The following is a 72089-nucleotide window of genomic DNA, read 5'->3' as shown; positions in this document are numbered from 1 at the left end:
ATTATATTTTTAGTAAATTCTATGTAAATTCTTTCTTTCCAACAGATCTGCCATTTCCATGTATTCAGAAGCCATTTAATGGCTTTAATGAGAATAAAATTTCTACTGCTAACAGTTAAGCTTCCACATATGATACAGATAAGAGAGCTCAGATGAAATGAATTCCTTCTTTTAAATAATCAACATAATTTTTTATTAAACTGAAGAGCTGGAACAGATCATCAGAGGTAAGAAGCAACCCTGTTTGACCTTCAGATCCCAGTAGGGACAGCACTAAAAGCCATCTGTCTACTTTTAAACTAAAGACAAGTTTACCTCCTGGTGCTGTTCTTCAAGGTAGAATCTGTACCTCTGTGAGTCAAGAGCAGAGAAGCAATGGTAAAGTAAACAAACCCAGTGGAAAAATAAATGAGCTGTTCTGCAACTATGCATCTTTACACTTCTTGGTCCAGTGGCCAGAACTCAGCTGAGCAAACTGCAAAAGCGAAGAATGGGATCCTGCAGAGCATGCAAGAAAATAAAATGATGAAGAATGTGTGGGTTTAAAGTATATATAGAAAACACTGAAGTACCTTTTAAGAGCAAAAACTTTTCAGAAAAAGAAAGGGGGAAGGGGGTTTAAATGGTTTGTAACTATGACAATTAAGTAATAATTAAATGAATACAGAGTAAAATGTGTGATGAATTATTTTTACCAAATTTGACAGAATTGTCAAGAATTTCAATCTGGAATACAGCACAACACAGGCAGTGTAAAAAATTTTAAGAGTCAGAATTTTACAAATTGTTCCTGTTCTACTGGAATGATTATATTCTGACTTTTGTCATGGGACCAAAACATGGTACTTTATCTAAGAACAAATCCAGGTATTTATCTTGATATCTGGAGATCTTTGAAGAGTTGATGGTAGACATGGGAAATTTTACAGTGGCTGAGAGAGTACATGCACATCACAAGCATGTTGAAAACAAAAATCTAATAATAGTTAAGAGGGAAAAAAAATTACCAAAGTAGTAATTTAAACCAGAGGAAAAAAAAAATTATAACACTTCTGTGGAAATAATACGCAGTGACTTATGAAGAAGAGGTTAACTGGGCTGTACGCTTTAATGTTCAAAAGAATTAAATCCTGAGCTTTGAATAACATTCGCAGTAAATTAAATGGGCAGTTATGCAATGTCTGGAGTACACAGTAACCACCCCATGATTACCGTAGCCAGCCAAACCCTGTCCCCGAGCAGGCAAAACTCCTAACTGGGATCAAGGGTTTTACCCAGTGTTTAGTCTCCTTTGACCTGATTCATTTCACCACCCTCACTTCAGAAAGGCACACAGTATTGTTGCTGTGAAAGCCTGAGCAGAGATTTCTGCCAAAATTAAGACCGATGTAACTCCAGTGCTGTCACACCAGGGATGGATTTGGCCCAGAGTGTTTGAGGAGGTCAGTGCTCTTCCCTAGAGGAGAAATCAGCCTTAATTCACCTCAGTTCTTCAGCTTTGCTGCAGCTGCAGCTGCAGGTCAGGCTCAGGGGACCAAGAGGCTGCAGGTGACCTGGGTGCTGCGAAGAGGGGAGTGCGAGCTTCCCGCCGCTGGGCCAGTAGTCTTTTTTATACTTTTACAATTGTGACAAATCGTGCATTTCTTTATGAAGATAAATTTATTCTCATATACAACAAAACTTCTCCTACCAGCCAGTCTCCCATAGATCCCTTCTGCTGCAGGAGCTGTCAGCGCAGCCCTTTTGTTGACAGCATTTCAAGCTAGCTGGAGCTGTGTCAGTTCGCAAACACCACCTCAACTTTTCCTTCGTAATGGTTGCTGCCCTATCTTCTGCATGAATCATCTTGGTAGAAACAGGGCTATCATATGCTATTTTAAGGGCTGGATTCTGCTCTCTCATCGCAATTCACAAGGTGAAGATGGTGCAGCACCACAGGAACTTAGAGTGGAATTAAGAGCTCATGTTAAAAATGCTGTCTGGCCAGGGTGATTGCCTACTGCCTTTCAAATGTTTGTTTGAGCTCACATCCCAGCTGAACAGCTCCAAGCACATATGAATGAGCAATAATGACTTCTCATTTAATGTCTTTTTTTTTTTTTTGTCTTTTTTTTTTTTTTTCCCCCCCAAGACAGCTATTAATGGTGAAAAGAACTGTAGATTTACTGCGGGTTTGACGCGTAAATTGCAGGAGAGCTACAGAGAGAGCCTGGATGTCCTGATGGCAAATGCTGCCACACCTTGCAAGAAAGCTCAGGCAGCTGCATTATGTGACTCATTCGTAAGGCAGCCAGGGGATGCTGCTGAGTGCAGGAAATGCTTGTCTCTGTGTTCCTTGGAAATTAATAAAAAGGGCATTGACAAATCTGCAGGAGGAAACCTTTGGTCCTCCTCTGGCACAGATCCTCCCTCCCCCAAAGCAGGACTCAGCAGGGCAGAACAGGAAAACAAGGACGGCTTTATGTTGCCTTTCTGCTGCCATTGCCCTTGGCTGGCTGATGAGCCGCTTCATCCTAAGGCAAAGGAAAGCATGGCCTGCCCTACATGGCTGCTGCCTTGGGGCTGCATTCAGGGTGTTGTGGGCACGCTGCAGCACTTTGCTACCTACCTCCAAGAACTTTTAAGGAGGCTAGAAGAGAGATAATGACATGACCTGCACACCAGCCAAGGATGTCCTTCTTCATGATCACCCTATGATAGCAAGGTTTATCATCTATGCAGCCATGAATCTGAACGAATGCGTCTCGTGTTGCCATTAGCCAGGGAAGGGGATGGAAGAAAGCCCTGCTTTTAAACTGCAGTTGGAGAGGGACACCAGTTTAGCTCACAGATCGCATCAGTGCTGACAAAGCCAAATCACCAGAACCCTATCTGGTATTTAAATCATACTTTAATAGTGTGGTTAATAGCTTCAGCTTTAAGGCAGCTGTAAAGTATCCAAGCTTTTTGTTTGACACGGGAGAATTCCGCAACTCTTTTTCACAATCACTGTCAGATAAACAATCGATACAACTACCTTTGCTTTCCCAATACCACAGCCCTGTAATCTATTCAACCTCTGCCCAATCTCACCATGTAAAATGCAGTGACCTAAGCAAGTTTGTTACCTCCAAGAGAGCCTAACAACCCACAGCTCTTCTTTACCACACTCAATCTACATTTTCTCTACATTCCTGACCTTCAAGTGAAATTCTTGGGCTACAATGACATTCACTCCATCTGCATTCACTTTGCGTGGCTTTCTTGATCTGTGATATCTCCCACTCCATCATACCCCTCCAAATCCTTCTTGGAAGGAGGAGGGTGAGCTTGCTTCAGCCAACAATAAAACGTTTAAAGCCACGAAAGCATATTGATGTTTTCTTGTTCAAATGAGTTTGTTTTGTCTTTAGATGATACGGACCATAGGAAATGTTCTTCTTCCTTCCTCTGTGGAAATTTCTCAGAAAATGTTACACAAATCCTTAGCATTAGCCAGAAGAATAAAGAGAAAGTTAAGATCTACCAGAAAGTGAGTAAAGAATACAACAGAAAACACTTTTATGCCACTACATTAAACCATGGTGCACTCATAGTCTGACTGAATGTACTTTTGGTCTTTCTATATCATAAATATTATAGCAGAACTAGAAAAGTAGAAGAAAATGATCAAGAAAATAGAAGGTTTCCCTCAGGCCCTTCATCCATGCTCTAGGTGACCCTGCTTGGCAGGGTGTTTGGACTAGTTGTTCTCCAGAGGTGCCTTCCAACTTCAACCATTCCGTGATTCTGTGAAAATACAACCTAGGGTAATTATCAGGTATCTAAAGAATCTGTGGCAAGCAGAACAACTATTCACTGCTTCTCAGAAAATGGACCAAGAAGCCCCCAGTGGAAATCATGGAGCCTCAAGATTAAAAAATCACAAAAGGAAGTGTTTTTCCATGGACTGCAGATAGAAGCAGTGGAACTCATTGACACAGGACATGGCAGAGGTCAAAAGGAAAAATGGATTAAAAGGGACTAGACACATTCATAGAAGAAATGTCTCCTGAGCCCTGTTAAATGTGACAGTCTGGATGCAAACCACAAATCTAAAAATCCCTCCCCACCTATTGCTAGAAGATGGAAAGGTACACCATGGGAAGAGCATACTTGCCTTTTTTACTGTGTTTCCCTAAACATTCATTATTGGCCACTGTATTAGGCAGGAATCTGGCTTTGCAGTCTCATCCAGTAGAGCCATCTCTGTGTTCTGTGTGTCTCCCAGTAAGACTGGAAGATGTAGAAGAAGTTTTGTCCTCTCTGAGTCTCACAGAGGAAGGAATGCAAACAGGACACTTCCTACCAGACCCCTTGTTCTGAGGTGCCAGCAAACCCACTCTGAATCACTACATGCATACGATGCATCCCAGAATATATAGGTCACTGTCTCAGCTTTGCCCTTGGCCTGCTGCTTGCCTTGCTCAGTGATTATCCTGAAGCTGAGTACATTCAATGCAACAGAGGTTTATAAAGGGGAAAAAAAAAAAAAAAAAACTTTACCAAGAAAATATAGCTTTTCCTATCATGATTGTCAGTACCTTGGGAGAGACAGGCAGAGGAGACTAATCCAGAGATTAGGTCAATAGCCTAGCCATGGACATTTTTTTGTGACTTTGGATTCACCTTTTCCACGCCTCAGTTCTCTGCCTAGAAGATAAAAAAATCATTTTTATTTTTATTTTATTTTGTTAAACCTGCAAGGATTTTATGTATCTAAATATATCAGATTTTTTGATAATATATGTCCCAGTAAAATAACTTGAAGCTGCATTACATGACTGCAAACACAGTTGAAGTTAAACTCCAGGTCTGATATTTCCAAATCACTTTTTCTCTCCCCAATTTAAAACATGAAGTCTTTCTAAAAATAGAAGGGAAAACTAGCATGGTTCACTAAGAGTGATTCTTTAGAAGCTACAGGGTGGATTTGCCCCACTTCATATCAAACCGCTCATACCAGATGGTTGCAATGTCAATGTAAGGACGAACCCAATGCAGATTTTAGAAAATAGCAATGTTGTGGAAAAAGTGCTCCCTCTGGTTATTTTGCTAGAGAATTCATTGCCAACGGCACACAAGAAGTAGGGCAGAGGGCAGTTGGGTTTACCTGCATTGTTTTCATCGCTGCAGTCAGGACGAGGGTTGTTTGTCAAACATGTTTTTGCTTTCCCCCCCAACTAGGTTGCACGTTCCTAACCCTCGGCAATTGTTTTCAGAGGAGGTGATGGCTCCTACTACGGGGCAGTGCATTTCCTGAGAGCAGTGGGTGTGAAGGAATATGAAGGCTTTGTACACACCATGGCGGTCATCTGTTTTACCTGCTTCGTCAGCCATGTTGTTAGGAGCAGAGACCCAAAATGACAGACATGACCGAGGCAGCTGCAGGAGCTAACGCAGCTTCCTTCCTTTGAAACCCCCTGATCCGACACAACAACACTGCAGCATGCTGGTAGTCCTGGAGGATTACAGCATCGCTGCTGACTTTCGGTTAACCCTTTTGAGATCACAGCAACACCCAAAAAACTGCCAAACGATGTAACGAGCTGCTAGGTGACAAATAATGATAGCACCCAGCGCTAAGCATCTCCCCTGAGGTAACACCTTAAACAGTGCACCGTTCAGTAGCTGTTCTTGGTTTGGCACAGTCAATTCTACCAGCATTCAAGCAGTAGCAGAAAAGAAAATTATCTCCCAAAATTTTTCCAGTGGAAAGAAGAAACTTAAACAGGTCATGCCAAGACACTGGGTGAGGGAACACAGCCGGAATGTCAAAGGTTATTTGGTTGTTTGGGCTATGTCAGCAGGTACAGGGAGTGCAAGTGCAGTGCGCCTGACTGCTGAGAAGAGATCGTCAAAGACTACTGCTTGTCATCCAAAGGAAGGAAGGAAGGAAGGAAGGAAGGATGGAGGGAAGGAAGGAGGGAAGGAGGGAAGGAGGGAAGGAGGGAAGGAGGGAAGGAGGGAAGGAGGGAAGGAGGGAAGGAAGGAAGGAAGGAAGGAAGGAAGGAAGGAAGGAAGGAAGGAAGGAAGGAAGGAAGGAAGGAAGGAAGGAAGGAAGGAAGGAAGGAAGGAAGGAAGGAAGGAAGGAAGGAAGGAAGGAAGGAAGGAAGGAAGGAAGGAAGGAAGGAAGGAAGAAGGAAAAGATAGGGAGAAAGGAAGAAAGGGGGAGAAAGGAAGAGAGAAAGAGGAAGGAAGAAGGAGAGAAAACATTTCTGCCTGAGAGAAGTGCTGAACTGGAAACCCCGGAGATTAAGTACCACCATATAATCTCAAAATACATCTTCGTGACAGTCAGCTGGCTTGACTGCTCTGCAGGGGTCTACCAATGCTAATTTAATCTGTTTTACATATTGAAAGCAGAGAACTTTTGTTACCTAACCCATGCTGTCCAGGACCACAACTGCTCAGTTCTGGGGGTCCAAACTGTGTCATTCATCTTCCAGGCTGCCCTCCAAGCTAGGTAGACATTACTGGATCTTGTTATGATACCTCCTACTGAATGATAATCACACCCCTGGATGTAACACATTTTTGCTCCGGAACAAATGCAGATTGACAGCACCTTGTTAACATTTTGCAGGCAGTTACCATTCCTCTCTGTAGCGATCGCTTCTTACAGCAGTACTGCACTGATAGCTGGAAGGACCAGGAAACGGCCTTTTGCCCATATCAACTCTGAGTGGGCATTTGACTTTGATGGTATGGGTCATTTTTCTTTTAATATCTGTTAATAATCATCGCGTCCCTTATTTAGGTAGTGCAACAGATAAAACATGGACTTTCATTACAGGCTCTATCTAAAATGAATGATCAGGAAGAAAATAGTCATGTTCTGTGACAATTTGTAAAGGATTTGCCATCAACAAACACTAAGTCAATGCTATTCCACTGTCATTCCTAAATCCAACTTGGTTTCAGAGTGCAGCATTTTCCAGAACACATGATTTAACTAATACCCTTACTATTGTTTGTTTTGCTTTTCATCCTCCTTCCTCCTTCAAGACTTTATGCACCTTATATATAAGTATCAGCAGGTCCTTTTAAGTCTCGGTCACTCAACATTTTAACCCTAATTTCCCTTCTTTGAGAAACAGCCTCTTCTTCCCTTCTTAAAAGGACACAAACACAGCACATTTCCCATGCCAACCCTTTCTTTTGCCTCTTTTCTGAAGCTATCAGTAAGGATGACATAAGTGATGGAGAGACTTCTAATGGTTGGACAACGTTATGCTAGGAATTACTCATCGACTAGCTGACATCCAACCTTCTTTTATTCTTCTCTTTTGTCTTACATTTTTCTTTGAAAAAGGAGACCTTTTCCCCAAACTCCCAAATGCACTAGTGCATGAAGCATTCCAACAATAAGGAAATGAATATTTAATTACTTTAATTCTACTGTGTTATTGAAAGCACAATTTCAAGCAAGTTCATTTTACACGTGGAGATATTAAGGCAGGCAGTTTCAGTCCCCAGGTCTCACCACAACTGCTGAAGCCATGAGGACATCTGGGTATATGTTGCATTGTTTCAGCACATTGAAATTCTGGCAGTGTGTCTAGTTAGCATTGTTCATTACAAGTGAAAACCAAAGCCCCTCCTGACCGTCACAATTTAAAAAAAAAAAAAAAAAAAAAAAAAAAAAGGCTCTGCACTTCCTGGTTGCAAATAAACTATATTGGAGCACACACAGAGCACAGCCACAGATTCTGTATTCTACCCAACCCCAAAAGTTCGGTTAGGAAGTGCTCCAAAGTTGCAGAGAAGTTGGCATTTCCAATTATTCTGGCTGAGCGGTTCCTGCGGGCCAGTTGTCAAACACAATTTGCAAAGGCTCCTGGCACTCTGACCAAGGGGGAATTCCCCAATTTATGTTATAACACAGAGAGAAGCAGTAACATTTTAATCAGTCTGTGGAGCCTGCTGGGAAGCTCCATTATAAAGCATTGTTATGCCCAACAGGCCTGCAGTTTGGTACGGCCTGGGAGGCTACAATGGGCTTTATTTCCTTACTGCAGCCACCACGGATATCAATGCAAAATTAAACAAAGGATGTTTCCCCTCTCCCTTGACACTTAACACACTACAGTAAGTGACTGTAGTAAATTACTCCTTCTGCATAATAGTATGAGCTGTTTCAAGAGCTATCTGTGAATGAATGAAGTTAGATCAGGGAATACGTGTGTGTTAACAAGGGAAGTCCCAATTAGGAAGTAGAGACAGAGGTCTTAATCTGGAGGACTCTCAAAACATGGGTGAAAGATCTATCCTGACAGCTCACTTTGGGCACTTAAATGCATGTTGAAGCGTGAGTTCTCTATCTATACTAAAGTTCAAAGTTATGTTTTTTTACATAAAAAGTTCTGTGTTTTTTTTTGTTTTGTTTTGTTTTGTTTTATTTTACATAACTTTTTACATTTTTACTCTATCTTTTAAAGACTCTGAGGGATGGAAGGGCAACAATATCAGCCTTCATCCCATCAGCTAGCCGAGGCAGCCTCATTATAAAACCAAAAATACTTCAAGGAAAAGGGAAGAGAAAAAGAAAAAAGAGACAAACAAACAAAAAGGTGTAGACTCAGTAGGAAAAAAAAAAAGTATTAAAAAATGTTTAAATTGATTAGAAGATGTATAAACTTGAAATATATACCCTTTAAGTGCAATAGTTCCTAAGTTCATGTTTTAAATGCATGAATTAGAATCTTTCTTGAAGCAATTACAGTATTCCTAATTAAATTGTGGCTTTTGTACTGTAATATCAATTAGCTCTTTAAAAACTACATTATTAATTTATCAAGGAGACAACTTGATAACAGTGAAGGCAATAAAATAGATCAGCCTGTAACACCCATTGCTAGAGGGAACAGACTTCATTCAGAATTACATGGGCAGTGAATCTCCACTAACTTCTGTATAGCTGCATCGATTCACCCATCTCAAGGCTCTGCCTGACTAACATTAAAACTTTCTTTTTTAAGTGGTCTATTGCCTGTTACACACAGCCATGAACGAAATCACATTGTCACAGGATAGGATCTGTAGCGGGGTTGTGTTATAATGAGTTCTTCACTGTAAAAAATGTGTTTTAGTGTTATGGGAGAGAAGATAAGGACAAAAAATCAGTTGGGGGGAGAATGAGAACTGAAGTTAATAAAAAGAACAACTTCTGCATTGAAACAGATTTTAGCTAATAATAATGAAGTGTCCAGATGACAAACCAGAAACAAAAGGAGGACTGGGAAGTACCTCTGGAAGTTATTTCTGAAGAGCAAACAGATGGTTGGGATGGCTTACATGTGCTTGACAGCAGCTACTTGTGGAGTAACAAAAACTAGTTGATCCGCTGATGGGTTTGAATCACACAGAACTCTCTGCACTCAAAGAGACACTATAGGAAGGAAAATGCAAAAAATCCTCTGAAGAAGAGGAATGCAAACAAAATGTGGACACGGAAGTAGGACAAGCTTTCCCCACTGCCATAAAAGTATATATGCCTCAATCTCTCTCACATGAGTGTTATAGGAAAAGATCTCTGTAGCTCCTGGTTTACCAGCCTATTTCTATATATATATATATATATATAATATTTGTGCATATTTCTCCCATTTTAGCTACAGCTCACCTATTTCTTTATTCCTTTCTGATTCTTCTTTCGACCATATTTCTAACATTGTTTCTTTTAAGCATTCTTATAGAGACAATTTCTTCACAAGGGCCCCACAGACACTTTTCTGTTTTGCAAAGGTATAATTTGTATTTACATGAATATCTTCTGGGTCCAAAAACAAGCTCCAAATCACTTTGGCATTGCCTGCTATAACTTGTTGATGTCGACAGAGACCTGCTTTGAGCCATGGAGATAAAGCGTAACATACAGCTCCACCTGCTGCTGGAGGAGCCTCCTGCATGGATCATAACCACACAGTTTTCTGCAAACATATGTAGGGAGGTTACAGAGTTTGTACCACTGGAATGTATTTGGGAATTTCATGTAGCCTGCCGTTCATACAGGCTTCCAAATGAGCCTGTCTGCTTTGCTCCTGTGTACAGTTAAGGGGCTGGTCCTCAGTACTGAACAGTGAGATATTTACCTCAGACGGGAAAATGTCATTTATTCACAGCTTGACACAATAACAAGGATCTACTTCACAAAATGTCTGGAAGAAAACAGCCATTATCCCCAGGCACCCTATTCAGGCTGCCCTCTGGCTCATTACTGCAGCTGAGTCTTTGGCATGGCAGCATCCCAGCCAGGTTGCTCCCCACTCAGTCCCCATGCAAAGACTGTCAGGATCGTTCCATGCCAAGCTCCAGGGGGACAGGGCTGGCCCTTCACAGTCCATAAGCTCTGAATGTCTGACAGTCTTGGGTACATCAGAAATACAGTTAACAAAGTCAGCTTCTGCCAAACTAAGTGCTTGGAGTCACAGCACCAGCATTTTCAGGGTGGGGTGGGGATCGGAATTATTATTATTATTATTTTATTTATTTATTTTAATATAATCGGGGGGTAGGGACAATGAACTTAAATCCTCTGGAATGGGATACAAAAATGCTTCCAAAGTTCTTTGAAAGAAGGAGGTATGAAGGCAAAAGCTGAGTTGGTAACAAGATCACAACTAGAAATCCAGGAAATATTCCAGTAGGAATGTGAAGAACGCTTCAAAATTAACTCAGCCAGAAATTTAAAGTGTGCTTTCATTTTCTTAAAAAGTTCTTCCTAGAAAAAGTGTTTTTCTTTAGGAGGAATCAGCTACCTGGCAAGAGTATTCCCATTGTGTTACAGATGTGTGAAAAACAAACAAGCGAATGAACAAACAAACAAACAAAAAACAAAACAGAACAAAACAAAAACAAAACAAAAACAAACAAACAAACAGTAAAGAATACTGAGAGAAATAGATAGAATTTTTCAAGGAGGAGTGTTTTTGTTTGCTTGCTTTTTGCAAGAGCCCTAAGAACTGTGCCTTCTAAATGACAATAACGATAAAGACATAAGCCATACCTAGGTATAAATCTTCCTACTGTAAATGTGGAGATGATCATGATGTTATACAAAGATTTTAATATGGTTCATGACAGCATTCCAGATGATCAGGTAAATATCAAATATTTTCAGGTTGGATGAAAACCCATGTCTTTGGCAGGTTTAACCTGACATAGAAGGTATAAAACTTTGTGTGGTGAGTTTCCGTATTGGAAAATATACATCTAACTTATGTCATTTTGTAGTTAAGTTCCAAAACATCACTTCTCACATCAGCATCAGGAGGCAATACAGTTGTGAAAGACCTCATGTCTAGTACACAGTCACTATCCCAACGCAGGACTGCAATGGAAACTTCTGGCAAAGAGGAGAAAAAAAGAGGAGACAGAGCTGCTAAGCTGAAATGAATGGGATAAGTACTTAAACCATATACTCATCACAAAACATGTTTGACCAAAACCCAGGGAAGATGGAAACAATTCCACAGATGGCAAAGCTCCAGAACTGATGTCTTACACAAGGTGCAGGGAATGTTTTCTTTGAAGATAAAAGGTATCCAAGCGTGAAATCTGTGATCAATATGGGAAGATGAATGAAAAAGTAAGGCAGTGAACCAACCCCTCCCCCCTCCAAACAACAACAACAAAAGAACTTAAAAATACTGGTTGCATTTTAATTCCACACTCATTAGACAGCACTTGGGAAGAAGACCAACAGCTGCTGCATATACATTAAACTGACTGCATATAAAATATACCATGTTCATCCTTGATGTATATATGTTTCCCTTACCAGTTAGGGGCTCCTTCGTTTTCTTTTTATTCTCTGAAGCCTTGAAAGAATGAGATGTTATAAAATGAAATAAGTTACTCTTATTTGCTGAGGAGTATTGCTGATCTTTTTATTCAGGAGCTTCATGCAGCTATAAATATGTGCTCCTGAAGCATTTTGCAACTTCAGGAAGTACCATCAGCAATTAGAAGAAGAATTTATTAAATCTGCAATTAGACGGGATAAAAATTTACACTATTCCCACTGAAATTTCTTGGGGTGAAATATTGTCTGTATGATTTGCAGAAGGCCTGATGCCCACTGATACAAATAATCCAGTTAGGAAAAACCTAGTGGATTGTCTGAAACAGCTTTAAATTAATTTTCTCACTGCTATATCTTTCAGAAATGAAGTATTACCAATCCATCTCTTGACTAGTAACAGACATAAAGAACAAAGACTGCAAGCAAAGATAAATTTTCCTCAAAATTTGGCAAAAGTTCTGGTTTGGTTTTCTGTTTTGCTAGCTGACTCCTGAAAATGAGAAACAAAATTAGATATATGAATTTTAGTTAATATCTGTTTTGCTGCTACTTAGAAATGGAAGAAGAGTGCTCCATTACTAAGGTCTCAGCTGAACACATATTTACACTCTGCCCACTTTTAAGCATGTGAGCAGTCTCATTGATTTTAATAGGACTACAGGATTCTTCATATTGACCTCATTTAATGTCAAAATACTACCTCCTATGTCTTCCAACAAGAAAGAGAACAGGAGAATGGTTGATCTCCTGGGGCAAACTCAAAACAGAGGCAACAGGCATTTCTGATGTGCCATTAAGTCAAGCAGGCATGGCATGAGACAGTTTTGGCAAACATTGCCAATTTAATGAAGAAGGATCTGGGAAGACACAGGCCAGCCAGTGTCCTGGGAAGATCATGAAGCAAATCTTCCTGAACGTCATTTCTGGACACATGAAGGAGGTGAAGGTGACGAGATGACTAGTTCAGTGAACAAGGGGATGAAAGTGGATGTCATTTACCTTGACTTTAGTAAATCTTTTGTTGCCATTTCCCAAAGCATCTTTTCAGCTACCTGGAAAGGTATGGCTTGTGTGGGTGGAACAGTAGGTGGACTGCCAGCATTAAAGAGCTCAAAATGCAAAGGACAACCAGTTGCTAACGATGTTGTGTTCTAAAGTGTTGATCTTGTTACTGATACTGCTCAACACCTGCACTAACAAACAGGACACAACCAACTATTGCCCGTTACCAACTCTTCTAGCAAGAGTAAATGGTATTGGCCATAGAGCATCCAGGCTGGAAATGGACATACAGTGTGATGCTATTGACTGATGCCATTAGAAAGCATGTAAAATAGCTGCATAAACAGAGCAACACACATCCATTGTACAAAATTAACTTACCTTATATTGACCTCACTTTATTTTCTACTCATCTGCCTAGACCCTTCAGAGCAGGGAGAAAATCTAGTTATTCAATTTTTTGAGAACCAGCATTAAGACTCAGAACTGACCAGGATTTTGAGGAATTACCAGGTAGAGTATGTTAAAGTCACAGATTAGGAATCTTTTCTGCTTTTCAGCAGATGGCTTCCTTGGATATAAGCTTAGAATTCTAGGATTGGATTCTTTACTTTGAAGCAGTTGTAACAGGTAGGTGGGATCATCAAAAATATCTAAGACCTCTCAAGTTTTTAATATGCAGTTCAGGTGTCTAATTCACATTGATTTCATACACTGTTCTGAAGTGTTTCTGTTGCAGAAGTAATTCGTGCATAAGCTAGGTTAAAATTGTCACTCTCCCTTTGTTTTTCTTACTTCATTAACAATGTATATTGTATATATAAATATGAATTATTTATTGTCATCCCTCTGCCCCCTTTCTTATTAATGTGTAAATAGTACTCTGAATAGTATTCTGAGAGATCCTATCAAATGTTAATGTAACATCTCTTTGATGAAGTTTTTTCTTGAAAAACTAGAAAAAAAAATATTTGGAAATTATTTCCAATAATCTTTCCAGGGGAAATATAAAGCATTTCAAAAAACAAACAAACAAACAAACAAAACAAACAAACAAAAAAAAACACTTCATACCTGCTGTTAGTCTCTCTCATGACTGAATAGAAGGCAGAGAATAGTATGAGTGATTGCTGCAGAACGATGGTGTTGAGCATATCTCTTGGCACATCCCTCTTCACCTTCTGTCCACTGTAAGAGACCTGAACATTAGAGGACTTGTAGTCTATTAATTTGTGTTGGGCTGTTTGATGGTGCTGGAGCACTGCAAGTTTTGCTTGCTCACTTTTTTTCTGCCATATAACACACTGTGTGCATCAGATTAGCACCTTCTCTATGCTATATACATGTACATCCAGAAAGCCTTGAGGTATACATAACTCAACCCGAAGACCTCCTTCAAGCCAAATACAGTTGCCTACAAAACATTTACACCAAATACCTTTTGATGATGTGAAGCTGATGAAAGATGACTGTGGAGGACACTATGGATAAGAATTGTTGCGTTCATATGCATTTTTAGGTCTGCTTTCTAGCTTTGTATCTCAGGTATGCACTAATGTTTCTTATTGATGAAAAACCTTGGACAGAAAATGCTGCCTGTCTGAAAGCAGCTCTTTGCACATACATTTGCTACTGCATTTGAGTTTCCTTTAGCTATAAAAAACTCAAAAACACCAAATTCTCATCTCATGTTTGTAATTTTAACTCACTAAATCAGGAAGACACTGCTTCTGATAATAGTAAATGTAATTTGTAAATGCAATTTACCACTTACAGCAAAACCAAAGCAACAGCAAACCACCCAGAAAAAGTAAAGATACTAATCTTGGGGTGCACTGAGTAATACACATATACTGTAAACCGCAGAATACTAAGCCCGTGCAATGAATTTAAGATCTACTTGAAGGACCGTCAGAAACAATTGCTTATCCTGCTAACATCCGTTGATTTCAAGAAAAGCCTAATTGGGACAAAATGAAGCACATCTAAAAAGAGTCTACCTTGTCTGTCAGGAGAACAACGAGGTCAAGACTGGAAACAATACACTGAATTTTTGTTCTGACCCAAAGAAATTAATCTACTACTCTTCTGTAACTACTCTTCTGTAATTAATTTCATTTAAAGTAATTTATTACTCTTCTGCTCTTTCATAAGTAAACATTAAGTAAAAATACAAATGGTCAAACAACACACATACTAAACACCACAGTTTTGAAGAATTCCATTTAAAATGTAACTATCCATGCAAAAAGTATATTGTCATTGACCTTATTAATTTAAGTGGGATTTAATCAAAAATAACACCTAAACTTTACCTACCAGAGTAAAATTTCCAGCAAAACTTAGGAACAACAGAGTTTGATCTTGTACAATTCTATGGATTAATCTTCAAAAATACTCAAGGGACTTGCTGAAGGTACTTCCTTATTAGTGAACATCAGGTTTCATAATTATAGGTAGAAGATTTCTTCCAATTTGTGAAGAATGTTTCCAGAACAATGTCCTCTCAAATTAGTCCTGTAGTTTACAAACATTTTACTTCTAGTAATTGAAGTTCATGATCTTTTTGTTGAAGGCATTCACTTCACTAATGGCAGGGGAGAGAAAATAACATGTTTTGTAAAAGTAATCAAGCTTACTATACTTCAAATATATCTGAAACTGACTGAAGGCAAGGTAGCTTAGCAATTGCAATATTCTGTTTCTTGCTTACTCAAGAAGGAAGAAGGAGCCCAAACTGGTCTATTATTTCTTCACAGAACTATTAATATAAAATACATTTATTACAGATTTCAATAGCTGAACTAAGTACAAGCCAAGTTCTATTTAGCTGCATTCATGTAATTCTTCTGGAGTTAAGTGCAAGTCAAAGAACTGGGCCTTAAATTTATCTAAAATATTAATACTCGTGGAAAGCTAAACAACAAAGTCATCAGATTGAAGCTATTGGATCATTTATAATAAAGTCTGCTGTTTCACAAGATCTTGGCCTTGACTATGCTTGTACTAGCACCAGTGATGCGTAATTCAACTGGAGACAGGGTAAAATGAATAGGCGAGACTGCAATCATGCCTTCTGAGTCCAGTATCAACATCTTCACAACTTTTATTTAACACAAAAGTTGTCCCCTTGATCCATATTACAGTTTTCTTCCTAGAAATCCTGGCAGAATAACAGTCTCTCTTTTTCTTTTGCTCTCTTCTACTCTTTTTCCTCTGAGGTAGACAGAAATTATGCAGCACACGGAGCAGCTGCCAAGGACAGTTCAGCTAGGAGCGCTGTAACAGGAGTCACATTTCACGTGTCTCCCAGCCAGCCTTGATGTAATGCAGGGAAAATCAGATGATCTTTGGCATGTGTGAGAGGAGGAGAGAGCAATCTACCAGGTCAGAGCTATCACAGGAGGAAGCTGGTGTGAATGCAAGGAGTTTACTTCCCTGGAAACATTCCAGCCTTGAAACTCATGGGAATTCCCTCTGCAGGAGCTTCCGAGCTCAGAAAACCAGGCAGGAAACTGACTGCTTGCCTCTTTTGCATCTCTTGAATCTCTCTGTGGGCATTTACTGCCAGTTTTTAAACACATCGAACGGACTCCTGATTTCTGCCTTCCACCCTCTCATGTACATGCTGTGGGGTACAAGGGACTCTAGGAACCAGTGGGCCTGTGAAGGGGACAAGTCTATAAAAGGCCAGGCCACTGGGGATCAGGGCAGTGGCAGCAGAGAACGATGGCCAGTCACAAAAAGGAAACATGGAAATGTCTGTGAGCTCTGTTATAATTCAGAGCCCCTTCAGTCTTGATAATGCTGCCTTGCTACCAGCTGGTAGGCCAGCACCTGGAGGAATCACCCCCACAGACTCCAGCAGAGTGCCCTGAAGGAGCAGCTCCTTGGGAACAAGATCTCTTACCAGCGTAAAATCCAAGCAGCTCTGCAGCAGGCTCTGTGAAGATTTATGCAGCCTCACGCTGCCTTTGAAGGAAATCTGTCTTTGGGAGTAGGTATGTTAGGTTGGATTTCATTTCAGATTATGGCACCTCAATTAGGAGAAAGAACTCCTCTGAAAAGCGGTCTTAAGAACTCATCTTTTAGCACTCTTCAGATGAAAAATACTCAGAAACTATCATAAAATGAACAGCTCAAAGTTTCATCTTCAGAAGCATACATATAGCATCAAATTGCACCCTGACAAAAAAAAAAAAAAAAAAAAAAAAAAAAAAAAAAAAAAACTACAAAAAAAGATGAGTCCAGTTTTATGCCTCCTCACTACAACAAGGATCAGTCTGGATCCCTTACCACTTCCTTTGTGTTTGTCAGACACAGCTCTGTCATCCAGCCGTACCTGCAGTAAGAGTGGCCAAATCCCACTTTTTATGAACAACATCAGCTTGTGTTGTTGTGTTTAAGAGACTTCCTCATTTCTGGGAGTGGCAGTTACTAGTGCCATGGGAACAACTTCAGCAACTTGGCAGAAAATTTACAGCGGGTGCTAAAAAATTGTGGTGAGTAGATAAAGTAAGAAAGGACATTTTTCAGCTTTAGTGCCTGAGAATATGTGGCAAAGGCCACCAAAAAGCCTTGGTGCAAAACCTCTGCCAGAGCAGCAACACTTGTTTGCAGGTCTCAGTGTCTGAGCTGTACACTGAGCTGCAGCCCACAGACAGAGCGGCTCAGTACTAGTCTGGAGATGGCTGCATTGCTGCTTGTGATATGGGCAAGGTATGGACATTGCTCTGGGATATATAGGATTCTGAAACAGAATTTTTATCATCACACCAGCTGACAACAGTAGTTGTTTCAAGGAAAACTTATGAGAATTCAGGGGAGAACAGGACTGTCTCTGCACTGGCCTACTTGCAGCACTAGTCCCAAACCCTTCGTAGCATCTTCTGCTGGTACAGATCTTAATTATTCACATATCCAGCCTCATTTGAGATTTGTATAGATTTTGTATTTGTACTTTAGCCTCATTTCAGATTTGTATAAAGACATTTTGCATTCCTCTCAATTCTCATAACTTTAGTAACATTTTTTCAGCAAAAATAAGTTCTTATTCCACTTGCAAGGGTCTTTCTACATAGAATAAGACTTTAAGTTACTGAAAGCCCTGCACATTCTATTCAAACAAAAAGCTGAGCCACTCACAATAAGTTCAGAGGTAGCTGGTTTCTGTCACTACTCCTCTGCACAATGGTTGAGATAGATTGAAACAGGAAGGACAAGGTCTTACTGCTTCAGCTAAAGCAGCAGTGTAGGTCTGGGGCATGCAGAAGGGAGGGAGGAAAGGAGATGAGGAGAGGGGAGCACTGTTTTTCATGGTAGGAAGAAGACAGTAATCTCTCCTCTCTAGCAGAGAAAAATCTAGATGGAACATTGTCAGTTAATGTCTTAAAGTGCCCTGCTAAGGCATTCCTGCTAACCTCAAGCTTATTCTGTTGATTGCCAGTTTATATGTACTTGGTCTTGGAACAAGACTAGGAGGAGGTACGTGCCTTCCCCTCCTTTAAAACTCAGTGCTTGCTCATTGATAATAAAGGCAGATAAAGCAATATGCTTCCTTCATTATTTTTGAAACAACATTTTATCTAATTAAATTCCATTTTTATCCTTCCTTTCCTCCTCCCAGAAATCTAAAGACAAACCAAAAATAGTCAAGGTCTTCTTTTCAATTTTGCTCTATTAAAAAAGGTTGTTCAAAAAAAAATAAAAAATCTTGACTTTTCTTCAAATGTCAGTAAAAGTTAAAAATAGGAAGGTACCAGAAAAGCCTTTTATTGTGCAGTCATAACAGTACCACATCACGGCTGAGCACTTCAATTAAAATGATACAGCATGACAGTGATGTGATACATCTCTGCACTTGGTCTTTCAGGATGCAGCAAAAAATTAGTACAATTTTGATTCTGTCTGCCAACCTTCTTTTTTTTTTCAAATAGGTTACTCATATGAGATAGTAAAGTATTCTTTCCATTGTATGCTGTGATACAGGTATTTTTAAACACATTTTTCAGGTGTTAAAAGCAACATTATTGTGTGGCCTCCAAGCCTGCTAAGACAAGAGAAGGAAGACTAAGAAAGATTTTGGAAAACAATATTTTTAGCTGGACAAAAGAGTCATCCATTGTTTGGAAAACCACAGCCAGGATAGTTATGTTGTCTTGCAAATTAGATAAGAGTTGCAGGTGTGAAATTACTTTTGATATTTAGATAATTAAATTAATTTAGGAGACAAATTCATGCTGACACTTGTGAATTTATGGATGCTGATACAGATCAGATTGAAAATGAAATGTGAAAGCCCTTTAAAGCTGAAGCCATTTAAAGAGGCATTTGTAAATTCTATGAACTTTGTGTTTTCTTTACAGTGAAGGGCCATCACAAGCAAACTGTTTTCTTCAAAAAACAATCCTGTTCTATAATGTATAAATTATTGTAAGTGTCTCTGGTACAGTAAAAATATAGAAGTCAACCTTAATGTATAACCAACAGGATATTCATGAATATTTTGTTTCTTAACACTGTGTAAATTAACATCAAGGAAAACTGCAAAAGGAAGTGAGTTTTCAGATGCATTTATTAAGTAGAAAAAGGCAAAAAAAAAATCATGATTGTGCAAAATCTTGTATATGCTATGATTCTCACCAGTGAAAACAATTTTAAGTTAAAGCATTCATATAGGCATTTGCTGTGCTGTGTTAAAAATCAGTAAGAACACAGTGGCCAGTCCATTTAAAACCCAGGTTCATGAAGTTCCCCTCCAAGGTGACTTGGCCATGAAATCATCTGCTTGTGATATGACTTACTTGGTCCAAGATATTTTGTTGATACATTTTTGCAGAGAGTACTTCCAGAAACTGCAGATGTTCTTTTCATCTCAGAGAAGAAAGGGAAAACTAATCATTATTTGGTTCCTGCTCTGCGAAAGTATTTTAAGAGAGCATTGCATTTTGTCATAGTGTTATTTTCAATAGCAAGAGATAGAAATCCAATACTATTCTTCCAGTCTGCAACTTCTTCCATTTATTTAACCACTCTCAGGTTCTTTTAATTGATGTTTCTGCCCATACAGATGATGCAAAACATCAAAACCAAGGTGTCTAACTCAGTAGCATCGCATCAATGGAAAAACACGTGTAGGAGTAATCTCAGAAGGTAAGTCTAATTGCTGTTTAAGGAACACAACTATTCTTTTAAACTCTAACGCCTGGTAATATTAGATTATTTATTTATCCAGAATTGATAAATAAACACTGCAATTGGTAACTCAACAACAGAAGTGATTCTGAAACCAGCAGGCATTTCACAGAAGACAGCATTATATATATGATAAAAATGTTGCATGAATCAACACTGCAGAACCAGAGAATATAATAAGGACACATAACTCAGAAAAAAAGGCAACAGGGAAATACAAACAACAAACAAACAGACAAAAACACTTGGAGAGAAAGCATCTACCCTAAGTGGGGCAGGGAGTGAGGAGGGATAGATTAAAGTTGTTAGACAGGATAGAGCAAGTTAATTCGTATCATTACACCTGAAAAGAGACATTTACAGAAAAAAAAAATAAAAAAAATCCGCATGATAACTGTAGTGATAGGAACAGCTGGAATATGGGGCAGCCTAAAGACCATTTGTAGAAGCTGCACTACTAAAAATACCCAAAATCAACGGAAGGAATGAATTTAAAGTATTAGAAATGACAGTTTTTCTCCCAGCTAGACTGTAACACCACAACCTGGGCAGAAATATGCAATGTGAGACCGTGTCACCCTGCTGAAGTCAAAGTAGACAACATCCATTCTTCCTTCCTCATCCCCTCATCCATAGATATAGTCATTTCATTATAAAATGAATCTGGTTGATCCAGCATATTATTCTTGGCAAATCTGTCTGTTCTCGGTGACCTTCTGCTTCATAGGCTGAAAACTGGCTTCCAAGAGGACTTGTGCCATGAATTTCCTAGAGGTATAGCTGAAGCTGACCTATCTGGTTCCATGAACGTGTATGGGTTAAGATTTCTCAAGAGAACCCTAACTTGGTCCTCTTCCACTACCAGTAGTTGTCTCCTGTTTGAACCCTCTAGGCACAAAGGCTTGAGAAATGTTGATAAAGACAGAGGCAAAGAAAGTGCTGAGTATCTCCGTCTTATTTATATCTGCTGTCACTAATTTACCCAGTCCATTTAGCTGTGGGCCTACATTTTCCTCATTTGTTCTTTTACTGCCAAGTCAGGGGGAACAGATACTTTGATATTTACTGCCAGTTTCAACTCCAGCTGAACTTTTGCTGTCCTTGTGTCACCCCTGGCCTGGGCAACTTCAATAATCCTTGTCTGTACTCTGTTCCTGCTTCTGCCACTTACACCTCTTCTTTTTCCATCGGAGCTCAGCACAAGTTCCCTGTTTGGTTAAGCCAGTCTTGTGGCATGTGTACTTATTTTCCTGATCCCTGGAATGTACAACTCTTTACTCATATTACTTGACAATACATTCTAAATGAGTCATTTTTCTTGAGCTCCTCTGCCTTTCAGAGCTGCCTCCCACAGGATCCCAGACACCACTTCCCTCAATAAGTCATTCGTCTCTTCTGAGTCCCGGGGTCTGTTCCCTATTCATTGCCTACCTCACTCCTCTTGGGACCTTGAGCATCAGTGTTTTATGGTCAATACAGACAAGGCTGCCGTCTCTCTAATCAACAAACCACGTCATCTCAGACCATAATGTTCTGGGGGAGGATGTACTCAGTCCTACAACACACACAGTAGGGATCACCGCTGTGAGGTTACAGTCCCAGGACGTGAAATGCTTACAGAGGAAGGCTCATGGTGCAGCAGAAAATATGTTTGTTTTATTTTCCTTCTCAAAAATGTAAGAAATGGCAGAGGCTATACTCTGTGCATCTATGTATTTCACTATTAAGGAGAATTTGTCAGCCTTTACAGGATACACTTATCAATCCTGATATGTCACATAAATACACTTATTCTTTATATGATAGGGAACTGGGGGATTTTGAAGCTGTACTCTTATCTACTTTCTTTTAAAAACCCAGCCATGACAACAGTACCAGTCTCCTATGAATTCAGAGGCAGCTGTTTATTTCTTTATGCTTCACTGTCTTTCTCCACCCTGTTGTCTCTTAAATTGCAAGCTTTGTGGCAGGAAAGTCTTTTGTTCATTGTTTTTTGTTTGTTTATTTGTTTTGGGTGGTGGTGGTTTTTTCTTGGACATCACCCAGCACAATAGGGAATGAAGTCCCCAAGCTTTAACATAGTACTAAGAAACAAATGCTCATTTTTTTTTCTTTTTCTAATTTTCTATATTTTAGGTGACAATTCAGACCATTTTCACCCAACTCAACCAAACTCCAGGAACTGTTCCATAGATATATTCCCAAAGATAATGGTTTCAGCTACAGTGAGCACATTATTGTTATAAATGCTCTTCGGATTTGCCTAGGACAAATAATACCCAATATGTAATCTACAGATAAAAAAACATCTTTTTAAAGACAGACAGAAGCACAAAGGGATGACCAAATTATGGGCACTACTACCAGAGGAAGCAAAACTATCTTTGTTATAGCCAGTGTTTTTTCTTTTTCCAAAAAACAATAGAAAGACAAATTAGAAAGAACATGACATTGTTCTTTACAAGAGAGGATGTGAATTCTTATTACTGAAGAATTAGCATAGTTGTACATAATCTTTTATATGGGCACTTGGGCCCAGAGAAAGGTTACATTTTATTTTTGAAAGCTTTGGAATACCAGAACACCAATGTTTTGTCATGCCTTCAGTGACAGAGAGTAAAAAACAGAGACAAAACACCCAGCAAGCATAGGTATGTGCTTCAAGGACAGTGAAGAAATTAAGAACAGCCTGTCTCTCTAAAGGTTTTGCTTCCTCTTTCTGTCTTCCTTTTCATAGGTACACACATCGTTCTTCTATAACTAGTTGATAAACTGAATTCCTTCCAAAGGTGCTAACTAAAATGACACTACTTTTAGGGGCGAGGCAACAAAATGTATACCTCTTGCCTCTTGAGATGACGCTCCTCAGGTCAACACAGAAGTGATCCAACTACCAGACACTTGATCCGTATTTTTCAGACAATTGAGTATTGACAGTAACTCTCCTCCCTAACTCTCCTCCCCACAGCCGTGGTGTTTAAGAACACAGGCTAGAGCTATGTTGTTTCTTCACAAGCATAATCAAGGTATCAGAGGATTTCAGAAGTACTGACAAACAATTTCATATTCTTATTTTGTGTCTAGATGCCAGGATTATTTTATTGTGGAGCTAATTGTAGTTTGCAGAGTTTGTGTTAAGTGCCGTGCCTGGACTTCGGCAAAGCAAAATGGTGCAAAAAGCTAGAACTGATGTGGTAATCCATATGTACTGGGGCATAGCAGTAAAATGCTGACTGGTACAACAGAGGCTTGCAAAAGTGTTTTTTTAAGAACACAGCTGCAGATCACAATATGATAGATGAATACTTTTTTGCATAGCTTCTTCAATAAACTGCATTTTATCAAAATGCTTGACCAAAAGACAGATATTACAGCATAAGTTCATCAATGATCTGGACGACGGCATTGAGTGCACCCTCAGTAAGTTCACAGATGACACCAAGTTAGGTGCGTGTGTCAATCTGCTCGAGGGTAGGAAGGCTCTGCAGGAGGATCTGGATAGGCTGCACCGATGGGCTGAGGTCAACTGCATGAAGTTCAACAAGGCCAAGTGCCGGGTCCTGCACTTGGGGCGCAATAACCCCAAGCAGAGCTATAGGCTGGGAGACGAGTGGTTGGAGAGCTGCCAGGCAGAGAAGGACCTGGGAGTGATGGTGGACAGTCGGCTGAATATGAGCCAGCAGTGTGCTCAGGTGGCCAAGAAGGCCAACGGCATCCTGGCTTGTATCAGAAACAGTGTGACCAGCAGGGCTAGGGAAGTGATCGTCCCCCTGTACTCAGCTCTGGTGAGGCCGCACCTCGAGTACTGTGTTCAGTTTTGGGCCCCTCGCTACAAGAAGGACATCGAGGTGCTAGAGCGGGTCCAAAGAAGGGCGACGAAGCTGGTGAAGGGGCTGGAGAACATGTCCTATGAGGAGCGGCTGAAGGAGCTGGGCTTGTTCAGCCTGGAGAAGAGGAGGCTCAGGGGCGACCTTATCGCACTCTACAGATACCTTAAAGGAGGCTGTAGAGAGGTGGGGGTTGGCCTGTTCTCCCACGTGCCTGGTGACAGGACGAGGGGGAATGGGCTAAAGTTGCGCCAGGGGAGTTTTAGGTTAGATGTTAGGAAGAATTTCTTTACTGAAAGGGTTGTTAGGCACTGGAATGGGCTGCCCAGGGAGGTGGTGGAGTCACCATCCCTGGAAGTCTTCAAAAGACGTTTAGATGTAGAGCTTAGGGATATGGTTTAGTGGGGACTGTTAGTGTTAGGTTAGAGGTTGGACTCGATCTAGAGGTCTCTTCCAACCTAGAAATTCTGTGATTCTGTGATTCTGTGAAAGGTATCTATAATAGTACCAATTCCTCTGTTTCAAGCTAGTCAATGATCACTGTGAGGAAACCTAGACCCTCAAATTACCTGTGGAGTAAATGTGCCCTCCTGTTATTTTACTCTCAATAGGTACAGATAGATGCGTTGTTCCTGAAGATGCAAGTATCCCTTTACTCCACTGGAGGAATAAAGAAATGAAGTCCTGCAAAATATACCAGAAAAGGAGGGGGTGGAGAGGAAACCAATCCAGAGTGTTAATAAGATAGCATGTGTCCTTGGAATGGATATGTGCGAAACATTGAGCGGCTTTTGCATGATTCTTGTTTACAACTTGCATCAGCATTGCAAATGAAAAATGAAAATACCACAATCTTTGCAAGCAGATGAAGTTATCTGCAGGCCTCTTCAGGACTTGAGCAAGTCTGGATTTTTCCCAGCTCTGTTTCAAAATTTGCAGAAATCCACGTCATCTGTATGACCCTGAAAGTGCAGCAACTGATATTAGTGAAAGCCATTAGCAATTCTTCTGCTCCAAAAAGCTGCTATTTCATTCCAGACAGCTCCTGCTGTGCAAAACCTACCTACAGCAGCTTGGGCTCTATGCAAAAATAAAGCATGATTTTTTAGATTCTGCAGTACTGGCCTACTGTATCAACTGCAAACACCTAACTGACTGCCTTGCACTGTAAGACCTAGAACATAGAGCTGTATCAACTATAAACATATATTGTTCAAAATACCAGATAAGATAGGGCACTGAAGATCATTTTGATGTGGATAGGTGGGAGAAGGATTAGTAGGTTGCCTCCACTTTACATTTCCCTACAAGGAACTTATATTGCATCTAGCAGCCTTTTTTCCGGAAAAAAAAAAAAAAAAAAAAAAAAAAAAAAAAAGATAATGTGATTATTTATAAAACACTACCTATGTGTTATATTTGCTAGATTGTGTTAAGAATCTCTTTTTAATTTCTAAGAAAGTACAGTTTAAGCGTAACAATTCATGTTTGCCAGGAAGGGGGAACATAATGTTAAAAATATACATCAATGCTGCTATATCCCAGGTTACCCAAGACACATAAGCCTTGAGTACAGAGAAATATTTTCATAAAACATTATTAGAATTTATGTTTTAAATGTAACCAATTGCTAATGGTTCTGATCTTTCTTCATTTACTCACTGGGGTTGCATTTTCTCTAAGACCATGTTTCTATTCTTTGCAGCTTGCAATCTGAAAGCTATTCTACAGGAAAGAAAGCATATACAACACTTACTCCTCCCTAGTTGGTTACTTTGGAGATTTTTCATATTATGAATAATTTGTTTTTTTTTATTATTATTATTATTATTATTATTATTATTTATTTATTAATATTGTGCTTGATTATCTGTACTGCTCCAGTACAAAGGATACCTTCTCAAAATCTTGTCTTTGCAAGGCTTCCCCACCAGGAGGAGCTGTAAGGTGCCTTGTTAGGAGGTAGAAAACTCCTGGCTAACTCATCTTTGAACACATTTAGCAAACATTTGCTCCAGATTCAGCCACTACTGGAAACATTATTTGATGTTAGCCAACTGTTTACAGAAACATTTGCAATCAGAATACTTCACGCAGCTGAAAGCAAAGGCTACATTACAGTCTTGTCTCCTAAAACTGTCCAATGACATTTCTATAATTTTAACAAACATTTTTGAAGTTACCAATGTGAAGACACAACTATTATCCCTAGCTTCTTATTCTCCCAGAAGCAGGGTGTGTGAAATCAACTGTTAGCAGTGGGATTCATGCAGTCTTGTGTGTATATGCATGCAAAGGTCTCTTTTGTACAAGAGGGTTTTTCAACACGGGCAAGTCTACCACAAGCTGAAGCCTGTAGTAAACTGGCTGAGTATCTCCAGAGAAGTAGAGAAAATGGATTAGCATATATTACACCCTAATGTCTTCTAAAAATTTAGTGTACACATTATTTTTAAATCCTAGAGGAGAAATTAGTCAAGAATTTTGTCTGAAGCCTGTGGAATTTTATGTTATTTCCTGGTCTCTTTTACAGCAGTTTTACTGTTTCGTTATAGAGATGTAAAGCTCCAATAGCATACTGCGAACTCGCTGCTTTAACAAATACTTTACAAGCCAACCATACTTTGAAATGTTTTAACTTTTATCCTAATTCACATTAATGATACTTTTCTTTATGAAGCAAAAAAGTACAAGAAAATTAGCACAAATGTTTCACCAAGTAACAGGAAATAAGCATATACGTGAAATAACACCACTATATCCTTCTAATTTTCATCCTGTTTTCTGTGTTTCGGCATCTAGCCTTCTCTAACTGGAATCAGATTTTTTGGTCAGTTGTTGATGTTTCTTTAGTCCCAAGCTTTCCCCAAATGTAAGAGCAGTAGAAATCAATTCATTCTTCATGGCTGTTCATCCTTTTGTGTCTCTACTGCACCTATCTACAGGCATGATAGCCAGTGACTGTCATCATTTGGATATCTATTTGCTAGGAACTGGAAGCAAGCTTTATCTATTTCCATTTTGTGCCTCTTTAGGACTGCATTTTACTTTGAAAAAAGAAATCCCTACTTTCCAAATATAACGTGTTGTTCAAATGCATCATCCCAGGGCATTCAGTCAATAATGAATTTTGATTTTTAATTGCAGGAACTTTACAAATTTGCTTTCAGTGATGTAATAAACATGATAATTTGGAGCACTGAGATGTTTTACTAATTGCTTTCATCACTTACACTGAGGGTCTCTAGGCTCTCATATGCACCGGAGCTATACATAAAAAAAAAGCTGCTGCCAGGAATGTAACTGCATACACTATGTACTCTTTCAATAAACTAACACCTCGTTGTCTTTGTGTATTGCCAGAACAAATCCAAACTCCACAACAGATTTAGGGCCTCCAAAGACAAATTATCTCATATCTGCCAAGAGGCAGATCATGCCTCTACACCTTCCAAATAAATAATAGTTCAATGCTAAGACAAATAGCTGGAAAATGCTCTCCACACATGACTAAAAGCATGTTTCAGAGCTGGGCAATGAAAGGGTGTCCAGTGTATACTGGGGAAGAATGCCATTATCTTTTCCTCAACCAAGGTTTTCCGCCAAGACAAAGGAAGTAAAATTCTTCTGCCTTACTGAAACAACAACAGGAGATTTTTTATCAGGCTTGGTTCCCCTTTGAGAATGAGGCAACACTTAGGGTTCCCAGTGTTCATAGTACTGGTGGGACGCATTGACTGAGTGCAGATGTACATAAGGGAGTCATCATGTTTTTCAGCAGGCTTTATCCAGTTGTTTGAGAAAGTCATACTGACTGGAAAAAAATAAAATGTTGATGGTGATGCTAAGACCTGAAAGGATCTCAAGAGAGAATTTAATATAATATTTTGCCTCTTCTAAAGGTGCTCTTACAGTCTTTTGCTGGCCTTCTTTACCCAGCAAGCCTATGAACAACAGACTGACAGATACTAACCTCCTCTCTTGGCAATGCCAAATCCACTTCATGCACCTTGGGCTTCCCTTTTGAGCAGAACTAGTCTTGCCTACAGTTTACCTACAACTCAAGGCCATTTCCTAGACACACCCAGGTTCTCTCAACGAGAAGTACAGTGCCTCAGGATTTTCCCAGTCCGTTCTGCAACCAAGCTGGAGCCCAAGCTCTTGCTTCATTCGTAGCTGTGATATCCCTCCGATTTTATTAGTGGTAATTCCTTGCACTGGAAACTGAGGTAGCTCTGGAAGGTCAGATCATTGCCAAATGGATAAATGCTGGTAAATGGTTTGCACTACAACTGCTTCATAATTTAAAGGCTTTCTCCATGGTCTTAGCAGGCTGGGATTTGCATCAGAAATAAAACATTCCATAACATAAATGGGAAAAGGCCTTTTCATAAACACTCCCCTCTTAAGAAATGCATCTCCACAACGTGGACTACCCTGTCTTAGATTATTATTGACTGAACTGATTTAAAGCAATTAGTGACACAGGGACAGGTCTGAGCTTGGGAGGTAGGAGAACATGAAGACAGAGGGAATAATCTGAGGGAAGGAAACAAGATAAAAGAAGAAAAACCTACAGAAGAAAAGAGAAAATACTTAAGAGAAGGGTAAGGGGTACTAGATTTTAAGTATTCAGATTTGAAAATTTGGACTAATATCCTAAGGTGTTTTTTTCTTTTTTCTTTTTCTTTTTTTTTTTTTTTTTTTTTAATTGAATCTCAAGGTAAAGGACTCTTTATCAAGTGGACAGTACTTTCCCCTAAGAAAGTACTGCTATTATTCTAATGGTTGATTCCTTTATACAAGCTGCTTATCAAACCAATTAATCAATTTTTAAAAAGTTTTAAAACAAATGAAAGAAATCAGACTAGTTAAACAAAATACCTCATCAGTTCAGAGTAATGCACACCTATTCTCAAAAGCATTTAGGTAGGAAGTGTACTTCAGCGTAACCTCCCAAGACGTCTGTGATGTAGAGGCACTTCCATCCACTTCATGCAGATGTAGAACAAAGATGCAGAGAGTCAGCTCTCTGCTTTAATTGCCATTCAGCGCGGAACCGATGTTACCATGGAACTATCTATTATAACTCTAACTATCTATTATGATTCAAATTTCAACCCTGAGTAGAAATCTACACTTTAGCATCTCTATTCAAATATTCAAAATAACTATTTTCTTCCTTACATGTATGTTGCTTAACATTTATCTGGACTGCATTCATCTGACTTTTTATTATCTATTCACTCAATATCAGGAGGTCTTTCTGCACATCTTTGCTGTTGGCCCTCATCCTTTCTACTGTGAGTAACCCTGCAATGTCAAAAAAATAAATAAATAAATAAAAAATCTGTTTGCACATTAATCCCCTCATTTCAGTCACTTAGGGATACGTTATGGAGCATAGACTTCAACTAAAATTACAGGATAATTCAGGTTATTAGAGACATTGGGAGGACATCTTGTCCAAACTCCTGATCCTTGTCTAATTCCTGTAATAACCTTCTACCTAGAAAACCATTCATTAATTCCTACCTATGTTAATTCCTACCTGTGTTGACCTATGTTGACCATTCCTACCTATGTTTTTTGGTGTTGTTTCCTCTAATATCCTGATACATGAACTGATGAAGTAGAGGCTAGAGAAGTAGATGGTGAGGTGGACTGAAAATCGGCTGAACTGCCAGGCTCAAATGGTTGCAATCAGCTGCAGGCATGAGTGCTACACCAGTAAGATTGATACCACTTAACCTGGGTCACGAGACTGAGAATACTCCCAGCAGGTCTGTAGATGATACAAAACGTGGGGGAATGGCTGGTACAGCACGTGATAGAGCTGCCAGTCAGACCTGGACAGGCTGGGGCAATGGGAAGAGAGGAATCTCACCAAGTTTGACAAAGAGAAGCCCAAGATCCTGCACCTGGGACCACACACCAGTACTTGCTGGGGGCTAACTGGCTGGGAGGCAGCATTGCGGAGAGGCACACAGGGGTTCTTTTGGACTAAAAATTGCCCATGAGCCAGTGATGTGCTCTTGTGGCAAGGAAAATCAACAGCATCCTTGGCTGCATTAGGAAAAGTGTTGCCAGCAGACTGAAGGAGGTTCTTCACCTCTGCTCAGCAAAAAAAAAGAGAAACATTAAGTGTTTTGTGTCCAGTTCTGGACTCTCCAGGAGAACAGAGACATGGACACGCTGGAGAGGGTCCGCCTCCTAAGACGATTATGGGATCAGGGCATCGGACATCCAAGGAGAGGCTGGGAGATTCTGGAGAAGAGAAGGCTCAGAGGGATCTGATAAAGGTCCATGGACACCTGATGGAGAGTGTTAAGACTTAAAACTTATCACAGTGAGAGGACAAGTGGTATCAGACACACATCAAAATACAGGAAATTCCATTTAAACAGAAGAAAAGCTTTTTTATTGTGAGGGTAGTCAAACAGTGGAACATGTTGCCCAGAAAGGCTGTGGAGTCTCCATCCCTGGAGATACTCAGCACCCAACGGTACGTGGTCCTGAGCAATCTACTCTAAATTCACCCTGCTTTCAGCAGGGCACTTGGACTAAACAATCTCCAGATATCCCTTCCAAACTTAACACTTCTATGACTCTTTAGGAAAGTATGATATATTCTTTATATATATTATATATATATATATTTATATATATATTTATATTTTATATATATATATTTTACATGTGAAGGTCTGCTTAAATTTCGTCTTTTCCTAGATAGCTGTTACCTGTCTTCTAGCTATGAAGATACTGATATGTGACTGCAGCCACAGGAAGACCCATTATAAAGTGATTCATGTACTTTTTGATAAACATGTCTTTTATGTTAAGATGACTATTTTCTGTGAAAGAACATGACTGCAAAACAGCACGTAAATAAGCCTATACCAAAGTTGCTATGCAGCCAGCACACACCTATTTTATTTTGTTCAGCTGAACAGTCCCACTGAGATCAGCAACAATAGAAAGCACGTTACAGTTCTGCACCTTACAACATTGATGACAGGGAAATTAATCAATTGGAAATTAAGAGTTACACAACAAGATGATAACCAAAAGGTAAGACAGGTGTCTTCAAGTGAAAAAGGCTTAACTAAGATCTCCTGGCACTTTTTATTTCCTCAAGAACATAAAAACCCTTACCTGGAAGGACAACAAGGAGCAATTGCCTTCTTTCAGGTTTGCATCACAAACCAGATCTCTTAATGCCTCACACCTTGTTGCCGTGGCCTCCAGCCAGCCCAGCTGTGGCTAGGACATCATATCGAGGTCCTTCTCTCTTGTACGTGGACATGATAAAATAAAAGTTGGGCAACTGTAGGAGGCAATTCAACCTTTTTTAGGTCTAGATCTCTTAAATAAAATGCAGCCAAGTTATATGCCATTTTGGGATGCTGATTATATCAGCAGGTACAAATCCCTTTGCCATTGTGACTGTGGTTATGGATGCTTCTCCACCAGGAGTGCTTTAGCAGATCAGGGCCTGGATTTTTATTTTTTTTTTTAACTTGGTTAAAAATTTGTGAGAGTTCATGTGCATATCCACCACTACTTCTTCAAAACCATAATTTTACTAGCATTTCCTAGTGCCATGACCAGCATGCCTCAGAATTGTTCCAGTTCTCAGTGTAAAATACCTTGAGGCTAAAAAAAATGAAAAAAAGGGACAATTTAGGCATGACCCTGAATAAATCAAGGACTAAGTAAAAATTACCCAGATCCTAAGGAATGAAGAAAGTATGGGTATAATCATCTAGAAATGCCAGTCCTCATTAAAATAATAATAATAATAATAATAATAATAATAATAATAATAATAATAATAATAATAATAATAATAATAAGTGCTGAACCAGAACTTCACTACCATTCAAGGCTATCGCTAAGCAGTAAGTACCAAATTGGCTGGATTCCAGTAAGCTGCACTGTGGAAGATTAATCTAGAAGATATTCCTTCTGAGAAAAAATCCAGAATAACTCACACAAATAAGTATTTTTCACAGACATTGTTTGTGGTTACTTTGGCTCCTTGGTTTAACCAAAAACATTTCTACATGAAAGCAGGAGAGATGCTATCAAGGAAGGGGAACGGTAGGTGGTATCTACACAAAAGCAGAGACGCGCTAAGGCTTGTGGAGATGCATTGTAGGTATCAGGGAGTAATCATCAGAGCCCTGTATGAAACCTATTTACTGAAGTGACACTATTGTATGGTTTATTTAAATTTTTGCTTTCCCTCTGTAGATTATCTCTCTAAATGTATTATCTTATGGCACAAAATGTGAGAAATTGCAGAACACACAGTAAAAGATCTACATGAGCTACTGCCTACCCGATTTGTGGGGAGAAAAGAGCAGAGTAGAACAGACTACGGGCCAAAGCAAGACAAACACATTTTGCTGGATTGCAAACTTACAGCTTGAAAGAACACCAACTGTTAAACTTTAATAGGAGAAAATGAAGTTAGCCACGACTCATTAAAAGCTAATACAGAGAGAGATCGAAAGGGATCTGCCCTCCCTCAAATTCAGAGAACGACGTTACTATCTTAAAGAGACCCAAATGGGAAGTTTTGGTGTGAATTTTGACTTTACTGGAACAAAATTACCCTACACGAAGAAAATTGGATCAGATATTCTCCCTTAGCAAAAGGATGTGTTAAGTACATGCTGAAGTATTTGGGGAACATATAGACAAAAACTATGTTGAATTCCTTAGCAATATAAATTCTCCAAAAAAACTCTGCCCTTAGAAAGTAAACTAGTCTTGCACAACAGGCAGCCTGCAAAGCAAATTACCGTACACACTGAGCTGCCAAAAGGCAACAAGTACACCCTGCAGTCAAGATGCTTGCTGGGCCACACAAACCAAGCCTGATGAAGTGCAGGAGTTGTAGGAGGTGCACTTCAACTCTGGTAATTCCAGGTCTTAAAAGGTTTAACTCCTCTAAGTTTATGCTGCCCTGAATTGAGCAACTTGTTTGGAGTCCTTAGATAACTGGTAACTTTTCCACAGATGATCATGTTAATAAAGCCAGGCAGAGATTTACCCCAGGTAGGCTTTGATCACAAATATATGCAAAGCGAGATATAGCCTAGTGAAGCAGCTTTGTCTGGCTAGACATAGGGGTGTAGTCTAAAGATAAATGTTTCAGCAATAATGCCATCTTAAACAGTCACTATGCTCTAAGCTGTGCCAGTTCCACTGTTTTTGTGAACAGTGTAAATCAAACCAGCAAACTGGTCCAGCTGATGGGTCTCCAAGAGTGGGTTACTTTTTAACTGGATCAGTTGTCTCACCTGCTTCCCTGAATGCCCACACAAATGTGGATGTCAGCACAACACAAAGGGTTATGGCAAGGGTCAGCACAAGCAGAAGCAGAGATTGCTGACACTTGAGAAACATCAAGGCCAAGAAAATCCCACACATGAGAAAAATGTTTAGTAGGACAGTTGTTAGATGGAGGGTGAAGCTCGTGGTGTGGTCTTTTGCTTAGCGGAACCATTAACAGTTTCATTTTCCTCTGTAAGACCGAAAATATATATATAAAATTTTAAGGACCTACTGTCTTCCTCTGTCAGCTCTGGTTTTAACAGACTAACAGATGCACATTACTATAGCTTTATAACTCACTTCTTAGAGGAGCAAGTTAACAGCCCCATTTATACCTACTTACACAGATGCTTTCTGTGATATGAGAGTAAAACATTTTAGCAATATAATTAGACCAAGATAGAAAGTGAAACAAATCCCTCAGAGGCTATACTTTAATGTTTTAATGTCGTAAGCTGAGGCAAGAAAGCACTGCTGCTGAACGAAGCAATCCTACTGCTTGTCAGACTCCCTTACGTCTCTATCCCTTGCACCGATAGGAGTGTGCATTGAGTTGTGTTATGCAAAGGATCAGAGATTTGATCTGGGTCACAGTTAACCTTTATTCTTTATGTACTTGCTTTTGCCTGGTTAATTGTAACTTAGATCAATTCCCTGAGCTGATTCAGTGCTTGACTGTGAAAACATCTGTGCCAGCAGAAAAGAAAGCATGGGAGTGAGCAGGGAAAGCCTGGGGAAAATAGACAGACTGCTCCTTTCAGCAGCAGCATTTGCACACACTGGTTTAAAGTTTAAACTGTGAAATGATGCCCCCAACTACTTTTTTTTTTTTTTTTCCCAAAAAGTGAAACAACAAAGAGCAGGACTGACAGTTGCTTGGCAAAAATGCTTGAAAAGTCCACAGCCAGCACCTGCATCATTAAATGGTTCAGGAATCTATAAAGAACTCCAATTTAGGAAGATTTCAGTTCCTTTAATTAACAACAATTCTGTTGTTAGTTGATTCATATGTAAAGTAAGACTCCTGTAACCACATCTCCTGATTGAACTTGTTCCAGCAATGTTTCTTTCCCAGGTGCTCTTGCTGTGTAAAAAACAATGCAACGTAATATACCACTCTAGATGCATTCAAAGAGTACTTTACTTTCTCATTTCCTGCATTTGGCAGATTATATTTAAGTGGGTATCTTACCTGTCCTGGAAAGGAGGATATGATATGTAACCTTACACAAATAACAGTAGCACTTCAAAAAGCATGCTGAGCATGTACCACTTCCATAGATTGTTAATAGGAGTTGCAAATCCAAAACATATTTTGAAACGTACAGGTCTTTTAAAAGCTAAACATATAGATTTACTAGTTACCAGCTAAATGTCTAGAATAACTCTCTGAAGTTATTTTGCATGTTATTTCCTTAAAAATATATATATATTATTTGTTATTGAACTTTTATTTCTATTCTGATTAAACACTAAGAATAATATTCCTGTGCAGTTTAATTTTTCAGTCAATACTTTTGAACAGCTTGCTGAGGAAAATGTAGCAATTTCTGAACACCAACACCTGAGAAGACTCAAAACGAGACTCCCAAATCATTTATTTAAACATGCAGGAGTAACTTTTAAGAGCAGCTAAGTGCTGCTAATAAGAAGCACACAAGTTATCATGACTACATAGTATAGCCTTCCCCTGCCTTTGAGCACTGGAAGGTAATGGTGAATGACCGAAGCAAATAGGAATCTGCCCATGATCTAACTAAGGAAAATTGTATTAGAGCCTGTGCAACACAGACATGTCCTGCAGCCATACTCTGAAGGATCAGAAAGACTGAACAGTGAAATTCTGAGAGAAAATAGCGAGAGACATCATAGGACACAGGGAGGAGGACTAAGCAATAAGAACACGTCAGCTAACTTTACGGCACACTTGAGGCAAGGCCTTCAACAGTGGCACAGTGCCTAAATAGAGTATTTTCTAGGCATAAGCTTAGCCCTTCAGATCCTCATTTGTGAAAATATTTTAGGGAGGTAAGCCTAAACATGTAGCTCAGCACATATGATCTTCATAAAAATGATGTATGTTGTCCAACTGTAGTGAATGCTGAGAGATTTGGAAAGGTTCATAAATCAAGGTAGAACAGATGATGTGTTTATTAGATGAGGATAATCTGTAGCTAGATGGGGTAAATTAATTTGCATTAATGGGAAAAGAATTGCAGTGATTTGGAGTAACAAGAATGTTTCTGGTTGCCACGTTATTGCAGTGTGAGAAGACAGAGTGTGCACCAGTTGGTCAGTGGTGGTGATTACTGAAAGCTGTGGACTCAGAATTTGGTATGTTAGATTCTGGCTAAGGACAATGCTGCAGATGAGTGATTCCTCCAGAATTACTGATTGACTGAGAATAAACAAACAATCCAGCCAAGAGAAGTGGAGCAAAGCACTGTATGACTAGTTAGTTGCCGATTCAGAGCTCACGCTTAAGTTTCTCTCTCAATAAAAATCTCTGCTTAAATAAATGGGTTGAAGTTTAATTTATTCTTGGGTGTTGGGAGCTGCACATGCCTTTCATGCTGAGGTAAGAAGATGGTTCACATAAACAGGGGGTTCCAAAACCAGGCTTACAAAGACACCAGTGATTAATGTCTTTTACTAATGGTAAAACAACACTAGTTGCCTACACTGTAGAAGCAAAACTATGAAAACCTATCTCACATGTTCAAAATTGCTTGTCATCATCAATGCCAAAAACCAACCAAACAAAAAACAAGCAAACAAACAAACAAACAAAAAAAAAAACCACAACCACAAAACATAGTAATATCATCACACAACTAAGTCCTTCAGGATTCATTGGACTGGTTTTCAAGGGGAAGGTGAATAAATCATCAGGATAGCTTTCTGTTAAATATGTATTAAAATTCTCTGTAGTGATAATGCCAAACTATTTGCCATGGAAATCAAATTCTGAATAATAAAGTACCCAACACATCTGCTTCCTGGATAAACAATTTCTATCAAAGAGAGACCAGCTGCCTTGTCATGGTAAAGGATGACAAATATTCAGCTCCTTAATCCTGAGTTTAGTTCAGTTCACATTACAGGAAATATATTGCAGATAATCTATGGGGGAAATGGCAAATACATGACATAAAGACTGCAGAAATTATTGCAAAAGTGCAGGAATTACCATTAGAGCTAAGAAGATGATTGTGCTGATCAGATTGTGAGATACTTTGCAATTTTGAAGAAACTGGTGGTGATGTAGCTGACGATGCACTGATCACCTTGATGTATCAGAACCGTCACCACGATAACCATCACCCATGTCCAGAGAAGGGCAACAAAGCTGGTGAGGGGTCTGGAGAACAAGTCTTACGAGGAGCGGCTGAGGGAGCTGGGCTTGTTCAGCCTGGAGAAGAGAAAGCTCAGAGGCAACCTTATCGCACTCTACAGGTCCCTTAAAGGAGGCTTTAGCGAGGTGGTGGTTGGTCTGTTCTCCCATGTGCCTGGTGACAGGACGAGGGGGAATGGGCTAAAGTTGCACCAGGGGAGGTTTAGGTTGGATGTTAGGAAGAACTTCTTTACTGAGAGGGTTGTTAGGCTTTGGAATGGGCTGCCCAGGGAAGTGGTGGAGTTACCATCCCTGGAGGTCTTTAAAAGACGTTTAGATGTAGAGTTTAGTGATATGGTTTAGTGGAGGACTTGGTGTTAGGTCAGAGGTTGGACTCGGTGATCTTGAGGTCTCTTCCAACCTAGATGATTCTGTGATTCTGTGATAATAGCACCATTCCCTCTCCAACAAGAAGGTACACAGAACACTTTTTGTTCAGGCTTGTATCAGCATGTCAAAGAACCTGCAATTATACTGAAATACACAGCACATAGGTATAGATTACATTAGCTGAAACACTGATTCTGCAATCAAAACATCAAGATCCAGTGGTTTGAAAACTTACCAAATGATTTTGCCTTTGATCCAATTAAATGTTTCATAATAAGTGTGCAACAGCTTCTCTGGCATACACCTAGTTTATAGTTATTATGACATGACATATATGGTAAATTGCACTTAGGCACATATACAGAGGGCCAGGAAAAAAGGTGTGCAATATTAAGTCACATTGAAATCCCATTTTAACAGGTGTGTGACTTAGCTCCTCCAAGGTGCCGCTTCCCAGAGTAAGAATATAAGTAATAACACATACTTATGTGTTATTACTTATAACAGGAAAAGGTAACAACACCAGTAGAATAGGAAGATATCTTTGTAACATGCAATTCACAAAATGCTGTTTTAATATTTTAGATCACCTAAGCGGACAGATGAATGCTAAGCAGCAGAAAGAAAGAATGAGAGAGAAAAGAAAAAATGAAGGAAGACAACTGAAGGTGTAGGTTTCTAGAGACACATAGAGCAATTGCACTCTTGTAGACACAACATATGGATAATGACATGTATCTGAGAGTGGTGATAAGACAAAGATGTCACCAGGGTTACTGTCTCTCTGTGCTCCTCTCTGGTAAGGACTGAATAGTACCAATGTCTTTATTTCATTCCTATAGCATACATTCCATCTTTGACTGAACCCAGTGATGCCTTTTTGCTGTTTTCAGGTTAAACTTGAAAATGCTCTTTCAATTTCAAAAGTATCAATGTGACTTTATTACAAAGGCAAATCTATTTAAACACACACATATTCAATAGAATGAAAATAATAAAAATAAAAACTAAGATGTTTATCTCTGATATTTAACAGCAAAAGCTTTCTGCAAGTAAGTAGTATTGGGTGAGAAGAAACCTTCCAAATAAAGTGCAGCTGCTGTGCTTTCTATTTGCCTGCACGGAGGCACTGGAATACATATCACAAGAGACAATTAAATGAGTGAACTGAGGCTAATGGGTCTCTTTTGCTACTGTTAGTTATCTCTAACTTAGCAAATATATAAAAGTCTCTTACACTTTTAACGGGGTAATAATTTAGAAGCAAGAGACTTCAGAAAAAATATGATTTTTTTTTCTCATGTAGCTTCTAGACAGAAGAATAAAATGTGAAGCTGCACTATTTTAACTAAAGAAAAGAGTATTCAAATTTATACCAGGATAAAAGTGCAGCTAGGAAAAACCCTTCTTCTTACCATTAACAATACAATACTAGAGAAGGCACTGTCATTAGGGACTTGTTTGTCAAATAATAAATCTGATGCAACTTACCAAATGAGTTCTCTAGGGAGTCCTTTCTAGCTTCATTACATAAGTGCTAACAATACTATTACAGTAAACTTTGAACTGAAGTTCATTATATTACATTTCCATAACGATTTTTCTGGCCTTTTCAAACTACAAGATCAAAAATGTCATAGAAATAGAAAAGTGTTATTATTTGACAAAGCAAATGCTGGTATTTTAGAGTCAAATTCTTATTTTTCTTATTCACAGAAAGCCTCATTCCTATATCTTTGAGCAAAAAAATTAACCCATAGTTTTGGTTTTATGAATTCAAAACCCTTTCTCTGTCAAATGAGGTACACACTTAAAAACCATGATTTTTTTTCTTGATTATGGCTAAGTAAGGATTTAGGATCGATAGCATGTACCATACCACCTTCTGGAGGATGCTTTCAATGTCTTCTGCAAACATGAATTAATTTTACCTTACAGTCCTGGGTAGCAGACAGTTGCCGAATGGTTACGTATGCTTTTGGAAAACTGTAATCAAACACTTAAGAAATGAGAACCCCACAGTTAATTAATGGTTTTCAAATGTTCATTTTTGAGGAAAAACTCAAACTCTTAAATGCATTTACTCTGGGGGAGAAAAAAATAGCAAGACTAAAGGATGATTTCAATGGATGTGTTATGAAAGGAGATTGACAGAGCTGTCTCCAAATTGGGAAGATCTTTCCAGCACCTGACAGAACACAGAAACATCTTTCACTGAGCAGATACATTATTGAGGAAACGTTAAATGTACTGTCAGGAGCTGAGGCTGAAAGAACAAAACCTTGACAATAAATACTTATGTCTCTTGCCTTGAGGTTAGTCAGGGTGACATTAGCATTTATCCCACCTTTGCACCACACCAGCTATTCCTGAGGCACTGGGGTTAGATTAGGCCACACAAGTGTTACAAGGTGATTTTTCAGGCTGATTTGAGCCCATGACTTTTGCCTGTTGAGTAATTCTGCTTTCACATTCATAATTTTTCATAAACTGCTCCTGTGATTTGCATTGCAGCATTAGGAGTGAGATGGCTGACAGGACACGCACCAGTTACCACACGGCTCAGCTTCGGTCTCTTAGCACATCACTTTTTCACCACAGCCTGGCGGTTTGTTTTGTGTTTATTTGTTTTGTGTTTATTTGTTTGGTTGTATGTTTGCTTTTACCAAAAGTGCGTTTTTTACAGCTACTGCAGGCATCGCTTCAGAGTGCCGCAGAACGCTAAAAGGCTCTGGGGGCTCGGCGGGGCACCACCTCCTCCCACAGGACTACCAGCCCCAGCCGGGGACCGGCTCGATTCGTTTTTTATGGCGTCGAGACACCTCTCAACCCCCTCCCTTCACCTTTCTCCCTTCTCATCCCATCTCCCTGACGGCCACCCCTCCGCGCTGGAGGCGGTGCCGTGCGTGGGCAGGGCGGGAGCTGGTAAGGCGGTGCTGGCCGCCATTTGCCCGCAGTTGCCGGCTCCTCCCGCCCGCCCGCCCACATGTCATGGCGGCCCCGGCCCTGACCTTCCTCCGGCGGCTGTGCTGGCGGTCTCTCTGCGAAGCGAGGTGAGCCCCCGCCGCTCCTTCCCCCGCCTTTCCTCCAAAGTGTGCTGTAGATAGGCTTGCAGAACAATACTGCTGTTCGTCTGCTGTGACAAAAAAAAAAGACTACTTACCGGTGTTGCTTGTGTACTGAATAGTACCACCGCGTTAAAAATAAGTAGAGGGACAGCCTTGGACTTGACTTCCTTGACCCATATCTGTGCAAAAATCTCTTGGGAAGTTCCTTTAGTCTTCCTTTGGACAGATATCAGATGTGACTAGGAAGAGTGAAAGCAGGGTTAAAGTTTGTGCTGCTTTGATCATTTCTTTTATTGGTATGCCTGGCAGATGATCTGGAAGTTACTGAGATCTTATATTCTTAGACACGCTTATGCTGTGAAAGGCTTTGCTGAATATTCACATTAAAATCTGTCTGTAGTTCTTGCAGATTTCCCCCCTTTTTTAAAATAAAGCACTGTTTTAACACCAAATGATGGTACTGTTGCAGTTGCGGCAGCTTGTCAGAAGGAGTGCAGTTCAGCTGTTTGTAACCTTTGACACAATTCATCAGCATTACAAAATGCAGTTCCTGGTAATAAAACAGTGATTAGCATGCTTACAGAGCACCACAGCTCCAGTAGTGGGACGGGGTCCAAACTCACCTTTGCTGGATCTTGCAAGAAGATGGAGAAGTGGTTAAAACACTTGCTTGTGATGTGTTTTCTTCGGTCACAAATAATCAGAGCACACCTAGGTCTTTCCCAGCAATGTTTATTATGATATTCCTAACTTAGAGCTTATGCAGAAGTCAATTGGATTTCTAGTTTTTAATCCATCCTGCCTGTTTCTAGAATTCTGTCTCTGTGTTCAGACTGGCCATGAAGCTCTCAGAAATGAGGCAAACTTATCCTTTGAATTTCTTGACATAGGAGATGCTGCAGCTGGAAATTGTGGGGGAAGTTATTCACCATTTCAGTGGCTGATTTTTCTTTGCCCTTTTTCATATATATATATGTATAATTAATAGCTTTCCTTCTGAGAAACTGTGTATGTATCAAAATACAAAAGTTAACTTTTGCTGTATTTTTTTTTTACTGTTACCTCCTTTACTCACCCCAGTGCCTGTTTGTTTTTTTTGTTGTTGCAGATGTCAAATGTGCAAACGCTAAACTCAAAAACAGCACTGCATCTTCTTACTATATTGAAAAACCTTGAATCAACTTAAGAAATACTTCATTAAAACTGTTGTTAAAGTTCCACTGTACATCTAGTGCTCTGAACAGTGATCTTAATTTGTCTGCTTCCGCTTTGTCCTTTAAAAAGTTCCCTCTTGTCCATTTCAGTGGCATCTTTCAGGTGTGTTAGTTGAAAACCAGAACAATAAATATTGCAAGTACTGAGCAGCTGTGCCTTGGCGGCCTTGCTTTCGGAAAAGAAAGGAGCCACGCAGCGAGGAAGTGCAGAGACTCTGGTGCAGGCGGTGCCACTGAGCAATGCTTGTGTAAGCCCCCTACAAGGTGGGTGGCAGAGACTCTCACCACAACTCCAGAAGAAGTCTTTGTTGGTTTAGTTATTCATGTAAACACCTTAAAACCTGCACATAATTGGATGTGACTTGATTCTAAGTGTCCTTCTAAAAGATTTTGGACTATTTCCCAGCAAATAGGTTATCACAGTGCCAGACAGGCTGTGGAACTATTTTTCTCAGGATTATTTAGTTTGGCTATGCAGGAGCCCTGGTAACCTCATCTCATCTTGAAGCTATCTGTGCTCTGAGGTCATCTCAGGAGTATGTGGCTTTCTGAGGCCAGAAGACGGTGGTGCTCCTCTAGTGGGCCGACCTCCTTTATGGTCAGGGCTGAGCCTGAGGCTCTGGGCCTCGCTAGGAAAATCCTGAGGGAAAAGTTTGGAGAAAGATATGTGAGGGGTAAAAAGGGTGTATCGAGACACTGTGGTTGGGTTTGTGTACAGCTGGTGCTCCTCTCCATAGGGTTTGTGGTCCCTGTGTGTGTGTGTGTGTACATACAGACCCACAGGTGCAGGTTGCAGGTAGGTCCATGGGCCTGTCCATAGGAGAAATGACCCCCACACCACACCCATATTGCTCAGTGTGTAAGGTATCGATGGTGCTGGCCTGATGTGGGAGGTAGAAGAGGGTTGGAGTAAGTGCAAGGACCCCTAGGGAAGGGCCCCTCAGTCCTTCGCCCTTTGCTTGCTCAGGACTATTTAGGAGCCCTTTCAGATAGGATATCTCTGTCATTAACAACACTTCCCTCACTTTGATGTATGGGCTGCAAAACCATTGTAAACCAGTTGGCTTTGGGGGAAGAGATCTTACTGCTCTCCCCAGTGGGGAGCTGGGGATTGGCCTCTTCTCGCAGATAACTAGCGATAGGACTAGAGGAAATGGCCTGAAGTTGCACCAGGGGAGATTTAGGTTAGAAATTAGGAGACATTTCTTCTCAGGCATTGGAGTGGGTTACCCAGGGAGGTGGTGGAGACACCATCGCTGAGGGTCGTTAAGGAAAAGTTGGATGTGGTGTTTAGGGACCCGATTTAGTGGGTGACGTTGGTGGTAGGGGGATGGTTGGACCAGATGATCTTGAAGGGCTTTTCCAACCTTAATGATTCTATGTCTCTGTGTAGGTTTCTGGGCTGGGAAGCTCAGGTGCACTTTCACCAACAGCAGAGGATTTTTGTCTGAAAAATTCAATGATGATTTTGGTGCAAGTGTACGTGCTTCATGTAGTTAGGTTTTAGGAATAAGATGAGGCCAGATAAGTAAAACTGCTTTTGAATTTTCATGTCAGAGTCCTCACATACTGTGAACTGCCACTTTTAGAATCTGTAGACAGTCTGGAGGATACATTTAACAGATAAGGTTTAAATACAAAACTGAGATCTAGACGCCCCTATGAAACTGCTGCCGATACGTGGAAGTCTGAACTCTGAGTGTCTCCCATCATTGCTTAAAAGCTTGGTGAAGTTCTTCATCTTCCATTGCCTGCCATTTCCTCAGTTCTGGGCAGTCTCATCTCTCACCTGCCAAGGTCAGGTATTTGGTCCCATTAAGCTGTGCTGCTTAATGAACTTGAGTAGTTCTCTCTTTGCCTTGTGTGTACATGGTTAACACACAAGATGAGATGTTTCTTTCATCGTAAGTCCAGGGAGATCGCTTTCCTTTAAAAAGGCGGGTACTTCTGGGTTAGGTGTTTGAACCCAGTGGAAGTGGAATACCTTCATTTGATGCATTTCTCTTTAAGAGTCTTTGCCCTCATTTTTCTGTCTCCTGTGGCAAATGTTCAACCACCAAAGAAACTGCCAGTTAGGCTGGTGGTAAGACATCTGAAACTGTATTGTAATATGCAGAATAATGAACGATTCTGTGTTTTTTATTAAAAACGAGCACAATTGTGTGTCCGACTAATTAAGGCTCCCTGCTGAGAACACTCCAGCTTAGCACAGCTTTTCAAATACTGACATAATGTTGCCTGCTGTGTGCCTTTATTACTTATCTCTTTTACTTGTTTCCAAATAAAGTGTCACATGCAGTAGTATGCATTGCGGCAGCTGTGCATCTCTGGTGTTAGTTGGCCTGCATGAAGCAGAACTTGGCTTGACTTGTAAGTAGACAATTGACACTTTCATTTTACTGAAAATGGTTAAATGGGAAATCCCACTGTTAAATTGCTGTATATGAATAAGAATCGCAAACAAAGTTAATTTGTAGAATTTTGTCTTCCTATTAAAAATGGCTTAATAAATACCCAGTTAAAGAGAAGTATGCATTTGGTGTGTTAAGTATACTGGGTAAGAGAGTTCAGAAGTAAGAGACCGAAGTAATGTGATCCTAACAGTAGGTTAAATACCAGCAATGCACTGTTTGCTGCAACATATAAATTCAACTTTTATAATGCGTGTTTTCATGAGTGGAATGCTTTTACTTGTTTTTACCTAGTTATCCTTTTACCTAGGCATCTCAGTTATGAATGAGTGCATCTTGACCAGGAAACTAGTCGTTTATGCAGTCTGGCCATTGAATTGTGATATTTTTCTCCCCAAAGCTTTGTGAGAAATTCTTTGAAGTATGTACGTGAACATCTTAAGATACAGGGAGAAACAAAGAGAATGCAAATTGTGCAAGCGACATGACTTCACTTTCATTAAAAAAAAAAAAAAAATCAACTCTCTAGGCATTTTTTTTTTCTACAGACAAATAATGTTAATATAGCTGAGTTGTTACAGTGAGAGAGAGGGAAAGAAATTCTAAATTGTAAAACAAAAATGTGGACTACTAGATTTTTTTTAGGCTAGTATTTGAAGTAGTAAGATTCTGTGTGTGAAATAATGTCATATAATTAAATATTAATAATGATTTAATGCTTTTGGTAATACAGAAAAAAGGTGCAGTATGTCACAAACACCAGATGGGCATACTGGAAGAATTATATCAAAGACATTTACAGCCTTGCCATGCCAGTGAATCTAGGAGACCCTTTTTACAATCCTTTAGCAATTCTATAAAAACAAGGCATATCCTTGGAGCACTGGGAGAGGAACAGTCATACAAATATAAGGACAAAATGCAAGATTTTTTCTTAAATTCTTATTTCTTTATTCTAACAAGGGCATTTTTCATTGTTCCAGATGCAGAGTTGTGTGTTCCGTAGGCAAGATCTCCCATTTGCCCACTTCTTGTCCTTCTCCATCACGATGTGTAATTGTTCCAATTTGAATCTGTCTAACAGGGGAAGCTGACACAGACGCGCTCAGAACATGAGGCTGCACACATCCAACAGGCTTCACATCCAGCTGTTTAAGATTGGAGGCCCCACAACTCGCTGTGTGAGACAGGCTGTATCTGCAGTCACTGCTGGGTAGACTGGTAGGAGCAGAACATTTGTTGTTGGGAAACCTGCATCTGTGCTAGCCTTGTTTTGAGGGTTTACTTCATGCTAGTTGTATTACAATCCTAGCCCTGAGTGCCTGTTAGCAGCTGGAGGACATCTGGGATCATTTAATCTGGAAGCAATCTGTCGTGTATGCGTGAGACAGCCCTGCAACAGAAACCAGGGGAATGGCATTGGAAACAAGGTAGAGATTTACTCCGAGAAGAGCCTTCTGATCCAAACTAAGACGGCAATGTAGACACACCCCAACAACATGCCCTGTTCCTTGGTATGGTTCTCTCAGCAGTTTTAGAGGAGGTTAGGGTCTATCAGAGACTGAGCTTTCTACAAACTACTTTCATTTCTCAGCAATACTGAAGAGCCTTTTTCAAAGGAGTGCAATTAAGCTCTAGTGTTTCAAATAATGTGGATTGAAAAACAGTTAACTCACCCTTAAGCTGCTGGCTTTTTCTTGCTTATGTGGCCTTATTGATCTCTGCAGATGCCTGGAATACTTTATCCTTCCAGTAAATCCGCCTTTACTACAATATCTGCTCTTCGGCTTGGGAGGCAGCAGTCTAAGGGCTAGAGTTCACTTCCATCTTGGCTCTTGAACAGTGTCCCAAATCTCTCCACTGTTTCCCAGCATCATCTTCTGACCCAGCATCTGCAGGCTTACAGCCCACCCGCACGGCAGGAGCGCAACACAGTACTCACAGTCCCAGCACAATAGCAACGTCCATGTGCAGTCTCTGCAGCCTTCTTCTACTTCTGGCTGGGAACGAGCTGAACCTGCCTTCTGGATTGCTTGTCCTTTACTTGATAGCACAGTTGTGTTCTTTGATCGTGATATCAATGTCCTTTTGATATATTTATGGCAAAGCAGGATATTAAAACCCTTGAAAGCTGTCCATTCACCAGTGACTTAGGTGCCATCTCTTCATTTTTTCTCCCTGCAGTCCTCATGGCTGTTTTCTGCCCTCCTTCCTATCGTGTTAACTAAGCCAGGCAGACTTAAAGTTCTGGGAAGAGGTCCAGGGGCTTTGTCTTTACCCTGGGACTGCATGTGCTGTGAGGAAACTTCTCCAGTGAGGAGGCTGGAGAGCTAATTTGGGGCTAACTGCAGGTGCCAGCACTCCCAGCGCACTTCCAAGCCTCACCTTTTGGAAAACCCATTTGAAGCATGTTACCATCCAGGAGGTGACCTGTCAGTGTGGTGCCATCTCTTGTTCTGTCCCATTTCGGTCTCCCAGGTTTGGCCCCAGGGAGCTCAGAGGCAGGCTGCCTTGTGTCGCTGTAGTGGCAGTGTCTCGTCCTGTCTGCCAGGCCTACTCAGAGCTGTAGTTGGATACAGCCACACACAGTTTGAGAGCTTTGTTCGGATCATATCGCCTCTTCCCTTCCCACTCTCTTTCTTGCTGGCAGACACTGTCTCTGTGTGGCAGCAGCTGCTGTCACTTGCTTCCCTACTGCCCTCTCTCACTCCCTGGTGCAGCCTCTCCACTCATATGAGGAGAACTGGAATTTTGTGCTGTTGCCCTCAGCAATATATCACAATATATCCTTAAAACCCCAGTTTGCTAACGTGCCTTAGTCTTCTTTGGATCTGTTGCAGAATTCTCTGTTACTGGCAGTAGAAATTGCTTTTGTGCCTGCAACTTTTGACCCCATGTTTGGCCTCACCTGCAGTTGTCCAGAAAAGAACCGCAACAAACTTGGGTCTACTAACTGCGTGGAACCGAGCCGGATACAAGAGTTCACAGTTGATATCAAGCCAAGGTGTCTGGAAGTTGGTCTGTTTATTTCTAACTAAATCTCTGGAACATTGCAAATAGTAAGGAATGAAAAATACGTGAATGTTGGGAATTCAGGCTTCTTAGTGCAAAAGACGTTGTTCTATCTGGGCTCAATATGCAGACTTAATTCACTGTAATGAGCCTTGTTTGCAGCTACCCCTCCATTTACAATAACGCCAAAGTAAAACCCAGATGTTTCACTGTTAGAGTAAATAAATACACGTGGAAGATTGAACTGGTTATGTCACTCTATTCTCTTTTCCACTTTATTACTGTATTCCCTATATGAGTATTTGTTTTTTTTTCCCCTTTTCCTGACTGTTCTATTACAAACAAATGAACAAAATGTAAATGATGATCAATGTGAAGTAATCCGCCCAAATATCAAATATATTGATATTCACTTCAGATCAGATATTTCTTCATTATTCCGATGTAGTAAATGATGGAGCCTTTCTGTTGTGACTCGCACACTGATTACAGTGAACATTGTTCAGGTTCTCTGGAAGTTCATTATAATAAAATTTAGACTGTAATCAGTAAACTTCAGCAAGATCTGTGAGCTGAGATTTTAAAGGTCTTGTTAAGCCATCCTTTATTTCACAAAGGAACAGAAATCATTGCCAAGTAATTCGGTATTATATGCTCCACCAGAAAGAGGAAAGAAAAACTCTTGGAGTGGGTTCTGGAAGGCTTCTTTTTTCCATCAAAATTCAGGCTTTAAGTCACTGAGTAAGTAGTGCTATTTGTTTAGCTTTGGGGATGTCTGGCGGTGATTAACATGTAAAAGCAAAGTGAAACAACTTGATAATATGCCAGCATCCTGGTTAGTAAAATACCCTGGCGGTAGTTTTTTCTCTCTGAAAGCAATGATATCAAAGAAAAAATAATTCTTACAATAATCAGAATAGTATTTAATCAGTTTATGGTTTTAATATGACCAGTCATAGTAGTTTGCAACAGTGGAAAGGAGATCATAAGTGTTATTACAGAATGAATAACTTTATCACTTTGTTCATAAGGTACTGACTTCCATAAAAACGTACAAAAAGTGTAACAATACTAGACAGCAGTAAATTCAGTAGATAGATGGATTGCGCTTGTGCTGAAATCCAAAGAACATGTGTAAAGTTTAGTCATGTTGTTATTTTCTTATATATATATATATATATATATATATATATAAAACTATGTCTAACTGATAACATGGCGTACTCCATGTAGAAATTTCTGTGATCCAGTCAATGGCTAAAGTTTCTTCTAATCAGAGATTAAATAGAAATTATCACCATGTTGGTTTAGAAACAAACACAGCTTTGCCCTTGATGCTGTCTGACTGTATAGTTCATGTGTAGTTCATGGTAGCTTTTTGATGGTGGTAGTGCAACGCTGGATTTAAAATCAATCAAGCAAACAACCTCCAACCCCTCCAGCCACTGCCAAAAACAAAACAAACACAAACAAAACCAAACACACATTTCTCTTTTCTGAATATGGTTGTGTCCTTTTAAACTGCTCACAAAAGTGATGTCTGTTGGCATCTGACTTGCCAGACGGAAAGCATTTTTCTCTTCTCTTTTTTGCCCCCAATTTTTTTTCTCACTTTTCCACTTTCTCCTCTCCCCCTCCTCTTTTTCCTGCAATGATCTTATTCCAGTGCAGAAAACACAGTGAGGCTGGAGAAGGAAATTCTGCAGTTGTCCCTTTGTCAGCCTCATGGCTGCTGTGCTCTCCATTAGCTCCATCTCTTGTACTAAGGACGGGACGCAGTGCTCCAGGTATGGCCTCACCAGCGTTGAGCAGAGGAGATTCAGTTCTTCATTGGGATTAAAAAAGATTTCTTGAAGATTAGGTTCACTGTGCATTATTGAAATGGAAATGAATACATTCAAAAACATTTTTATTTTAAATATGGTGCCGTTCTATACAATGATAAATATTACTTGTAAGAGGCTTCCTGCTTCAACACATCAGTATACCAACCCTGTTCCTGAAACAGAAGAATCTTTTGGGTGTTTTTTGTGTTGTTTTTCTTAACTGTCAGTAAGATGTCTGATGAAACACACCTTTGTTGTCAGCCTCTTTCCCAGACCTACAGTTTTCCTCAATCCCCATAAGGATAGCACAAGCCGACATGACCCGGCACGTTGCATCCCCACTGGTAGCTGCCAGGAGGACACCTGTAAGTTTGTCTAGTTTTGAGCTCCAGAAATAGTGCCAGAACCAAAAGCAGTGTACTACCTTGTGTTGTAATATGTTTGGTTTTAAATTATCTGCAAGAATCCTGGATTTGTCCAGCATAAGCTGTTGACAAATCCTGCTTTGTTACTGTCACGTAGCTTGTTCAGTATTGCTTGTGTCTGTCCTTATTGTACCTAGGTGTCAGGGATTCACGTGGGAAAGTAAGCTTCAGACAAACAGCTTGTCTTCATACAGTGGTTCAGTGGAGCTAGCAGTAGTGTTGGTGGATTTTCTAATGCAGGGGAGGCTTCAGTAGCTGGCTGTGTCCTTGTCAGAAACCTAGCTGCCTTGGCCAAAAAGTATTAACACCAATGAGCACGCTTTCTTGCTTTCCATGCAGTCAGCAAGATTCATCCCCAGAAGCCAAATAAAAAATATCTTTTTCCTCTCTCCATTAGCAGCAAAATTGAGTGTTTGTTTTGTGAGAGGGTCACCTTGGATGTACAAAGAACATGTTGAATTTGTTGGTCTCCATATTCCGCGATAAACTTTGATACTCACCGAATGTCACACAGATGGGTATCTCAGCTTTGTATTTTTCTGCTAACATCCATGTTTATGACTTCCAAATGTGTTTCAGAGGACATCTGTCTGAAAATCTTCCTGCTGGGAGAGATGTTTTACGTGGACTGAGGATGTACAGGAAATCCTCTGGTGTTTGTCAGCCACCACGTTCAGTTAACGTAAAGTCTGCTGGAGAGAAAAAGAGCTCTTACAGAGATTTCAGGAGATGATCCCAGCTTCCCTCCCAGCAGCTGCGATGAGAGAATATTAACTGTGCCTGTACAGAGCGCAAAGAACAGCCCATTTCAGGCCTCAGTGAATGGTAATCTAGATCTTTGATTCTCAGCTATTCTTTAAGATTGAAAAAAATCCTATCGAGTGCAGCTGAGCCACTTACACTCAACAACAGTGATTCAGCACTTCAATTTGCCAGCAGACACATCATTATCTTCTAGCTTTTGTATGTCAAAATAGTGTAGGAGGGTAAAATATTAAAAGCTGATAAGGATTTGTACACCAAACTTGTGTTTAGAACATTTCAATAGTTGTTCTAATGTAAAGGAGGAAATAATTTGACTTCCATTTCTTTCTGTTTATTAAAACAACAGCGAGTGAATTGATTGTAGAGTATTTGCACTGATCTTTCCTGATAACTAGATACACTGGAAATACCAGAGCATTAGAAGTTTTATTATAATCTGATAGTAATGCATTTTACTAATTCCACATTAGCCACAGTGTAATAACGGAGGATTGCCAAGGACTGTGATGGCAGAACAGGGCGAGTAGGGGGGTTTTCAATGAGTTTTAGGAAAACTGAACTTGAGTTCTGTCTACTGAGTCATCAACACCTTTGTATTATCACGATGGCTAACAAAATGTATTTCACCAAGTAAATCAAATGTATTGATTTTGTGAGAGGTTTTTTTTTTGGTGGTGATAAGACTTTTTAGGCTACTGGGTTTTGGTCCAAAAGGTGATGAGTTTGTTCTGATATGTCTCTGCAGGAGCCTGGTCAGCTGCACCTTGCTTCTTGCTGCAGGAAGAAACAGAACAGCTCTGCCTGCTGACCTGCTGCAACCCACTAACTTCAAGTGCTGCAAACTTGCTGTCAGGGTGCATTCTAGTAGGTGTAAGCAGTGCAGGGCTGAACCAGCAACTCAGTTAACTGCATTTCCTTCTTTTATAGTTGCTAGATGCTGGAAAATGTCCCAGTTACTGAGATTTGAGTAGGCAATGTTGTTTGAGGCAGTCTCTGTTTCTCCACCTTCAGAGTGGAGGCTGAATTCCATGGGGCTGCGCTCTGAATTGTTTTCTGTTTCAATACAGAGGCTCCTGAAAGAGATGAATACACATGAGGGGAAGTGGAAGTTTTTACACAAGTTAGCTGTGGAAGCAGGGGAAGGCTCTTTCAAGATGTCAGAAGTTGTGAAGGAAGGTGTTTAAGTGTCAGATTTGATTATTCCATGTTTCCCAGTATTAGAGAAGAAACTTGGAAGGGCAAGACTAAAACTAAGAGCTGAAGTTATGTGATTATGTTAATATAAACATGGTCAAGCTGAGGTTTCTTTAGTATGATGTTGTAATACCTACCACAGAACTCCTACCTGTAGGAAAGAGCTCGTACAACTTGATGCCACTTCCTACCTAAAGCCTGATAGGATACTGTAGCGGAGTCAGTGCTCCTTTGATAGACACTTGTGAGGTTTATAAATATAGAAACAAATTGCACAGGGAATAAAAATTAAAAAAAAAAATAAATCTGGAGTATATAACAAGAAGTAGTGTGTGTAGAAACCTGTAGCAGGGTGAGATAAAGAAAAAGAGGATTGCTTTGCTTCTACGCCCGGAAGAACCTCCGTCCAGGGTTTCTGTGTGTATCAGCCATCCACATGCAACGCTCCCGCTTCCAGCAGCAGAGGAGGAGGAGTGATTGCCCCAGCCATGTCACAACCTTTTCTGGTTTAGCACTGTCAGGTGCCACTTCTCCCAGTGAGAGAGGACTTGGAAGACGGAAAAATATGTCAGAAATTTGAGATTCCCCCTGTCCGCCTTTGGCTATATGGGGAAAGCCCTTTTATTGCTGTGTAAGCACTTGGGCTATGCTCAAATTTATCAGTCTTTAATGTTACATTAACATGTGGGTAAATATCTGTTTGGTTTCAATAGTATACAACGAACAGCATGATGAATGGCGATGTGGGCAACCTCCAGATTAAAATCCGTAAAGATTTTTCTGTTAACAGCATAGACATTAGCTTCCTCTTGCTTAGCAAAATAAAGTGAAATGCAGTTCATTTTTTTTTGCATGCAGAAAATACTGCAAGCGAATGTGGGAAATAGTGTTACTTTCCTAGTTACCAAGAAAGGTACAAAAGAGTGGCTCTGCTGGTCCTTTGCTTCTTGGTTATCAACCTTTGTTTTTGCTTTTCTGAACCTTTTCTTCAGAGATGCTGAAATGAAATCTTGGGGTGGAGGGGTGCACGTCAAGAATGAGAGCAGTCAGTGTCTCAGGCTGAATTTCTTTTCCCCCATGGGCCACTGATTTTCTCAGATCTAAGTTTAAATACTGGTTTCTGTTCCCTTCATGAACCTCACTTCTAACAGCTGCTGCAGTTCTTTCCAACTGCAGCCTTTCCCACCAGCTCTGCTCTTGCTTCCCTTCATGTAAATGAACTAATGTTGGACCAGATTGTTTTGTATCCTTGCTTCGTTTTTTTGTTGGTGGTTTTGTTTGTTTATCTGGAAAAACAAGACCCACACAACTCTATCTGTAGTGCCAGCAGCAGCAGAGGTATTTTGTTTCAACAGTATTTTGTTTCGTTTCCTCTCTGCCTGGGAAGGACACTGGTAGAAATATTGCCATTTTCTGATGGGGTAACACTAGGTGTGGGTGAAATGGCAAGAGGTGGGCGCTGTGCTGCGTGGTAAATGTGTGGAAAGGGTGTTGCAAAGGATTGCAGCACATTGTGATAACAATCATGACAAAGAAGAGATGTCATATATATTATCTGAAGTACTACACATAATATAGGGGGGAGAGCCATATTTTACATTAAACATATGTTCTAGGATTCATCCCAGTGACAGCGTAATGTACCACTTACTGCTGTCTGATAACACGTCATATTATTTTTCTTCTTGCTCTCCCTAAAGCTAGTTACAGTAATGTGAAATGAACATTTTCTAGTTCTGTCAGGAGTTTAAAATCCATGAGATTCTAGCACCACCCGCTGCTTATAATCCTAATAGGATTTTTAACTGCTTTTGCCTGTGCTTTATTTCCCCAGGAGCTACTACCATTTAAAAGAAAACCTTTGTTAAGGAAAGGCAAGGTGGAGTTCAGGTATATCGTATATCCATTCATTTGTTGTGCTGAGCATATCTGATGTTTCCTGTGCAAAAAGGTCTTCGAGCTTCTATTTTTAGTGTTCTAATAAGTAAACTGCTGAGTTCCTTTAAAAGTTAGGAAACAAGTGGGCAGTGTTTTACAAGAAGTTGGCATTTTTAACTCTGAAGCCCTTATACAAGTAACAAAACTATACTGAAATGAGAGGCTCTTTCTTTAACAGGCTTTGCAGTCTTGGCTAATCACTTAAACAGTGAGGAAATGACTTTCAGTATAATTGAAGTATAAGGTCTTAATTAAGAGCTCGTGTCCAAATGTTTGTTAGGGTAAGGGACACTTGCATGAAAAATACAGAGAACAGCATGAATGGCAGGACTGTGAGATACAAACAAGCAGATATTCGAGTCAAGGAAATTAGTTTGCTGTGATTGTCAGCCTGGATGTTGCAGGTTCAGGCAGTGTTACTCAGGATTTATTTATTTTTTCAGAATATACAGTTTGCGAAGTATCAATTGAATCATCTTGCAGGAGCACGGAGGCGTTTGTAGTGGACTGTGTGGCTGCTCTGCTAAGTTGTGAGTCCTCGTTTCTCTCTCTCTGGCCCTCTCCACCTGCCTTGAGTTGTTTCAGCAAAGTTTTGTACCGTTTGAGTGAGGCCACTAAAAGGAGTCACGGATTTGCTCGCTGAGAGAGTAGGAAGGATTCGGTGCCCCAGCAGGGGAGCGGTGGATGGAGGCAGGCAGTTTGTGTGTGGTGTGCTTGAGTTGAGCAGCCTCTTGCTCCTCTGTCCCTGTGGTTGTTGCTGTGTGGTCCCAGTGATGGCTGTGCTGCTGGGTGCTGGCAGGCGGTCCAGTCATCTCCTCACTCTTCACATCATCTGCATGGAGCCCAGGAGCTCTGTTCATGCCATCTGTGTGGCCCTCTGAAGAACGAGGGCCTGCCCAAGATGAGTGAAGTGTGAGATAACTTAATTTTTCTGTTGTGTTTTCATCCTTTGTTATTTGAATAGAGAAACAGTAGCAGTCAGCTTAGCCTTAACGTTTTGGAAACTGGTGATTGTCACTGATACATGGTGAGTGTTCTCTGAGATCAGAAGGCATAGAGAAAGGAATGAATCATAGATATCCTGCAGAGAACTGAGCTACAAGCAGCAGGGAAGAGATAGAAAGAAGAGGGCTTTTTTATAGCCATACTTTAATAAACAGCTAAGTTGCACGATCTCCTATGGCAAACCAGTGGGTAAGGAAAAGAAAAATAACACCAAAAGATAGTTTTTGAGATGGATAGATTATTTATTTTACCCAAAAAAAAAATTGTTGCTGAGAAGTAAAACTGGATATAACTAACAAAGCAAAGGAGTGTAGCTCTGTGTCCAGACTCATTGAAAGATTGTTCCACTTCTCCCCAGCCAGTTTTTTTTTTTGTTGTTCACCCAGTTGGTTGCTTCTCTTCTAACTTGTCTGCTTTGTGTCCTTAATAAAGAAGCCAAATCCAATATTCCCTTAACCTTGAACATACGTGTGTATGTACTTTCAGACTGGTAGCTGTGCCTTTGCCCTCTCCCCCTATCCTCAACTTGCGTTCATTTATGGTCACAAAAACATGGCTACTGTCAGATTGTATATTAAATAGCTAAAGTATTGTGTGACTGGACTCAAGCTATAGTGAAGTCAGGGCTGTCGTACATGGTGTAAAACTAAATTAAAAAATTGTGCTGCATAAACAGGTGATCTTGGGAGCAGTAGCATTCAAGTAATTCCCAACCTGGCTTAAAAATAAAATAAAAATTGTCTTTCTGCACTCTCATTTTGTTCTTCCTGTAAACATGATTTTAAAAACACACTTGGGGGTAGGATCTGAAAGTGAACATTGTGTTCTGTGACTTCAGGACAGACCACACAAAGAAGCTTAGTATTCAGAAACTTGTGTCTCTATCCACGTGGACACACTTTTTCCTGTGAAAGTGCTGGTACTGATGCTGAACGTGAAGTCCACAGGCTGATGGAATAGCTTCTCCATTGGGTGAGGGGTAAATTTTTATATCCTGCCACTGTCTTTGAGCACACACCAGTGTGCCTGAATGCCAGTTGAACTGGCAGGTGGTGAAACCACATTTGTCTGGGCTGTTTTAATAAAATCTGATCAACTGAAGTAAACAGACTTTCTGTGCCCACTGCCCTTTTTTTTTTTTTTTTTGGTAGTCAATTCCATTTTTTGTTATTCAGATATATTTATTTTTAATAGCATACAACTTTGAAGGAGTTACTAGAATTCTTTCTTTTTAATCATTGAAGGTGTAGGTTTCTATTGCTGTTTTCTGTGTATAACAGAAAATATTCTTTCCTTTTTTGTCATTCAACGTCAGCAGCCCCAGATAGGTAAACAGTGGGAACCTAGGATTCCTTCATACAGAAAGGCTCTAATAGGTGACAAAACCAGTAGATCTTCCAAACATTTTTACAAAATCTTGTATCTTTGTAAAATGGAAGAATAGCAAAATTAATTGCACATAGTGGGCCTTCTTCACATGTCTTGCCTGCACTTTTTGGCTTGCAACAGAAAATAAATTGTATTTATAAGAGCACTGACAATGCTTTTGGCATCCTCGTTGACAAATAGGTAGCACTTTTAAATTTCTCTAAAATTCTCATTATGTGCTTATGAAATGGCAGAATTTTCATGATAGGTAAGATTTTAAAGTTCAGGTTTGTAACTGAAATGCTAATGAATTAATGATTAAGCACTTAGTAAGTCTGCATTTTAGATAATCATTACTTTTTCGAATGTGACTATGACATCTCTCTTGTATGATGTTCTATCATGATGGCTGTGTCCGTAAAATAGAATGGGAAAAGATTTTTGTTTTTACTAACCTAGAGAAGAAACGTTGATACATACAATACTCACAATTTTAAAATAGTAAATATATTTACATATGTTGTAAATTAACCAAAGAAGGCTGAGACAGCATGCTTTTGCCATATTGAAACAAGTCAAAATTCTTAGACTACTTTTTTTTTTTTTAATTTTTATTTTTTATGGTGAAATTACCATTTTCCTGATGGAAAGGTCTTCCAGAATATTTAGACCTATTCTTACTTCATATGTCTATGGGATGTTTTATAACCAGTCCTTTTCTAAAGTACACTTTGAAATTAATCTTCGTTTTTGTTGAGAGAACCAGACCTTTAGATTACAGTACTTGGAGATAAAAAAGCACACAAATTTGAAAACATGACAAAAACATGGCAAAAAAAACAAACAAACAAACAAAAAAAAAAACAGACAAGATGCATAGTCTGTGATTCGTAGACACATAAAGCTGTTACGGTTGTGTACAGAGACTTAAATATATATTTACTTCTGTATTCATTTGTATATTCTGTATTCATATGGACATAACCTGTAGGACTCTGATTTATTTTAGAAACAGCAAAGTATTAGTTTACTGCTGCTGCCATTTAGTGGCAGTATACGATCATCTGCTGTATTGCTGCATGGTTTGTTTGTTGTCATCTGGCAGCATTGACTTTAGCACTTTTCATACCAGAGAGAGCTGGTGTGAGCTGTGGTGATCTCCAAAGGTTAATTATGTTGCAGCTGAACTAAAGCAACTTTCTTTTAATTTCCAATACCTAGCTTTCTTGTTGTTGTTTTGATCAGTGCAGGTAAAATATTTGCTGTTTTGCATTTATTTTAACTGCCTTAAAAAACAGCATATTTGTTTCTCTCCTAGTCTTAAACAAAAAACAAGTAATGATATTTTTTCCCACTTACTGACAGGCAAGCGCAAGCTGTTTGTATTCCAGCAGTTCACCTGCACATGACTACAGCCACCATGCAAGTCAGCCAGAAAGACTTTGAAAAGGCTCAAGAACAGCTGAAGCTTTTGAAAAAGGATCCAGGGAATGAAACTAAGTTGAAACTCTATGCTTTGTTTAAACAGGTAGGCTTAAATTCCATTTTTTGTAAGAGGCATTTATAAGCTGAGGGGATGGACCTGTAAAATATATTATTAAAATACAAGTTGTTCAAATGTGTTGTCTTAACAATTTCTTCAGGTGCTCAAATTATATTCCTGACATGCTAGTCCCTCAGGCTCTGCCTGAATTCTACATGTGGCCAGAACTATTACATCTTATAAGTCATGATTTAAATATAAACTGCTATTCAAAGAAATAGAGCCAAATTACATCCAGTTTGTGATGTCTTCCATATAATGTAGCATATATTGATGCAATGACGCAGGAAAACTGCTTGTGCCTGGAAAAAAAAAAAAGAAAAGAGAATGCCACATGCTTCCTCTTGAATTTTTCATCTATTGTCAGTCAACTGGTCCTATACTACAGTGATGTAAATATTTGAAGGTTGCTTTTGGTTGTTGTGGCAAGCTTTTTTGTCTGTTTGTTTTGTTTTTAATTCAAGAAGCTGTTCTCCCAGGTTGATCCTGAGTGAAGGTTGTCCTTTACTACCCATGGAAGCAGACCTATGTAGAAGTAGTTGCTCTTAAGGGTATTTGTACTGGTATCTGGGGAAGCATTTGTGGATCAGGGTTAATACATGCTGTGGCTTCTTACGCTGAAGAAGACAATCAATTGCTCCTTAAAATAAAAGCTTAAAGACAGTAAAGACTGTTCCACGTAATTTCACTAATTAATAATAGTGAGCTCATAAACAAGTCCTTTCTCATCTTCCATTCTAAATACCTCTCTGATACTGTGCTTTTACTTCAGGAAAACTGGTCGTAAAATACTTCAGGAACTCTGGAACCTTTGCAGGTCAACTGCTCCAATGCTCTTGCTCATACTAAGGTTAACTTTGAAGTGAGATCCAACTTCATAGATCTTATCCAGTGGTTTCTTAGTTCACACAACTTACAAGTTTTTAACTCTATTTTTAAATATAAAAAATCCACAATTTTGAAATAAGGTGCTGAGAACTTACAGGTGTGGGCATCTTGGAAACGAATGTTTCATATTGGTTAGATACATCTGAAGGCCTAATACCAGGTGTTAGAAAATAGCAGACAGTGGATATTTCAAGGCATATGAACTGTCTGAATATTGCCTGGCCACTAGGAATTCCTTCTGTCTCAGAGATGAATTCTGTATTGTGAGCACGTAACAGTCCTAACAGTCATCATCTTTTTCTACCAAGGTACCTGAAACGTAACCAGAGGTTTAAATATTTGTTTCACTCTCTTTTCAGGCTACTGAGGGTCCCTGCAATTCTCCAAAGCCAGGTATGCTGGACTTTGTCAAGAAAGCCAAATGGGATGCATGGAATTCTCTTGGCAATTTGTCTCAGGTGACAATACCTGTAATTTCACTTGGCTGAACTCTGTCTTGAAGTGCCTGATCTGTGAATGAATGGCTGATGTCTAAACATACCCTGTTAGTTGAGTGACTGCTTCAGACACCACAATGATTTGCACTGTATTCTACAGCCATTTCAATACTAAAGAGATTTGAGGTGTTTTTACTGCAAAATTTAAATTATCAATAACAGCTTGTGTCAGTATAAAAGGTCTTGTATATAAGGTGACTTTAATAAAACACAGTTTTTCATACTATGTTGTATTCTGCTGTTCCCTTTAAGAAAAATGGATTGAGTCTCTCACTTCGTACGACTCCTTACAACAAAGAACAAATTTGTGAATCCAGTATGATTTTGAAAATGTTGTCACTTTAAGAAGTTGGTCTCTTATACTGCTGACTAAGACTAGAAAAAAGTGGCTGTAAAAATGATGTATTGAGAGCTCCTTTTTATGCTTGATCAGTATATCCTGACTTTCTTAATACCTTGCATACCTTAATAATACCCTTTTAATACCTTTCATACCTTAATACCTTTAGAAAAGTATTTTTCAAGTGAAGCAAGCAGGAAGAACATAAATACAAAAAAATGTAGGTGTTCTCTTTCTATGCAGACTTGCATAATTCTGACGTTGCACATAGCTGCCACAGTTTCTTCATCTAGTAGTAAATGAAGGAAACAAGGTTTATAACACGTCTCTGTTGTTACTGCATTAGGTCTGCTGTTCAGGAATAGTTTGACTGACTCTGGTCAGTCAAAGATATTACTTAATACAGGATTGGTTTTTGTGATCTTTTTATTTTGTGTGTGTGTAGTTTGTTTGTTCATTTGTTTGTTTTAAATGAGCTTGCATAATTTCATGAGCATAACATCCTTGTATGGGAGGAACTCAGGGAGTCCAGGCTATCACCGGGGAGGGTTTCTGAGAAAGAGTAGGAGTTTAAAAAATAAAATAAAAGAAAATAAATTTGTGAGGGCTTTTTGGAGTATTTACAAAAATTGTTCTGGGGGTATTTACAAATACATTAAGTGTGGGAGACAGAGGGATTTGGCCAACCTCTTTTCAGTGGTTTGCGGGGACAGGACAAGGGGCAATGGCCACAAGATGGAGCACAGGAAGTTCCACACCAACATGTGAAAGAACTTCACAATGAATCACAGAATTTCTAGGTTGGAAGAGACCTCAAGATCATCGAGTCCAACCTCTGACCTAACGCTAACAGTCCCCACTAAAACATATCCCTACGCTCTACATCTACATGAGGGTGATGGAGCACTGGAACAGGCTGCCCAGGGAGGTTGTGGAGTCTCCTTCTCTGCAGATATTCAAGGCCCATCTGGATGCCTACCTGGGCAGCTTGCTCTAAGGAACCTGCTTTGGCAGGGGGGTTGGACTCAATGATCTCTTGAGGTCCCTTCCAACCCCTACAGTTCTGTGATTCTGTGATGGTATGTTTAGCATTTTCATTTTATTTGGTTTGGTTTTCTTTTAGTAATAGCCAATAAACACCTAAGGAAAAGAACTTATTCTTAAAGTTGTTGTAGAGAGGGAATAAATCTAATATGCTAAAGATTACAGAGGTGTTCAAAGTATATTAACTTTTCAAGAAAATAGGTTGAAAAAACAAGCTCCTTTAAATCACTGCTTACTGTAGAAATAAGGAGGCAGAATACTTTAAACTTTTGTACGTCATGCTTATGTTAAATCATAATTAGTTCTTCAAACAATTTAAAAATGTCATGTACCCATTTCAGCAACATTTTTCTGTTGGAGTTTTTTTTTTTCTGTTGTATTTTCTGTTGGAGATTTTCTTTTTGTTTTGCCCTGAAGAGCATTCTTCCCCTTTTGTTGTTGTAGGTACTAATTTCATGAATAGCATAACAAAGTGGTTCAGATTCCAGCATTTGATAACTGTGTATTGTTATTTTATTTGTTTTGTTTTATTACAGGATAATGCTAGACAGAAATATACTGAACTTGTCTCAAGTCTGATCTCTGCAGAATCTGCTGGCCAGACAAAAGATGCTTCTCCGGAAGAGAGCAGACATGGTGGCTATGAAACCATAATTGTTACCACCAAAAACAATATCACAAAGATAATGTTCAACCGACCTGAAAGGAAAAATGCTATCAATCATCAGGTAAAGAAATGAATTTGGGAGACTTATTGATTTTTTTTTGTTTTCTCTTTCCTGGTTAAGTTACTTAAGTTTTTCAAGAGCCATTGCTACAGGTTTAGCAGGTTTAGAAGGCTGATGGTCTGAATTTTATGAGAGCTTAGTGTGTTAACTCCTATGACTCCTATGAATGAAGATCCAGTACAAAATCAAACTACTCTGCTAATATTTTGCAAATTGGGCTTTTCTGTGTCTTTTTTAAATCTTTCCTTCCCCCCTTCCCAAATTAGTGCACATTATGGTCTATGCTAAATTAAAATGGCAAACTACAAGAAGGCTAGCTTCTTTTATGGAGATAACATTTGACTGCAGCCTTGCTTGTAACACAGCATATATGCAGCCTACTTTGGCTTAGCAGTGTCATATGTAGGTCTAGATAATAGTCCTGTTCTCATGGTTATCTCCATGAGGAAATTTATGCTGTTGGAAATAACATGATCATCCTATTTCAGAACTGCAAAGATACCAGAAAAGGGATTTCACCCCACTGCAGCTAATTCTTTAATTGATTATTTTACCCATTTAGACTGCTTCTCAGGTCTTAAAATTAACTGTTTCACATGAATGTGCATTTTCTAAGGGACCTTATTTTGACCTTGAGATTTGCATTTGAAGTCTGAGTATTGCAAGCACGTGTCTTTATGGTGAGAAATAATACTTCAAATGCAATACTTAACTTTCTGTGTATGGAAATTTTCTTCATACTTAAATGGACCATAATTAAACTGTCACTCAGGTTCCTTGTTGTCAGTGTGAATCTTCTTTTTATGGTCTTTTACAGCATCACAGTTTTAATTTGTTGATTTACCTTTTATGCAGATGTACAGAGAAATTATCAAAGCACTTCATGAAGCTGGCAAAGATGATTCTACCATAGCAGTTATTACAGGTACAATACTTAATATGCCTTTCTTAGATTTGTTGTATGCAAAAGTACACTACTGACACAAACTATTTATCTTATGTTTAGACTAAGACAGAATTACCTAAGTGGGAAAATTCTTTCCTCTAGTATAGACAAAAGATTTTTTTTGAAAGTGTTTTGGCAAAATTCTTTCAAGATGGTGTTTAAGATACTTCAGCAAGCTTGCTGTTACATCAAAACATCTTTCTGAGATCAGAAGATAGACATGGGATACTCATGAGGACTTTATTACTTTTGAGTAGCCAATACATCTGCTCTGTGGCATCTTCGCTACTGCTTTTGGAGCTCATTCCTATGGATTTAGTCAATTTTCTCTACTTCTGTGATACATTGGAACATATTAAAAGGAAGCCCCTCAAATCCTGCTCTGGCATGCCCAAGAGAAAGCTTACACTACATATTTACCTATTTACATATTTATCAGAAAAACTGATACTTCACTTTGATTCTTCTGTGGCAGCCATAGGAATGGATTTACCACAGAAGCTGCAACCTGGCCCAGCTGATACAAATCCCAGTCACCAGATGTGTGATGTGTACAGCCAGATGACTGCAGCTATAATGTGAAAGGGAAGCCCAAATTCATGTCCCATTTCAAGTAATCGTTAAGAGCACTGCAGCATAAAGTAGTGGATGTGCTAAACAATGAGAAGTCCCATCTTATGAATGTCCTTACGGAACCTAGGATTATTTGGACAATTAAATCATGTAGTCTAGCTTTTAAATACTCTTTGTGTTTTCGTGGTGCCTCAAACTCTCTTATACTTTCCCTAGTAGGATATCTGTTTCTTATTAAAAAATACATCTTTCAGTACCATGATTTCAATGCAGTGATGTCATTCTTATCCTTAGAATGCTCCGCCGTTTTCTTAGTGTGTCATAATGAAGGTGAAACTTGCACAACATATTAAAAGGGTTATACTGAGTCCTTTCACAGTTTGAAGGGGAATGAAGGAAGATGTGCAAACTTACATTTCCATTTTCACGTTTAAAAAGAGAAGTTTCTAATTTGTTACTATGCGAATGATTGTGAATTGATTGCTCAGAAAAAAAAAACACTGAGCAAGTACGCAGGGAAAGAAAATATGTGTATTTCTCAACTGACAATGTTACAGAAAATAGATTTTTTTCCTCTTAAATCTTTTGAATTTAACATTTTTTAACCCTTTGTTTTTCAATAAAACATTAGTCAACACATTTTATACTGTAGATGTCCTTTAAGGTACTGTTTATACTTTGAGACACTCTCTCTAATTACTTAATAGCATTAGATGCATTTAATTAAATTCTTTTGTAAATGTAGAAAATGAAAGATTTTCTTCTATTACCTACTCAGAAACCGTTGGTGCATTTATTTACATCTGTTCTCTGCAGGAAATGGAGAGTACTATACTAGTGGAAATGACCTGAATAATTTTGCTAATGTCAAACCCAATGAAATGGAGAAGATGGCAAAAGATGGAGCAGTATTACTCAAGTAATTGGAGCAGAATTACTCGAGAACCTCTTGGTTTCATACACACATAAATTACTGTGATGGGTAAAATATAATTTGCAGGCATTGTTAGAAAACATGACAGTGGGGCCCCACTTATGCTACGATATGTCCTATTAGATGACTGTGCCTAAAAACTCACCATGTATATAAACAAAAAAGAGTGGGAAAAGTAGCATTCTTCACCTGAAATAAATGAAGAAATGTGATGTGTTTTAGAAATCTTGTAAAGTAATCTTTTTAAGTACGGTGATGCTATAGACTAGATTTTTTTTTTAACTCCCAAAGTACATGCAGATACATTGACAAAGACATGCTTTTGACTGTGTATTTCATAACTTTTTCCTTTTCTATTTAAGTAGATTTCATCTTTTTTACTTCTGTATGTGATTATTACATCCGAAAGATATTTGCAGGTTGGATTGCTTTCTCAAGCATTTGCAATTGATGTAAAATCTGAAATACACAGAAAGGCAAATAATATTTAAGATTTATAATTCAAATATGAACTGCAAGTGAAGTGCTCAGTGTTGTGGCTTTTCTTAGGCAAGCTGTCTGTGGATCACAGTTGCCTGTTACAAAGTGATAATGATGGATTCCGAATCTATTGCAAAAACAGTAGTTAGCAGGATCTGGCAAGTGTTCCAGTGTGCAGTGATCTGTAGGGTATTTAATATGATGCATAGTCTTGCATGCATTTCATGATCTTTCTTCTAGATTTTGTGGGAAGACTGTATATTTTAAGCTGTTAATATTACACAAGCACAATGGATGCAAAGAGATGCCAGAGAAGCGAAGTCTTTACAACAATGTTCACTTTATCAAAAGATTATGTTTTTGAGAATATATTTTGCACTTCTTGGAAGAAGTAGTAGCTGTCAGAAGAAACAAAGCAATGTTTCTCAAACCTCTTCAGAACAGCACTGGGGAATTCTTTGTTATATTAGCATCACAACTTTTGTATCTGCTGGGGCTTCAGTGTAGAATAGAAATCTGTGAAGTAAAGGCTATTGCAAGAGTAGAATTGGGATGAATATGTAGGCAGGTGGATAGATCGAGCCAAAGACTGTTTAGTTTGTGAGCTGTATTCAGTAACACTAAAGAAAATGGCATTTTAAGAACTTGACTTCAGTAACTGAGAGGTTAATGTACGTGTTTGATTCTCTGTTGGAAAGGAGACACGGGTATTTCAAATAGCTCTTATTTTCCTTCTTAGTATTCATTTGGGACAGGGTGTACAACGTGCTGCATAGGATAGAGCTTATGGTTTTTGTAGTATTTTTTTTATATGTGTTATGTAGTATTTTTTGTAGCTTATGTTTTTTTTTTTTTTTTTTGCAGTATCTAAGACTGTTTTGAAACAGTCTTAGTTTCTGGTTTACGAAAGAGACTAGGATGTATCTCACTGTTACATTCTGATTCTCCTTCTTCATAGGGAGTTCGTGAGTTCTTTTATTGATTTTCCTAAACCACTGATTGCTGTGGTGAATGGCCCAGCTATTGGGATCTCTGTAACACTCCTTGGGTTGTGTGACATTGTCTACGCTTCTGACAGGGTGAGTACTTTACAGTCCTGATCCCAAGAAAAGTCTTTAGGGCGCCTTGTGTAGCAAATGTTATTTGTTGCGGGGTAGTCTGACAGAAAAGAGCACACATGTGTAAATGCTTTTTCTATCACATTGAGGGACACCTTTATTAATTACCAGCGTAGCATCGTGCATCAACCAGTGCTTAACATGCATGGAATTGCTGTGCTGTAGCTATGATTATCAAGGTACTGACTCCAGTTTAGAAAGTCTTTACTGTGTTCTTTATGGTATCAGTGGGTACAGCAAAGGGTAGTTGATGTGAAATGGTAATTGTAGGGGCCCTTCTCAGGTGTGGGAGGGAGAGACAAAATATTGTTATGGAATTGAAGAGCAGTATCTGGTATTTCATCTAATCTGTGTTATAAGATAAATTCAAAAGCTTTGTTTATCCAGCTCAAGATTCCTTCTAAGATAATTTGCCAAATATACAACCAAAAGATAAATTAAAGTATAGCACAGAATTACATTATATAGTTTATTTTTTATGCTCTCTGCTGTTTGTCTGTGTAAGGTTATTAAACAGAACTTAACCCAAGGTGTTAATTAATTTTAGGTGAGCTATTGCTTGCATAAGTGTCTGTGATGAATAGTACTTTGACTCCTGCTTCAGCACTGTGTCAGATTTTTCCTCAAAGTTTCTGCTGGATTGGCTTTGTCACTATGAGACTTAGGAAAATTGAGCTGCAAGGTCCCACTTGCCCCAAAAGAGGGGCACAGAGGGACACAGCTATGGCTGTGTCACTCCTGACATAGGCACGAGCATAATGTACGTGATGTATTCAATCTATTCCAGTCCGTAGATCTCTTCTTTTACCAGGAGGTTGTTGGATTCTCCCTCTTCCTCCTTTCCAATCTGATCTTTTCTTGCTGCAAGGTGAACATATTGATTCTTGTTCTTGGGTCTGACAGACTATTTTCATCCTCCTTTGCAATAACCTTCAGTATATACTTAGGCTGTTAGATACATGTATATCTCTTGATCTCTTTGTTGTTTTTTCAGTCGAACAGCCCCAGTTCATTTAGGTTTTTCCTCATGTGCTTTCTCAGGCCTGCAGTTGTATTCCTCTGTACTCTTTCCAGTTGTTCCATGTCTCTCTTTAAGCATAATAAATTCAGTACATAAAGGGAGCTAACAAAAAAGATGAAGAGTGACTTCTTACACAGGCAGGTAGGCATAGGACAAAAGGTAATGACTTTAAAATAAAAGAGGGTAGGTTTAAATCAGATACAAGGAAGAAATTTAACTTTGAGGGCATTTTGAGGCACTGGAGCAGGTTGCCAAGAGAAGCAGTGGATGCCCCATCCCTGGAGTGTTCAAGGCCAGGCAGGATGGGACTTTGGGCAACCTGGTGTGGTGGGAGGTGTCCCTGCCCATGGCCGGGGGATGAAACTGTACATGCTTTGAGGTCCCTTCAAACTCAATCCATTCTGTGATGATAATAGTAGAAACTGGACACATTACTTCAGCTTGTGTCCTACCGATGCAAAGTAGAACAGAAAAACTCCACATTTTGCACATTTCTGTTTTTACATCCCAGAATGTCACTGGATTTATGTACTTGTGATCTACTGTAACCCCTGGATTCTTTACTGTAGAGTTGCCAGTTAAAGAGTTGTTCCTATCACATATTGTATACGGAGTTACTCTTGCCAAACTTGTCCATAGTAAATAATGCATTTTTCCTACTTGTCCAATTTATTGAGGCTATTTTGAATTTTAATCACTTCCCACTCAGCATAGTATCTGCTGCATCCATAAATTTAATCCAAATAATCATTAAATATTTTGTCCTCTTGGTAGTATCATTCTATCTTGAATAGTTTGAGATTCATACTTAAACTTCCTTTTACTACTCATGTGCATAATAATTGGTAAATGCATTTTATTTTTACTCTGTATTTCTATTTTTTTAATCTCTGTATACCTATATTAGTTTCATCCTTGGTCATTTGATGTAGTCTTCACTTCCTGTGTACTTGTATTTAAAGTCAGTGAAGAGCTTGTGACTTAGCTGGGACAATTCTGTTAGTTAGTACCTTCCTATCTGCACAGGGACAGCTCTTGCTTGAGGATTTCTGTAGGGTCTCACAAAGCTTTCCTATGTACAGTTTTATTGAGGTCTTCTCAAAGATGACTGTTCAATCTTCTTCCCTTTGCAGGATTGTGAACTTTATACAGTAAGGTCAGCTTTGTCCAAATTATATTTTACTTTCACATTCTCCACTCGTTTGGTTTAGGCACTAATGGCCTACTTCAGAAGTGCCCAAGTTTGTTGTATCCAGGCTCTGGTTTTATTCCCAGCCAGGTATTTACAAAGCAGACACATTTATGGAGCAGTGCATGGCCCAGCCTGACATCCTGGGGGGTGGAGTGGTGTGAATGTCAGATATGAATGCCTTTTGCACTGGATTTGGCTCCAGTTCCTGGAGCACCATTTTATAACCCCATGCCAAAGCAGGACCAGTTACACTAGCCTGTATCCCTGCAAAGGCTGTCTAACACTTTCTTACAGACATTCAATGATTCAATGTCCCATTTTTGTTAGGAAACCTATTGATCTGTCCTACAGTATAGCCATCCACGTTACAGTACAAGATAGTTACCTTCTATTACAGTGAAAGTTGTATTAGTAGTGTGTGCTCTTCATCTATCAGTTCATATTTTAAAATGGCACGCCTTTTGTCTTCCTTGCTTAAAATTGATGTGAATTGTCAAAACATGAACTTCTGTAGTTAAGTTTTAACTTGCAGTTAGGGTATTGATACATTTCTGCCACAGATTTTTTTCAAAATTCCATAAAATTTAAGAGAGGATTCAATGACCTGAGTTTTTCAGCAGTAGAATAAATTTAGTATGCCTTCAGAAAGCAAAACTCTTTTTACATCGTAAGCTATTTGGGCTATGCATTTAATAACTTTTAGGGCAGATGTGTATGAGCATCCTTTCTGTAAAGATTTTGCATGTGCAGACTAATTTTACCAAGCACTCCATTCAAATAATGTAATTTCATCAATGGGAATGATAAGGGAATTGAGTTATACAGACTAAGTCAGCTCTTGTGTGCATTGAGAGGATGAAGCTGTGTTACCAAATAATATTTAAAACCTACTGTGGTAATGGTTCAAATGTATTTCTGGTGAATTCTTTTACAGTAGAAGTTTTCAAATTAAAACTAAATCCTAGCACTTCAGTCTCATGCTCAAGTTGTAAGCCTTGCTTTGTTTTTTTCTTTTTTTTTTTTTTTTTTTAATTTTTCCAGGCTACATTTCATACTCCATTTAGTCAACTTGGACAGAGTCCAGAAGGATGTTCTTCTTACCTGTTTCCAAAAATCATGGGCTTAGCCAAGGTAAGGACATCTGCAATATACATGGGACCTTCTGACCTCTGTGTGTTGGTATCATCCAAACGTTAGAGCAAATGGAGTCACAACAAGAGTCCTCGAGGAGAACTCCAGTTCACATCTTTTGAACCAAAGATTAAAAAAAATATAATGACAGCATCAGCACAGGCACCTTAACACCTTAGACACTTGGAAGTTTTCTTTTTTATGGTGTCCTTCACCTTTCTGAGACTGTTTCTATACAGTGAAAGGTTGTATCTTTCTTCCAGCTATAGGAGGAAATGAAGTAAAGAATGTGTTGGTTTTTTCTTTTAAAAAAAAAAAAAAAAAAAAAAAAAAGAAAATGGAGTGCACACAAGAAATATCTTGGTAGACTGTCTTTATGAGGCAAGGGAGCAACTGCCAAAATTGCTTCTGCTAGCCTTGTGGGAAGTTAGTGTATTCAGCCATTCCTTCAGACATCAGCGTGATGCAATTGATTTATTCATTAACTTGCAGACCTTTGATGTCATCTATTCTGTTGTAACATACGCGGGCCTTCTGATTTTCTTTCATAGGCTTATTTTCTCTGTCTGCTATAGAAATAAGGCTTTCTTGTTCCCACAGAATAAAATCCAGATGGTTTAAACCTAGCTGATATCCTTGCTTATGTTAATATAACGTGTTTCTGTTGAGTAGGATCTAAATGTGTAAGGAGTAGAGCAAGTGCTTCATAAATGTGAAGGCATCAAGGATAGTCTATTCATTGAGATGTGAAGCCTTCATCCTTGGAATTGCTCAAAACTTAACAGGCTTCCCAGGACTGTGTCCTGCTTGAGGAGGAGGTTTCCACTAGAGATCCCTTCGATCCTCATCTGTGATTCTCTGCCCTTTTCAGAGGGCAGACTGTAATAAGCAAGAGACTGAAACAAATGTGACTTGGAAGCTTGTATCTTTCCTGTCACATTCCGTAAGTCTTGTCCTGTTGACTCACATTCTGTTTTTTTTTTATTTAGGCAAACGAGATGTTGCTTTTCAATAAAAAGCTGACTGCTGCTCAAGCCTGTGCTTGGGGACTTGTGACTGAAGTTTTCCCCGATGGGACTTTCCAGAAGGAAGTTTGGGAAAGGTTAAAAGCTTATGCGAGCCTCCCCAAAAATGTCAGTACTCTAAATTCTTCTCTATCTTGTAAGCTTCTAGCATTCCCAGCCCTCCTGCCAAATTCATCCTGTCACCCTTAACTGAAATAACAAAGCTGAATGTATTTTGCTTCAAGCACAGATCTGTCCCTCTGCTGCCAGGTGACAGATACTTCTCTTCTACTCTGCCTGAATTTAATACAATGCACTTTACACAGAGACTCAATGGCTGAAAAGCCTTTAAAAATTAGCAATTTAATCCATTTGCAGGCTAGGTACAGTTTGGATTGCTTATCTTAGCTTTTTATTTTAGCATTAGTTTATGTTTAATCAGTTTACCACTGATTCTACGATATTTATTGTACTAACTGTGCACTGTGGATGCTCAAGCTGAAGCTGTTTGACTTTACTTTTTGCTGAATTCAGTCATCCTGCTCACTAGTTTAGGTTTTGCAAGACTACTTAAGTTACAATTGTATTACATTACGCAGGACAAGAGGAGATACTTCTGCCAACTCCTGATAATGTCAATTACATTTGACACTGCAGATAGCTGAACAGGTTTCACTTCTTATGCTCACCTACTCTGATTATGAGCCCTACTAAGTAGGCTGCTGTTTTGCTCCCCATGAACCTCCACCTTATTACTCTTAGTAATTAAATGTAGTAGTCTACTTTCAGCTTAAAGATTGACTAACAGCTAGAAGGTGCAATGTTAATACAGCTCAGTTTGATTTCTGATGTGTTTATTGTGCTATTTTTTATGAAATCTGAATATATTGAGAACATAACTTCCTGATGTTCCTCACTGCATTCAAATATTATTTTCCTCTTTCTCCTTCAGTCCTTGGCAGTGTCAAAGCAACTGTTAAGAAGTATGGAAAAGGAGAAGCTCCATGCAGTTAACAGTAAAGAGTGTGAAGTACTCAAGGAGAGATGGTTATCTGATGAATGTCTAAATGCTATTGTCAGCTTCTTTCAGAGGAAATCAAAACTATAATCTTCACCAGCAGAGCAGTTCACCTTCTGGCAATAGCCTTATCTACCTTTATCCTTAATAAACTTTCTCTACAAATAGTAATTCTTATACCTTTTGGTGTGGTATATTCTGTACTGAGTACTGGATTAAAACTGTTTAATGAAATTAATACAGCTTTATGTGCCTTGGATCTGTTATGTTTTAGGTTTGGGAAAAAAGGTTAATTATTCTGTAGGCAGCAGAGATGTTTCTGAATGATATTAAAGCAGATTGTCTTTGAAAAGAAGCAACAAATTCAACAGCAGCATATGTTGACAGCTTTTCAGTGATTTCTAATGAGCAATTCTTTTTATTCCTCTATGGAGAAGAAAATACTGTATTATCGAAAAATAAATATAAGTATTTAATTAGTGTTGTGCTGGTCATTACTACTTCTGTTAAACATCCTCAGTGAGAAGGAAAGTAACTCCTGAAAGTGTATTAATATAATACTCTTACAAAGAAGTATTCACTTGAGAGGCTGTGTCATAAACTATTTACCTGGTAGGGATTATGGGCATCTTCTTAATTTTGTTGTTTAGAATACTAAAAATATATATATTATATATCTTATACCTTTATATATAAAATGTTTTATATATAAAGGTATATATAAAATATATTATATGAACCTTATACGCTACTTTTCTCCAAGCTATTTCATGATGTTTTTCACATGAAGAAAACTCTTCAGTTTCTTTTTTATAATTCTATCTGCAGATTTAATGCAGCATAGAACTTACATGGTGCTCTTGCAGCATTTCTCAGGAACCACTGTACAATCTATGCAAATTATTTCCAGTCTTAACTGTGCAACTTATTTGTAGTAACGCAAAAGAATATTCTGAAAAATAAATAAATAAAATAAATCTCTTGGAACAAACAAATCATCTTCAAGGAAAAAAAATTCTGCAGAGACACACTTGTAAATATATAAATGATATGCCTGAGCAAAAATAGCGAATCCCACAACTGATTTATTTTTTCCCATATAATAAATATTTTAGTTGTAACTGATACCTTCCATCAAGAGCTGTATTTGTTACGTTTTTCTTCTTGCAGTATGTATTTGGGCCAATTAAGCTTCTGTGTAACATAATTATTCAGTAATGATCAAAACTGCAAGTCTTCAGAATGGGCACAATGGAGTCTGAAATAAATATTCTAATTTTAAATATAGGGTTTGTTTTTCTAACAAAGTAACAACATGAAATAGATTAAATGTGGAGATAAACTAAATGTTTAAACATTGATTGCAGAACAATGCAGACTTCTAACTACTTGAAGACATGTGCGTGTAGGAGGTACCAAGATACAACAACTCTTTGGAAGTGCGGAACATATATTCTAATGCAGGAAAAGGAATGGTACCTTCAGAAGTGTGTGCCACATATAGGAGTAAAATGTAGATTTTATGAATTATGTTGTTTGTACTGGAGTAAGGTATTTAGTTATTTGATGTTATTTCAGTCTGGATAATGAGCAACACCAATAAAATGCAAATTGTCTGCCATGCACATTAATTCAAATCCTACATGTTCTAAGTCTTCAGACTTTGTGGTTGAGTCATAACTATCTTAATGACAGGGGATGTAGCAAACCTCTGAAAAGAGAGCACTGATAAGGAACAACATTTTATGTACTGAATGAAGCACTGTTACTTTGTTCAGGTGTATGAATTATACTGTTCTGTTTCATCAAGAAACAAATAGATACAGAGTTTATCTAGACAAAACTCTGTTTATGTGCTCTAGACACGTTCCACTTACAGAACTAATTTATAGTACTCTCAGGCTCTCGTATGCTACTCTCAGACTTTCATCAGAGGGAATATATCAGTACACCATGAAAAGATGGCTTTATAAAATGTCCTCTGAGCTCTGTCATCTGGTAACATTTCACTCTGGGCTGATAGAACTATCAATTTCACTGTATTGATTATTGTCAGAGTTATACATTTCAACAGTGCTAAAAATATGGATTTTAAAATAAAATTAGGAACCAATAAACAAGGAAAGTGGATTTTGACAGTACCAAGTACGTGAGAAGCAGGGAGCATATCTGCATGGACAGATATCCTACTGTGCATGTTCATAGAGTTTCAAATAAAAAGTGAATATGCAAAGCTAACAGGATCAGCAAGACTTGGCAACAAAAGAAAGCCAAGAATACAAACCAAACTGAATGGAAACAAGTAGCCTTGAAAGAACATCATCTAGGATAACCTGTTGGAACTAGTTATTTACATAAATTGTCCTTGAGCAAAAACAAGTTTCATAATGCAGAAATTCAAACAAAAGCAGTTGTAAGGATTCTGTAAAACTGTAAATTCTGAAATTCTGAAAATAACAAGCCGAAAAAAAAAAAGGGGGGGGGAGG

The 72089-nt window shown here is 39.1% G+C and overlaps 1 protein-coding gene and 1 long non-coding RNA gene across 7 annotated transcripts in view; one reads left to right on the top strand and one right to left on the bottom strand.

Moving 5' to 3' along the window:
* The window catches only part of LOC119715967 (uncharacterized), a 7503-nt gene extending 2027 nt beyond the window's left edge, over positions 1 to 5476 (bottom strand). The window contains exons 1-3 of the long non-coding RNA XR_005263540.2: positions 5343 to 5476; positions 4563 to 4671; positions 316 to 498 (exon numbers count right to left, since the gene is read on the bottom strand). This is a non-coding gene — a long non-coding RNA (uncharacterized lncRNA). The remainder of the gene's footprint in view (positions 1 to 315; positions 499 to 4562; positions 4672 to 5342) is intronic.
* A 34349-nt stretch (positions 5477 to 39825) lies between these two features.
* On the top strand, positions 39826 to 70078 carry ECI2 (enoyl-CoA delta isomerase 2). 6 transcript variants are annotated; one of them, XM_027451623.3, is made up of 11 exons: positions 39848 to 39972; positions 44697 to 44833; positions 56511 to 56673; positions 57936 to 58034; positions 59994 to 60185; positions 61041 to 61110; positions 62521 to 62623; positions 64077 to 64197; positions 67491 to 67580; positions 68570 to 68713; positions 69537 to 70078. In XM_027451623.3, the coding sequence occupies exons 3-11, from the start codon at positions 56551 to 56553 to the stop codon at positions 69690 to 69692; spliced, it is 1098 nt and encodes a 365-aa protein (XP_027307424.2). In that variant the 5' UTR covers positions 39848 to 39972; positions 44697 to 44833; positions 56511 to 56550; the 3' UTR covers positions 69693 to 70078. The 6 variants fall into 6 exon arrangements, with proteins under 6 accessions (XP_005010773.3, XP_027307424.2, XP_027307425.2 ...); XM_027451624.3 differs by lacking the exon at positions 44697 to 44833 and adding an exon at positions 49455 to 49700 and having other exon boundaries at positions 39879 to 39972; XM_038174864.2 differs by lacking the exons at positions 39848 to 39972; positions 44697 to 44833 and adding exons at positions 45011 to 45042; positions 46527 to 46616.
* The last annotated feature ends 2011 nt before the right edge of the window (positions 70079 to 72089 follow it).

Source organism: Anas platyrhynchos, chromosome 2 (genome assembly GCF_047663525.1).
Source record: "Anas platyrhynchos isolate ZD024472 breed Pekin duck chromosome 2, IASCAAS_PekinDuck_T2T, whole genome shotgun sequence".
NCBI classification, from domain to species: Eukaryota; Metazoa; Chordata; class Aves; order Anseriformes; family Anatidae; genus Anas; species Anas platyrhynchos.
Note: the sequence above shows the minus strand (reverse complement) of the source record. Positions and strands in the feature narration are given on the sequence as shown.

Bases quoted from the DNA above. Each gene is read 5' to 3' on its own strand.
- ECI2 (XM_005010711.6), top strand. From the start codon at position 46,507: ATGTTTGGCCTCACCTGCAGTTGTCCAGAAAAGAACCGCAACAAACTT. The intron at 56,674-57,935 runs GTAGGCTTAAAT...CTCTCTTTTCAG, and splicing joins TCTATGCTTTGTTTAAACAG to GCTACTGAGGGTCCCTGCAA. The intron at 68,714-69,536 runs GTCAGTACTCTA...TTTCTCCTTCAG, and splicing joins ATGCGAGCCTCCCCAAAAAT to TCCTTGGCAGTGTCAAAGCA.